Source organism: Salvia splendens, chromosome 7 (assembly GCF_004379255.2).
Source record: "Salvia splendens isolate huo1 chromosome 7, SspV2, whole genome shotgun sequence".
NCBI classification, from domain to species: domain Eukaryota; kingdom Viridiplantae; phylum Streptophyta; class Magnoliopsida; order Lamiales; family Lamiaceae; genus Salvia; species Salvia splendens.
The window spans coordinates 7,125,421-7,183,526 of NC_056038.1; the positions used below are offsets into that span (position 1 = coordinate 7,125,421).

General features: G+C 33.9%; 5 protein-coding genes across 5 annotated transcripts; 4 read left to right on the forward strand and 1 right to left on the reverse strand.

Moving 5' to 3' along the window:
* The first annotated feature begins 4,706 nt into the window (after window positions 1-4,706).
* LOC121811299 (glutaredoxin-C13-like) lies at window positions 4,707-5,524 on the forward strand. Its single transcript, XM_042212129.1, has one exon. It carries the CDS (start codon window positions 4,897-4,899, stop codon window positions 5,212-5,214), a length of 318 nt encoding a protein of 105 aa, XP_042068063.1. The 5' UTR covers window positions 4,707-4,896; the 3' UTR covers window positions 5,215-5,524.
* An 11,873-nt stretch (window positions 5,525-17,397) lies between these two features.
* LOC121742275 (zinc finger protein CONSTANS-LIKE 13-like) lies at window positions 17,398-20,271 on the forward strand. Its single transcript, XM_042135370.1, has 4 exons — window positions 17,398-18,558; window positions 19,050-19,253; window positions 19,419-19,699; window positions 19,831-20,271. The coding sequence occupies exons 1-4, from the start codon at window positions 18,034-18,036 to the stop codon at window positions 19,919-19,921; spliced, it is 1,101 nt and encodes a 366-aa protein (XP_041991304.1). The 5' UTR covers window positions 17,398-18,033; the 3' UTR covers window positions 19,922-20,271.
* Window positions 20,272-34,348: 14,077 nt separating this feature from the next.
* Window positions 34,349-35,754, forward strand: LOC121740875 (bidirectional sugar transporter NEC1-like). The gene is made up of 6 exons (XM_042133524.1): window positions 34,349-34,440; window positions 34,521-34,557; window positions 34,664-34,874; window positions 34,970-35,131; window positions 35,219-35,338; window positions 35,420-35,754. Exons 1-6 carry the CDS (start codon window positions 34,404-34,406, stop codon window positions 35,612-35,614), a joined length of 762 nt encoding a protein of 253 aa, XP_041989458.1. The 5' UTR covers window positions 34,349-34,403; the 3' UTR covers window positions 35,615-35,754.
* Window positions 35,755-39,185: 3,431 nt separating this feature from the next.
* LOC121740933 lies at window positions 39,186-40,909 on the forward strand. Its single transcript, XM_042133591.1, has 3 exons — window positions 39,186-39,454; window positions 40,218-40,327; window positions 40,511-40,909. The coding sequence occupies exons 1-3, from the start codon at window positions 39,352-39,354 to the stop codon at window positions 40,796-40,798; spliced, it is 501 nt and encodes a 166-aa protein (XP_041989525.1). The 5' UTR covers window positions 39,186-39,351; the 3' UTR covers window positions 40,799-40,909.
* Window positions 40,910-44,522: 3,613 nt separating this feature from the next.
* LOC121742193 (protein TRANSPORT INHIBITOR RESPONSE 1-like) lies at window positions 44,523-47,592 on the reverse strand. The gene is made up of 3 exons (XM_042135262.1): window positions 47,062-47,592; window positions 45,842-46,334; window positions 44,523-45,690 (listed from the first exon to the last, which is right to left on the reverse strand). The coding sequence occupies exons 1-3, from the start codon at window positions 47,514-47,516 to the stop codon at window positions 44,890-44,892; spliced, it is 1,749 nt and encodes a 582-aa protein (XP_041991196.1). The 5' UTR covers window positions 47,517-47,592; the 3' UTR covers window positions 44,523-44,889.
* Between the last annotated feature and the right edge of the window lie 10,514 nt (window positions 47,593-58,106).

A 58,106-nucleotide genomic window follows, 5' to 3' on the forward strand; every position in this document is an offset into this window, starting at 1 on the left:
TATATATATATATATATTATTAATTAGTTTTTTTATATAACCCGATGGGCTGACCCGGTAGCCCGTCGGGCCAGCCCGATAGATCCCGATAGCCCTATAGGGCTAGCCCGTTAAGCCCGATTCATTATCGGGTTGAGATTTTTCAGCCCTAACCCTGTAATTTTAGCGGGTTTTTCGGGCCAGCCCATCGGGTTCGGGCTACACTGACATCCCTAGTGTCATATAGCATCAAAAAAATACAGGCCTAGAGCCTATAATTTGCAATAAATTATTAAGATAAACTTGACAAATGTCTGTATAAGTAAAATAATACTCGCTACCAATAAAAGTAAATGGAAGGTCACACTATCATTTTTTTATTATCTCGGAAAACAAATTATGATGAGATAAATTTTGAAGTTTCATAGCACATGATCTTGGCTTTTAGATTTTTGTGTTGTCTTATTCGGAATATAAGTTCTTATTTAAAAATTTTAAAATATGCACCTTCATATTTCTAATTGGCATAATATCAATATGACAATATATGGTGTCAGATCAATTCTTTTCGTATCAACCTCTTTTGATTTGTACCACACATATAGTTTAAAAGCAAAAAACATAAACATAAACAATATAAGAACACGAAAAGTTGGGTTTCGTAACATGTGCTGTTAGTTCTTATAATGAGACTAATCAAATTCCTTATATTTGGTGCTGATCACCTATGTAATTGATGATCGATTTAAAAGAGATCACTACACCACACGCAGACGAGACTATAACATCCAAGGACGGATCCAGGTGGGTCTGAGGGTCGACCGGTCCCACTGCCCCACGGACATAATTTCGTCATAACGAGCTAGATAGGTGAAAAATATGTCGACATAAAATATAACTAGTAGGTTTGATTCTCATTATATAAGTGGGTATATAGATTCTTCCAATAGGATGATACAATATTCCATGTAAAAATGACTGCATAACTTACACATGTCTCCTTTTATCACTGCAAAGATGAAGCAAAATTCACCAATTTCAACATCACATTAAGACAAAGATATTCGTGTATATGATTATCAAGGTTAATAAGCACAATCAATCTATTCGGTTTATACTTTTGCTAACATCTCATTTCAATCAGACAGCAATCGCCAACTTGTTTATGAATCATTTGGAAACTCACACTTCATTATCAATTAATCATATGGTCATGGAAGTTTTATCTTTTTGAAAATTTATTTTTTTGTGGAATAAAAAAAGGAATAATATATATACATGAAGGGCCTTAGTCACAGAAAATTATATTCTGCAACAATGATACCCTAGCTAGCCATGTGCAAAGCAAGAGTGTTGCATATATAAAACAAATGAATAAATGTCCCCACAAAATTCCTCCACGTCCAAGAATTGAGGAACTTGCATGTTGAAATGGAACTTAAAAAATGTATATTTTGAGAAAATATCGCAACTTGGAAAACAACGGATATATATATGTCAAGCTACAGAACTATTTATCCATTTCACGAATTATATACTACTACAATTTTTATGCATGCACGAAGAAATTTATTACCTTGATTCCAAAAATTACTCCTATTTAATTTAGTTTTACATCAATTTTTACTACATCTTTTCTTCTTATATTAACACCCATTTTTATCCATTCATGTCTCATCCCTTATTTCTTTTATTCCTCTCTTATTTTTATTTATCATATATTTTATTTAAATTAAATATGCAATTTAATTCAAAATTTAAAATTCATAAAAAATTACATAATTAAAATCCTAATCATATTGAATTAAAAATCATTTTTTAATTAAAAAATAATTTACAATTCGCCAAAAAATGAAGTGCACACCCAGAGAGTGTGATGAACACACTCTTCCTATGAGAGTTTATTGAGGGTGGATTCGCCTTCTCTAGTTCCCTATAAGGAGCGACGTTCACCCAACACTATCCGCAATGCGTACATCAGCCGACGCATCCCACATGGACGAGTCTCCACCCGTTGCTATTGTTGATGCTCTTTATTAATTACTTTAGGTTCTCAAATTTGTTTACTTTGTTTTGTAATTAAAAAATCTCTCCTCCGGTTTTTTTTGTATTTGTTTGGTAGTTTAATTTTATTTCTAATTAAATGCACATTTGCTCTCTATTTATTTTTAAAACTATTTGCAGTAAAAGACTAAGGATCTGTTTCCTAGGGCAGATAAATTTGACCTAACATGTGTGTTTTTATAGTGTTTTGTCTTGTCTATCTTTCCTAAATTGTTGTACAACCCTAATTTCTCCTAATATTTCCATCTTGATATAATACCCAAGAATCGAAAAATAAAAATAATTAGCACTCGAGAATTGAATGTAAAAACTAGCACCCACAAATGAAAATATTAATTAGTACATGAAATTTATTACCCACACAATGTGGCAGTTGCTGTTGGAATAAGGAAATCAATTAATTGGAAAACAAGAAGGCAAGAGATGAAGTTATGGCAAGATTAAGAAGGAAATTAATTAAAGATTATGGAAAATCAAATAAAAAGGATAGTAGTATAATTAGAATATATTTTCCAAGTATAGCTAGAATTAGAGCCTATAAAAGGTTGTGTAACGGTGTAACCATTGAGAGAATTAATTCAAGTCATTCACAATGTAGTCTTTGAAGTTCTCCCCGTCTTTTACATTCTGCAATAGTCTTTTATTTTCCGCATTGTGTTTCCTAACAATTGCCACCTTCCCCAGCTCAACATATACTCACTTTGTAGGCTTTCACTATTACATTGATGTGTAGTCGATTGAAAACACCATTACTAGATTCGTGATACCATACCAAATGTAACATCAATTTCAATTCAAGAATCGCATTTGCATAGTCTGACCTAAACTCATATTATGACATCGATGACAAGATATTACTAAACCAAAAGAGACAGACAACACACAAAATCTTAGAAAATGTTATTCAAGAACATATAGTGTATATAGATAGATATATTACTACTTAAGAAAAGTAGAATACAAATAGTGGGTACGAACTACACAAGTTGGTGGTCGCAACTCCAAGATTCACCACCGAAAGCCCTTCATATATTCCCAATAGATCTTTCTTTCAATACAGAATATAAATTTAAGGTTTAGTTTTACCCCACAAAGGATATGATTGCAACAAACAATCTTGGTGAAAATCGACCACCCCTTGTTCAAGAAACATACGATTTCCTTACATGATTCTCATTCTTCGATATCGATCTCCAATTTTATTACAGTATTTTTTTGTAACAAGAGAAGATCACGTGCACCTTCAGCGGTCAGTAGAGGCTCAACGTGTTTACAAGGGTACCCATCCTACAAGATTCTTGAAATTATATTCTTGATCAGCCAGCAATTTTTCTTTAATTGTCTTTGTTTTTAATGATAATTTAATGAGAAAATTCTGCATACCATCAGACCGCAAACAAAAATATGTCCCCATTTCCACAGAATTTATTCAAAAGTGTGAGAGAAAAAGATATAAAGATCTAAATATCGTGATGTTCAACTTGAGTGAACAGAAATATTTCTTATCTTGAAAAAGTGATCTTTTGATCTACGGATTACAATTTGGCATCCAAAGAGCGAATCTCATATTCCGGAACAATATTCCATCTCTTATTCCAACTATATCAATTCATGTAATGTGTAGCATTAAAGTGTACACATTGTTAGGGCATCCACAACTGTCACCGTTGGTGGCGGAGCGCGTTGAGGGTGCCCTGACGGAACGGATGTCACGAGGTGAAGGGGTGAGGGGAGGGACGTTCCGCCCCCGACCAATTAATTAGGGCTTATCGTGAAGGCCACTTGTGGGCTTGGCGAGTGAGCTTTCTTTTTAGGAATTCTTAATTTAAAAAACCGAGAAAATTAACTTTAAATTTAAAAATTACTACACTATTTAAATATATTCATCACCCAATTAATATCTATCCTTTTTTTTTTCATTTTTAAATCTATCAATACTTTTTTTCCCATCTATAAATACCCGATTCACTAAACATTTCTTAAAAAAAAAAAACTGGAAGCACTCTAGCGAAGGAATGAGCGATTTAAGGAACGTCATGTCATTGTAGATAACCTTATAAACAAGAAAAAAAAGAAAAAAAATAACATTGGTGGCTCGGTCAAAATTAAGCTAGCTAGAGTTCCTCGATTGGGCTCTGTCATAAAATAGATTTGGGCACGGCAACCCTCTCTCGAATTACATACATTAATGCGTACGCCCACAAATTTTGGCATCTTTTGATCTGATACGGGGTTTTAAGAAATGTAATGGAAAGTGAGTTGAAAAATTAGCGCAATTGTGTCATACTTTTATACTCCATATTATTTTTATAAAAAAAATGTAAGTAAGAATGAGTTAATAGAATATAAGGTATACCGCCAAAAATAGTAAAAGTGAAAATGTGACAATCGTTGTGAGATGAACGTAAATGGAAATAAGTAACACACTTTCTGTAATATCAATAGAATATATAGAAGACGAAACTAGGTTCAAGTCACGCAACCTATTCATTGACTCTAGAGAGGTGGACTCGTGGCACCTGTACCCCCTGCCCATGAACATCGCGCCTCAAGATGGTCCTGTTCCAGGGGGACGAGCCAGGTCATCCACGTTGCAGATGCCCTTAGATTCCATAAATAATCGAAGTGTCAAAGTAATGCAAAAATCAACAAACTTTGGAATTTTCTTGGTGGAAAAGGTACGTAGCTAGATAGAGGTATAACCGTATAAGCCCCCCCCTCTCTCACTCTTAGGCGCTGGTCTTCATTTATAAATTGAGCCGCAAAACAGATCCACTTCATGCCCACAATTTCCATCCCACATAGGAAATTGTGAAAGTAACCTTAAAAAAGAAACCCTAGCTTAAAAAAACAATGGAAAAGATAGGGAAAGTGGCGTCGGAGAATGGGGTGGTGATCTTCAGCAAGAGCACGTGCTGCTTGTGCTACGCGGTGCAGATCCTGTTCCGGGACCTCGGGGTGCAGGCGGTGGTGCACGAGATTGACCATGACCCTGATGGGAAGGAGATCGAGAAGGCGCTGACGCGGCTGGGATGCAACGGGCCCGTACCGGCGGTCTACATCGGCGGCAAGCTCATGGGGTCCACCAACGAGGTGATGTCTCTCCACCTCAGCGGCTCCCTCCTCCAGCTCATCAGGCCTTATCAGCACAACTTGTCATCCCATGATTAATCATTCATCATCACTTCAATTCCGAGAAAATTAGGTTTTCTCTTTTTCTATGGTGTATGTTTCGATTTGGTATGTATTTGTATCATTGTATGTGTGTGTTATGTTGTAGTGGTGAGTGAGAATTGAATAAGACTTGCTGGATGGGGAGCCAGGAAGAAAGAATGAAAGGGTAATGGTGTGATTAGGGCAAGCAAAATAGCTTTGGATTTAGCTGATTAGCTTTCATCGCTATTAATTGCTTTCTTTCAAGGAATATTGTTGTTGTTCTATTTGCTTTTTGCATATTAAATGAAGATTAATTACTTTGATCGATCTTGGCTTTCAAGGGTTATCTTGCTTAAACTGCCCTTTCAAACACCCAGAGTGTGAATTAACAATAGTAGCTACACCATACAGTGCCCAATGTCTTCTTACATGTGAAATTGATTTCTCCACTAGATTTAGATTATAGTACTATGTGGAGTATTATGCTTATGCTATGTATATACGTTGATCTATATACATGAAGATCATCCCAACCACTATATTGCATAAGTAATGTTACACCAAATTAAGGTTGTCATTATTATTAAGAAACTCAAGGACCAAACATTTTATATATGAGACCAAGTTAAAACGGCACTTAAATTTTGCCAACAGACGATGTATGAAAATTGTATTTTCCACCTAGTGCAAGCTTCCCAAATAACTTCCATAGCAATTGGCAAAGCATTGTTGTTTACTATTATGACCATCAGACGTAACGAAGAACCTTGACACAGAAACATGAAGTCAAATTCATGTTGGCAAATGAAACAAAAAAATAAATACAACAATATCTCACATCGCTGTAAAGAGAAAATTATAACCACTATATATGTCTAATGGGCCACACAAACCTTCGCCAAGTGGCATATCCTCTTGTGTATTCCACACAAATCGCACTATTACACAGACTTTGCGCCTATCCCTTACAACAATATGGCGGTTATAGTCGATTTGTACATTATTGTGTGCAAGGAGTGTTCCACTTTTAAAATGGAGACTTTAAGAACTGAAAATCATACCAGTTCTCGGATACTGGTATCACAAAACATAGTTATCAGTTACTGATATTGAGTCAAAAACTAATATAGAGTCAGAAATTGATATTCATGAATCATCGATCTGATATGTTTTTTGTTTTAAGTTAAGAAAAGTTCTGTCATGATCCATATCCATAGTGTGCAATATATATGTTTGTTAAGTTATAATATGAACATCAGAATAATTTCACTCTTTAGTCTATAGTGCTTGTTTGGTAGCCTAGATATGACTAAGATATATGAGTTATAAGAATTATTTGGCTGTTTGGTAGATAAAATAAGGCCATGTTAGGCCATCTAGCCCATCTCGGCTCACTGAGGCCCGAAGCGAATTAGTGCCAAATGGTGGATTATTTAGCAGCCCAAAAGAGTGAGATAGCATATCCTTATCTAAAAGTACATCTTAATTAATTATCTTGTGCTAATTTAACATGCGCCATATATGTTTTATCATGCTATCCGTTATACGTCTGCATGCCTAGAAACAAAATACTCCTATATGCTAGTACATATTGAGGCTATAAAATAAGCATTATAGAAAATTAGTTGTGTGAGTGTGCGATTGAGAGAGAGTGAACACGAAACATGAATATATTTGCCAGGAAAGAAAGGGACAATGCTATGCTTTCCACTTTATCAAATTCCTTGTCCATTTCTATTTACTCCATTTGCATAAAGTTGTAACAAAAGAAAAAAATGCTCCACTTTAGTATAAGAACCCATGGATTCAACCACTATATTTTAGATAAGGAAAGGCATGGAATTCCCTTAACTTTTCCCATATATATTGTTTCTTTTTTGGAATCATCATATTTTATTTACGTATATCAAATTAGTCACTGAAATAATATACTAGTACGTACATAGCACATACCTCAACGTCAAAACTTTATAATCTTGGACCATTTTGATTTTCGAATTCGCATAAATGTCATGGACCAATATTTCACTGTTGGTATTTTGAATTAAATTTGTATTAATTGTTTATACTGTATAGTTTTAGGAGAAATATATTTAATCTTTAAGTAGAAAAAGAAGTAAAAGGGATCGTTTCACAATTTTTCTCCACCAACCCTCGTATAGTCATCATATGTTACAAAAGGAGTAGCTTAGTGGAGTATTAGTGTTTTTTTTTCGAGAAGGAAAATGTATGTTATTTCAAATCTGACAAGACAATATCTTAAAGCCACATATGAAACTTCAACTTCTAAATCATTACATCTTAAAAAAATATATCAATAAGCTCAATCACATGTTAGGAAAGCATCAAAGATCTTGTCATAGAGGGGGAATCACTTCGATCATATAAGATCTAGTAATAATGGCGAAGGCCAAAAGGTTAAATACGAATCTCAATTTTATTCTCATACCTAAAAAATTATGCATTGGATCACGTTTGAGTTTTGAGTTTGATACTAATTTCAAATTGTTGCTCGGTTTACCGTTACAACCAATGTTTTAAAAACCGGACCGGCAAGCAAACCGGCGTCATTACTGGTTCACTGGTCGAACCATTGGTTGAACCGGAATACAATTTATATATATATATATATATATATATATATATATATATATATATATATATATATATATATATTTATTTAGTAGTAAATAATAAAATTTAATCAAATATTTTATCAATAAATATTATAGTATTATATATTTAATAGTATTATTATAGAAAACAAGTCTTGTACTAGTATATTAGAATATTTAATGACGTTAAGTTTAAATACAATAATAAATTATAATACACAATATTAAAAACTAGTATTAAACTCTATGTATAATTATAAACTCCTATATTATAAAACATTAGTGATTGTAAAAGTATAATTAAAATATAAGAAATATATTAAAATTAACAATTTCTTAAAAGAATATATAACATTAAAATGAATTATCTTAAAAGAATATAAAATTAAAAAGAATATATTTTTAGTGAATGATAGAATTTTATTAATTTTTTATCAACAAATATAGTTAAATATATAAATTATACTAGTAGTAAGTTATTGTAAATAAAAAATTTAATATTTATGTATAAAAATAAATAAGTTCATAGTATTATTTTCAAAAAGTAATGCGGCAAAATAATATTATACACAAAGATATATGAATAAACATAAATTAAAAACATATATTTAGTAAAATAGTTAAAATGTGACGGAATGTGAGGGTCAACGTAAATTTAATCAATTTTAACCTGATTAAGATTTATAAAAATTCAATTTTTTATTCTTTTTGAAATAAAATAGTTCAAAATTATATTTAATAAAATAAATTGCTTTTCATTTATAAAACTAATTTTAATTCTCTCTCTATTTCAATCATCTTCTTCGTCTGAGGCAGGGAGATAAACGCGAGAAACCTTAGTTCTCAGAAGAACATCAAGTAACCCCAACTCCCCAACCATGGACCGTTCGAACCACAACAGAGAGACCGGTGAGAGTGGCGGTGGACGTGACCTCCGATTCCGATACGAATTTTGCCATTGCAAGAATCGGGCTTCGCTGAGAATCGTCAAGTAATGAAATTCTATTTCCAATGGTGAATCAAATCTGGAATCATCATCAAATTTCGTTTCTTGGTGTTTGTTGTACTCCATAATGGTATGAATTGCACTCCAAAATTGCGTTTCTTGGTGTTTAAAGGGCAAGAATATCTGCAACTCTATGCATATATTCTTGTTGGCTGCTACTGGACTTTCAATGCATGGACTGATCTACACCTTCATATCGCCGGCGAGAACCTGGCTTGAATCGCCGGCGAAATCTAGGGTTCCAAGTGTCGATTGGAATTTATGTGAAGAAAGAACCCTAATCTATTAGAATTTTGTGAAGAGAAGGAACCCTAATCTGTTCGAAGTGTGGAGGTGAAGTGTGGAGGACGCTGCGTCGATTGTGAAGAGAAAGAGCCCTAATCTATTTTCATGTTTTATTTTTTAAATTATTTTATATTTTAAATTTTTAAGTTTTAGGTTAGGTTAATTAGATATTAGCCCTTAATAAAATATAATTATAAATTTTAATCTGGTCAAAATTGATTAAAATTACGTTGACCCTCACATTCCGTCACATTTTAACTATTCCGTCAATTTTGGACTAAATGTGGTCCGATTTCAAATGTGAGGGACCGAATAATTCAAAAGATAATGTTTTGGACCAAAATAAAAAAAAACGTCATATGTTAAGGACCATTTTGGGACTTTAGTCCTTCAATAATAAACTATAGTTGCTAGTTATATCTCCAATATTAATTTGCACTATTTAGTCTTTATTTTTGAAATAATTATAAAATTCAAATACAAATGAAAAATATAAAATGAAATATTAGAAACATTCAAAGCTACACATCCTAAAAATAGAAAAATAGTGTGATCATGTAGTTGTGTATTTCATGTTCCATCTCAGTATCGACAATGTATTCTCCTTCATCAGTTCCTTCAATTGGTTGATCTATATGTGTAGTGGTGGAGGTGGTTCGTGTTCAGATCTGCCGGAGCCTTCACTCTCGCTTTGGTTCTCTTCGATCGGCGCATCACTTGCAACCTCAACTCCACTGCTTAATTTGTCCAGATGTCATGGAACTTGATGTCGTGAATAAATGTATACAATAGTTTGATATTGTCTGCTTTGGGTCAAGCCCACACAGATCAAACAAATATTTGCGTTGACGTCTCATTACAACCTCAAGAATTAACAAAGTTGTCCATCTCATCTTGCTCATTCTGGTTAGATAGGAAAGTATAGTTAGAATCCATCAGAGTAAATTTTAGTATGTCTTGAATCTGTATAGTTTGCCGCTAGCCGAACGGGGATCTCACTGTTGTGTTCTGTGATAGTCAGAGCACTATCAGTTTAGCCAAGGATCAGGTCCATCATGAGAGGACCAAACATAGGTCTCATTTCTGAAGAATGAGAAGAGAATTGAGGTGAAGAAAGTAGGTACTACTAATAATCATGTTGATATGTTCACTAAGGCGGTCCCGCATAACAAGTTTCAACATTGTTTGGACTTGCTAAACGTCATGAGTTGTTAATTGCCCGAGGAGGGCAAATATGAGGCAAACTATTCGTCAGACATTGTAATGATGAATCTGCAAGGGAGAATTCAAGTCAAGGTGGAAATTTGTTAGTATGTCTTGAATCTGTATAGTTTGCCGCTAGTCGACGCTATGATATGTTTCTGTTTTAGGCCTTAATTTTATATTGGGTCTAGCCCGTCGTCTGTGTGCCTATTTATATAGAAGTAGGGCGCATAATTCTGTAATCTGAAAAATAATCTGAATAACATATGTTCTCCGTTTACGCCCGTGGAGGTTGTCAACGCAATGTTGGTAAACCACATAAATTTTGTGTCTCTTTACGCTTCTATTTGTCTCGATTACAAAATTGCTCTATTTTGTCTTAACAATAAATGATAGTAAAATGGATTGTATGCCTTGAAATGAGAGAGTCCTAGAGGGGGAGTTAGGAGATGGTGGGGCCGGCTGTTGCAAGCTAAGAGAGAGAGAGAGAGAGGAGAACGCTAGGGTTCTGATTTAGAGCAATTAATCGACCCCAACACAGTCACACACCTTTGACCTTCCGATATTTATTGTGGTGTGGCCACGATTTAATAATTTGCTCAATGGGCTAAGTTAATACTAGTACCCGGTATTTATTGTGGAGTGGGCTCAATTTAATGATTTGGTTAATGGGCTTATTTAATACCCATTTGTGCTGGGCTCTTAATCAAATGTTTTTATTACGGATTTTAATAATCTTAAGTAACTAACCTCCGGGTTTAATTAAGTCGCAAGTAAGTAAATCCTTTTGATTGTTATGGCATTAATAATTCTGAAACATATGCAAATTCTGTGATGATACATGTGATGGAATTTGTATACCACACATAGACATAATTGAATTCATGAATCAAGACTGTTCGAGTCTCAAAATGTAAGTGGGTAAACACCATAATATACAAAAGAAATTTGCACTACTCCTAATAGATAGTGATGAATCAATCTATTTTCACTATTCTTTTATTCTTTTCACATGAAGTTGTCTACTGCAATGAAGATCTTGCAGTAGAAATTTGCTGGGTGCACAATATTTTACAAAAACTATAAAACAATAATACTCAAATGTAAGTGGGTAAACACCATAATATACAAAAGAAATTTTGTTGGCTGTACGCAAAAGATAAATTTATATGAAGAAGATTTGTTGGTTATACACAAAAGTTAAAAAAAGTAAATTTATATGGAGATTGAATTCAAGACTCACCACGCACACAAAGATACTGTAATAGCATAGGTGCTTCAACTACGAATCTTTATTTTGTAGATTGTTTGACACGAAAAATGTACTCAAATCGTCTCATTCAAGATGTCCACGTTGAAATTGAAAAATAAGTTGTAATTAGATAGGTATTTTCTTACTTTTATCAGTCTATATAAATGTCTTTTATTGTATTTTTGTAAACACCACCTATTAAAAATGTAGTCCATAATGAAAATTCCCCTTTTTTCCTTTCCTCCCTTCTCTCACGGTAGTCTGGTTTATGAGCAGTTTCTCCCTCCTCCTTCAATGGAGGTTTCTCCATTCCTTTTCAATTCTTCATTTTCAATAGTCCATATTTTATTTTTTAGTTTGTATTTGTCCATTTTCTATATTTAAAAATAAATCTCTCTCTTCTTGTTAAAATATTCAACTATCTTTTTATCACTATTTACTCCACCTAACAACTCCTACTAAAATCTCGTGCCTCTCAAGAATGTGGGACGGAGGGAGTATCATATTCAAAGCAAAGAAAGTAAAATTACACCTAGAAGAGATGGTTTGGAAGAACGATTTATATATCATGCATTTTCATATTGTTTCCTATTTCTAACTAAGCAAAAACACACCCTAAATATCATCCAATACATGTTACAACTAACATTTAGTAAAATTAAATGAATTGTAAGTAAACCAGATTTTATTGATAATTAAATTTACTTGAATATTCATTTCTTGGAGAACAAGAAAGGTTTGTCTATCTCTCTAGCATTTGGAAAACGATTGTGGCAATTGACATCACCAATTACGTAATGATATTCTAACAATTACTGTTGCGACGAAATAAAAAATAAATAGTATAGTATGATTAATTAAGTAAGCCTTAATTTAACTACTTTCTCATAGTCCATGTAAACCGTGAACAATAGGCTAGTTTGTCTCAGTTCACTCAACTCTCTAGAAGTCTCTGTATCTCATCATTTTCTAAACAACTACTATTTTAAATATTTTGGTTAAAAAATGGCTAGAAACTAATTTCACTTCAAAACAACTATTTTGACGATTCCGCGTCTATAAATATGACGCCGTTAGTATTTATTTTCAATACAATAATGAGTCTTTTTTTTACAATAATGAGATAATCAATTGGAGGAACGATATGCTGAGCGCTTAAAATGAGCGTCAGCATGGGCGACTCCACTCCCCTTTCTCAATTCTCTCTGTTTCTTCTGTTTTTTTATTCTTCAATTTAGTCAATTTTTTCCTTTTTCTCTCTACAATTCACCACTCCCCTCCAATTCTCTACACATGTTCTTCAATTCTCTCCTGTTTCTATTTTTGTCATTCTACTACAATTTAGTCGATACTCTTTTTTTTCTACAATCCTCTTTATATTCTGAGTCTATTTTTCTGCTCAATTCTTATTTTCTATCAGTGATGCTTCTTTCAATTCTCTCAGCTTCTTTCAATTCTCTCAGTGATGCTTATATTGTGTCTGTTTTCAATTCTCTCAGTGATGCTTATATTGTGTCTGTTAGACTTGTTCGCAAATTTTGACTCTCCAATTTTTGAAAATTATCATCCCAAATCTGAATTGATATTATGCTTTGATTTGTGTTTGGAGAAAAAAACGTCGGGGAATCGCAATTCGTGAGTTTTTCATATCTTTGCAAATCTGAGATTATTGAAATATTAGGAGAAGTTAGAAATTACTACAAGATGAGAGGTGTGCAATTTAGTTTTGGAGAAAAAGAGTAGAAAGAGAGAATTGAGCGGATGATATTTGTGAGAGAAAAAAAACTATACAGATGGATTTTTGATTCAATGCAGATCTGCGAAGAAAGGAGAAATAATTTAAAAGTACTAGTCTATACATATATAAAAGTTGAGTTTTGGGGGCATTTTTGGAATTAAAAATTTTGGTTTGAGATTATAATGTGCCATTATAAATATTTAAATGAAATTATAATGTGTACGGTTTTTATTGTTGTTATAATAAATTAATAATTTAGGGGAGTGGAAGTGGAAAAGTTATAGATAACGTTAAGAATTTCAAGAGACATGACGGTTATGATCAATTATTTTATAATTAAGCAAATAATTTGTTGATCCAAAACTAATTAACAGTAATAAAACGTATGCCAACAAAAATGCCATTGTGGAGTATTAGGAGATTGTGGGGTATTTAGGAAATGCCATTTTAAATTTAAATATTATAATTTAGATCAAACTGGTCTATACATATATAAAAGGGGAGTTTTGGGGGTAATAATTTAAATACTATAATCTAGATATTTAAGAATAAAAACTATTATATAGATGTTGTTATGAATTCAAATATTTATTCGTAGTAATAGCCGTTAATTTGTTTAGATTTTGTATTTTAATATTTATAAGTTTTGGGTTCCATAACATTTTTTCCTTGATTTTATTATCTTTAAATGGTGTAACCGCTCTACAGGACAAAATAATGGAAGAGGTCGTGCACTCAATAGTCTCTTTTCTTAATGATTATGGAAACGGTTCTCCATTAAATTACCTTAATATTTGGTCTTGAAAAATAATTAAATTACAACCGTTTTGCACCTAATTCAAATCCATGATTGAAAAAATCATGTAACTGCCGGTTGTTGGCCGATTGTAGAGCTTAATATATGGTGTGAGGAAATTATTTAATCATCTTCATTTTGCATTTAATATAAATCCATTACTAAAAGATGTTTGAATACTAAAAGATGTTTGAAGGTTATAAAAGGGGAAGTATCCATGATATATTTCAAATCAATATTTTTTCTGCTATCAAATCTGTGACTTTTTAATCCATGATACATTAGTCTTGCCATTTCTATGTAAATGTTGTATATACATATATGCAGGATTTATAGATGAGGAATACCGTCGATTCTGCAAAACTATGACATCGGAGGCTGTAGGGTAGTAGGTAATAGAGGATCCTTTTAATGTTTTTGGTTGAATTTGTGTACAATGATGGTATGTAGAAATCAAAAGCGAAGAAAAGTGATGTTGGTGGTGTGAAGTTTTGTATTTCTGTTTCTCATTCGTCGTCGGTGAATTTTCTGGCAATGAAGTGATGTTGGTGGTGTGAAGTATGATGGAGGCGGTGGAATCTTATTTAGGGTTTATTTTGGGGCGGAATGGATGGTTGATTATTTAGTGTATTTGTATTAACACTAAATAAATGTATTGATTTAATCTTTAGTAGGTTTATAATTTATGGTACAAATTATATATGTGTACAATGTCGGTTCATTTGCTATAAATTTGTTAATTTGTAGTGACTCATTTTGTGTTTCTAAAATTAATTTTTTTTGTTGATGTGTTGATGATAGGTCTATAGTTAGTCTCTACCTAATCATGTGTTCTTTGTATCATAGTAAATTGAGTTGTTTTTCCATATGGTTTAAGTCGCAATATGATATGAAATTTTCGTAAAATAGTATTTTAGTTTTATTCAATAGATTTACTATATTTGTAGAGTATTTAGAATTTAAGTAAAATTAACGTGTATTTGCAAATATTTTTATTATATTTACTGTTATGACTATATAATTTTTATATGAAGTTTTATTTAGTGTATTATCACATTATCGTTACATGGAGTAGTTAATTAGTTTTATAAATCAAGTTAAATATTTGTGCATGGGTTATTTATGGAATTATCATTTAAGCTTAAATATATAATTTAAATACTACAATCTAGGCATTTAAGAATAAAAACTTTCCCACAAAGGTGCGTAGTGTGCCGCTACGGTCAAATTTAATTTAAAAAAAATGTGTTTTGACTCTTCACTTCCACTTGAATAATTTGAAAGGTTACAAGATATAAAGGATATTTATTATTAATTTAATTTACAATAAATAATACTATACCATTGAGTTACTATCAAATCTTCTATAAATACCAATTCTATTAATAAAAAAAAATACTATTTCAGTAAACTTTTTATTACTGTATTTTATTCTATTCATTATATTATTTCAAACAATTAAAAAATATATGTGGGCAACTATTTTGTAAAATCTTCACTTATTTTTGCAGGTACACTTTTGCCTTGAGAAAGCTTCAAAAGTAATAATTCTGTACCAAGATATGAATCCACAACCTGTTGGTTTGAAAAAATAGATATTATCATATGGGAAGGCATAGTTTAGTTGGAGATTTGCGGCTATTCAGTTTTACCTTACTTAACTCGTAGAATTATCGCACCACTGATTACTCAATATGCATGAAATTATAAATAATTCAAGATATTGACAGACTGGTTTACCTCTCTTGCTTTCATTCTTGCTTTCAAGAACTACATTACTGCTTTCATACTTGCTTTCAAGAGCAACATTATGAAGTTACAATTTTTCTTATATGTAATTTTTCTTAGGCATATTAGAATTTCATTGTCTATTGAAAAAAACTTGAATTTCATAAAACAATTAAATTAAAGCATGGAATTTGAAAACCTGCTAATAATGATGCATTGCTTTCCACGTCTATTGCTTGCGCAACATGAAGTATGGAGTTTGTGAGAAAATTAATAATATAATACAAATTTATTTAATTCAATCATTTAATTTTCTTTCTCATTTTTAGCGTCTTTTCATATTTCATTACTTTGATTAATAATAAAATACAAAATACAATCCAATAAAATTTAACGTAGTTAATAACGTATTGATATAAAATTTAAATTGCCAATTTGTGGGGTTTTAATATTGAGGAAATTTAAAAGTTTTATTTAATTCTAATCATTAGTGGACAAAATGAAAAGTTATGGTTTTTACTGAATTTTGACTAAGGTTTCAATATCCCCATGATATTAAAGTCTCTACATTGGTGTTGAAGTATTTTATACAATTATATAAAATCCATAATGATATTTACGGAAATTTAATATTGCCATTGATTGGTATTTATAAGTATGAGGAATAACGACCTTTTGTTGTATGAGTATGCAGATTAACCAAAAGATTGTAAAGTAAATTCTGAGATTATTGCTTCAATGGCCTTCCATTTCATTTTCCAAAATTTATTATACATTTATTCGTTACTCATTTCATACAAATACAATGGCGGAAATTATTGTCATTCGTTTTCCAAAATTTGATAACAATTAAGTAACGCTTAGTTTTTAATTTTTGGGAAATTAAAAGGTTTTAAAATTTTTAATAATAGGTGAAGAAAGTGAAAAAGTTTTGAGGAGTTATCTTCTATTTTTTGGACTATAAATATATGACATTTGGTAATTTATCCACTCACATATTTTTTTATCACGTTTTTCACTCTCTCCATATTTTCCAATACTCTTCATATTGTTTAACATGAAGTTATGATATTCTTTTTATTTTTTTTCTATTATTAAAGTTTGTTTTAAAGTGATTAACAAAGTAAAACTGAACTGGGACGGAGGGAGGATTTTATTTATATTTGGCTCATTTGTTGGTCATGATGATTATATTTTAACGTTAAGGGTTTAGGATTTAGGTTTCAAGGTTTGGGTTTTAGCGTATTAGGGTCACTATATTGCAATGTAATGAAGCTCGACTATGATAAAGTATAGTACTAATTTAAATGGATACAAAATACAAAAAAGATTACACATAATTTTGTGACAATATTATTCTGCGTCGGCGCTTTTATACTTTAAAATACAATTTTAAAACCATTTTGAGGTTTGAAAAGCTATCGTCCAATTTTAAAACTTGCAATAATACCAATTTATATTCGGAATCAAAACTTGATCTTGTGTTTGACAATTAACAATTTAAAATCGCATGATAAAAAATATTTCGCCGTGCATCGCACGTGGGTTAAAACTAGTATTATAAAATACGGAAATTAAAAATAATTTAAAACTAAAAAATAAAAGAAAAATTGAAAAAAGTGGCAAAAGATTGCAAACGTTGGCGCTCATTTTGAGCACTCAGCGGAGCAATCCTCGTCAATTGAAAACCTAATGTTAATAATTGGTTTCATTAATGATTATCACTTATTTCGTGACGGCGGCATCTGTTGATAGTTGGATATCTTATTATTGCACGAGTAAATTAAAAGGAGTTTCTGAAAAGGCGAACTACGAAATATTGATATATTACCTTCATTTTATCTAGATATTTTATTCCAAAACCGATACTATTATAAAGTTAACTTACTCAGAACGTGAAGTAGGGCATTAATCAAATCTTAAAATATATATTTCCAAATACTATAACCAACCAACCAAACCAACATTTTAATTAAAAAACAAATTTACCAATTACAGTAACTTAATAAAATAATCTTCATGAATTTAAAAGATACTCCTTATGACACGTGAAAAGCGATAAGGTTGGTTTTGGAGTTTTCGTTAACTCTCACACAAATTCAAAATCCCACTGCTACAATCATCAAAATTTCTGCATAATCCCAGAATATGCAGCACCTTAATCATTCCTAGAAAGCAAAAAAAAGTCGAGATATTTTAATTTTTAGCGCCATGAGTGAAGCAGAGCAAGATACTCAAAGTGAAACCGACCGTCTCTGCGATTTCTGCAACGACTCGAAGGCGCTCCTCTACTGCCGCGCCGACTCCGCCAAGCTCTGTTTCAGCTGCGATCGCGAGGTGCACTCCACGAATCCGCTCTTCGAGAAGCACAACCGATCGCTCCTCTGCGATTCCTGCAGTTCCTCGCCCTCCTCCATCTTCTGCTGCACCGAATCCGCGGTTCTCTGCCAGAACTGCGATTGGGAGTCTCACAACAACTTCGGCTCTATCCACGACCGGCGCCCGCTGGAGGGCTTCACCGGCTGTCCTTCCGTCAGCGAGCTGCTAGGATTTCTAGGGTTGCATGATTTGGGGAAGAAAAAATTGGATCTCGGCGGCGGTAACGATGACGAATTTTCGGATGTGTTGGTGTGGGAGACGCCGTCGGTCGTCAGCCTCAATGATTTGATCGTCGCGAATGATTATGATGATTCTGCGCCTGCTTTTCAGGCTACCGGCGTGCCCTCTTTGCCTAAGGTTTTGTTCTTTTTTGGCAAAATTTGGTTTCTGAATTTTGTATACGCACAATTATGCACACATTGTGACGTCTATATGCATAAATCTGCTCATTTCATTTCACAATTTAGGGTTTAAGGGTTTTAGTTCGGTTTAGCTGTTTCATTCTGGTAAAAAGCTTCTATGGTTTTATGGTTGATGATGGTCTCTGCTTTGCTGTATTAATGGTGGAGATTTACTTGCAGTGATCTTTGTTTTGGTGTGCATAGCAGATTGAATACTAATTTGTTTCCCTCTTGTTGCAAGATATCTATCTCTGAGTTGATTTTTCTTTGTGTTATCTGATTTTTTATATGGCTTTAAATTGTAGCAGGCACAGCTGTTTTTTGTGTTAGACACTAATCTTCGGTTATGAATTTGTGTATCCATTGCTTAATATTCTTTATATGATTTACTATTGACTTGTGTTGCTTGCTGTTGGATTTACCTTTTGAATGATGTGATTCTTTCAGAATCGAAATGCATTGTGTGGTAAACACAAAGGAGAGATATTTATCCAATTACAAGAGATGGCAAAGAAGGATCCGAACTACAGTGGTTCCCTTGACTTTGAAGCCTATACTGAAAGTACTCAGCCAGAAATAACTGCAAAATGTCTGAAGGCGAGTCCTGGCCTTGAAACTAAAGTGGAACCGCTAAAAGTCCCTTCTTATGAGGTAATAAGTTTGACTAGGTTGAATTTATGCTTTGAGGAAAAATTCTTGATAATGATAATATGTTTCATTTCATTTGTTGCAACATTCTTTATTCATGATCGGCTTTCTTCCAAAACATGCAATTTGTTCAGTATGAATAAAACTGTGTTTCCTCTATTTTTGCAGCGTAGTAATGTTGATTGGTGTTTTGTTGGAGGGGTTCAAGATGAAGGCTTCCCTTCCACGTATTTTGGTGATTTCGCTGAAATGAGCCATTTAGTGCCAGACAAGGATTCAGATGCCTGTGACAGTACTGGTTTTGCAAATGGTCTCCAAGAGAAGCAGTCATGTGTTCCTGGGGATTCCAAGGCCTTTCAACTGCTTCCTACTTCGGCAACACGTGAGCTCAACAGCCAAGAACGAGACTCTGCACTATCGCGCTACAAAGAGAAGAAGAAAACTAGAAGGTAAACTTCCAATCCCATGTCATACTATGTATGCATGAAAGCTGCATAAGTTCTCTTAAACTTCCCATGGTTGAATCTATTATAAATTGAGCTTCCTACGTATTCAAGATTTGGGAATTCTTGTGTGGCAGGTATGACAAGCATGTGAGATACGAATCAAGGAAGGTTCGAGCAGAAAGTAGGATGAGAATAAAGGGTCGTTTTGCAAAGACGAATCAGTAATTTATGCTCTGCAATGGTGTTCGAGTGGTTTCAACTTTCAGAAGTGAGATTAGTCAGGCATCAAGTTTGTGCAGATTCGAACGTCTGGTGATATATGGGTCTGTATATATTCTTTCGATTAGCTGATATATATACTAACAGCAGCTTGTTAGGGATATTTAGCTTAGCTTGGCCTAGTTTGTGCTGTCAGTTATACACCTTTGTATGTTATCATCTTCTGGTTTGATCCAGGAATGTGTATGTATGTGTGTAGGTTTGTAGCATCCGAAATTAGTGATATGTAAGGTGAGGAGGAGTATTTTTAACGGCGTGTGCCATGTTTTGTTATAAGAATCTATAGTTTCACTGTATTCTTTTCTTGTCTCTTATACTGATGGTATGGTATGCACATGGACAAATAGATTACGGATACAATGGGAGCTTGCCATGATTATTTGTGCTAAAGACCATGGTTAATCTTATCTCTTGTTCGGTTGCATTTTTTTCAAAAGTTCGTCCCGTTAAATGTTTTTTATTTTATCTCCATAATGCAAAGATTAGATTGTATCTCATAATTAACTATCTCACCATCATGTCAAAGACTAATTTAATCCTAAGACAAATTCTATTATGGCTCTTCTCATATCATCTCATATTGTATCTGTCTATGTTATCTTATCTAATAGAATGAACGCCACCATAATGTAGCACTACTCCCTCTGCCCAAAGAAAATTGAGTCACTTTTTTTTACTCATTTAAAAAAATTGTACTAATAAATAGTTAAAGTGGATAATAGTAAAATAAAAGTGAGAATAATTTAGATAAAAAAGTATAGTAATTGAAATAAACAAGTTTAATTAAATTTCAGCCAAGTCATATAAGATTTTGTTTTATTAAAATGAGTATTTTATTTATAAACCAATATTGTTTGAACATTAACAAAAAGTAAACATTATTTTGTACACTGATAACATTAGGGCTGGACAAAAATTGTGAAATATCGGAATACCGCACTTATCGTACTGAAAATTTCGGTAACGATATCAATTTTCCTATACCGCGGTATACCGTGATATACCAAATATTTGGTTTATAATGTAGAATCGGTATACCAAATCCTCGGTGCATACCGAAAAATCGGTACATGTTGAAATATTATATATATTACATTATATTTAATATATTTATATAATATAAAATAGAATTAAGAAGAAAAAATCTCCAAAAATCCTACTTTTAAATATGCTGTATAAAAGAGATTTTATTTTGCATAACGGTACTACGGTATACCGTACCATACCGTACTATACCGTACTTCAGCATACCGTAAAAGTACGGTATACCACGATAACGGTAAGGTAACTGTATAAAAAATTAACGATATCGAATTTTCGGTATCTGAAACTTTGGTGTGATATTTCACGGTATACCGTACTGATCCACCCCTATATAACAGAATTTTAAAAATTGAAACAGTAAAGTTTTATGGGAATGACAAGAATTTAACTGAATAACTACTACATTTAATCATATTCCTAAATAAAATATACTACAAATTATAAAATAATGAAGTCAGTAAACTGGAAAATGCTAAGAATTAAGACAAAATTAACTATATCTCTCTGAGTCTGGGAATCAATTATTTGCAGGGCCAAACGGCCGCCTTGGTCAGGAGACAGAGCACCTTCCTCCCTAACACTATAGTCGAAGTTGGCGTTGTCGTCGTCATCGTCTTCGTCATGGCAGCCATAAAACGGAACACATACACCGTGTTCTTGATGAAAAAAGCAATTGGCATCATATCGATCGCACATAGCTCATAACATAATAATGATGATTGCAAGCAATACCACTCTACCAATTCAATGATAATAGAGAACTTCAAGACCTAATGGACATTAATGAAACCACGTCGCTTATCTTGAGCTTAGGTTGGGCTTTATTTAGTGATTTATGGGCTTTTAGATGATTGCTTTCAATTGTTCTTTTTTTTTTTGAGTTTCCTTAATAGAAAATTACCGCTCATCTTATTTCGGTCAAATATTATTTAACCAAATTTATTTGTTGAATTTTTTTTACATTAAAGAAAAGAGAGTTGGGGTATAAAGGAAGATATCATTCTGGTTTGATTGATTTTAATTGCAATTTATAAAGGCTCATGCATGTGTTCTTAATGAATCATGAACGTGGTCTGGTCTCCCATATTCAACGGAGATTTGGACAACCAAAGTTCCACCTAAAAATTCGTATTAGCCCCAAAATAATTAACAAATTTAATTAATTACATACGCGCACAATGCCAAACTTATATGACCATAAACTATCAAATACTAGTATAATGCATTTATTTCAATTTTAGAGGTTTCTTACAAGTCAATTAACACGTGCACTTTAATAATATAGTAATAATAATAATAATTATTATTATTATTATTATTATTATTATTATTATTTTAAAATTTACTTTAAGAGATACTTAATTATTAGTAATTGCTAACATATTAATCATCAGTTAATATTATAATAAAAATATATATTAATTATTTTTAATTAATAAAATAATACTTCGTATTAAAATTTTACTAATATGTAAGAATCTTGAAATTATGAAAATAATACCTACGAAATGTTAGGGAATAAAAATTATGTAAAGTTACACTACTTTTCTTATAGTAATAATTATTACTCTTATTTTCCTAAGAAAAATAACGAAATAAACAAAGAAATAAAAATCAGGACAGCTTATTTTATGAGGAAAATAAATAAGCTTAATAAATTAAACAGCAATACCGCTGGAAATTTTGGTGAAATTATCCTTTAATTAATATATATATAGTCTCCCATGATTATTATTCCAATTCTTTTTTTATTAGCATTTTTTATCGATTTTATTTGTTTTATTAGGTCGTCAAGTCAATCGTTAATGTTACTATCTCGACTAAATAATGCAAAAAAATAGTTAATCATTAAATACAAAATAGTTGGTATGCATTTGATAAAGTTAGGAAATATTCCCCAAAAAAGCTATTTTAAATTTTTAGGTGCTTAACATATCGAAAGTTTTTTTTCTTCTATTTCTCTCTTTATTTTTATTATTCTTTATAACAATATCAATTGTGAAAGTAGTTTCTGGCCATTAATTATAACTATAAGTATATATCTTCTGGTCATAAATAAACAATATTTCATATGAGCATAAATTTCGTTATAATTAAATCGTTGATTTATAAGTCATGATTTTCATGATAATACAAAAATTGCAACATTTTATGTTGATCAAATACGTTAGTTAAAATTTACATAAATAAACGGTTCTCTATTTTTTCCCCTCAAATATGGTTAAAACTGATTTCCGATTTTTTTTCCGCAAACATAATTTTGAATCCTTGATTAAAAAATTAATCATAACACCTTCTTCAGACATCATTCCAACAAACTAAACAACAAATTTGGTGCAATTTTGCTCACACACTGATAGGCCTTGAGAGCCTATCGAGCAGCGAGCACCTGTTTGAAACGAGCAAGAATAATGAAACAACACCCAAGCCGCGCTAGGGTTTGTGAGAAAATAGGGTTTTCGAGAAGAAGGCCTTTTTTATTGCTTAATTCTCGAGATAATGACTCTCTAATGGATCCTATTATTTATAGGATCGCAACCCTGCTTGATTCGACTCTACGATTCGGGAAAGAATCAAGAAGAAAACCCGAAAAGATTTATCAAAATCTACCATAATTAAACAACGTTCAAAAGGAAATAATATCAAAAGAGTATATGCTTAAAATTACATCTCTATCTTTAATATGGCGTGTAATCTTTGAAACGGGCCGGTCTTGACGTCACACGCTTGGGTCGGTCGTTCCTTCCGCGGGTTGTACTCGCTGCACGTCCCCTTGGCTTGCTCGGAGCTATCTCCTTCTCACGTTCCCCGTTGTCCACGTCATAGTTCGGTTGGTCGTTGACGGCTCGTGGCGGTGACCTCTCAAGGTCCCTATCAACTCCCCCCGGTTATGATCGGCCTTGTCCTCAAGGGTGAGAGACGGAAAATGCTTTAACAACTCCAACGCAGGCTCCCAAGATGGATTGCATGGAACACTCGCCCAATGGATCAGCCACTGGCGTTGCGGTAAGCCGTCCTGTAGGGCGACCCGTTCACCCGTGGCGCGCACCGGCGTATCAAAAGGGTGACCATTCCGGAAGGCGGTAGGCAGCTGATCGGATGCAACCTCGGAAAGTGGGGGGATGAAAGGCTTCAACAAAGATACATGAAAGACGTCATGTATGCGGCTACCCAGCGGCAGTTGTAACCGATAAGCGACGGCACCTATCCGTTCCAAGACGACGTAAGGACCATAATATCGGCGACTGAGGTTGGCGGACAAGGGACGTCCCACGGAAACTTGCCGATGCGGCTGTAAACGGAGTAAAACATGATCACCGACTTTGAATTCCATGTCTTTCCTATGCTTGTTTGCTTGACTCACCATTCGGACTTGTGCAGATGCTAAGTTCTTCTTTAATATCTGTAACACATCAGTTCGCTCCCCCAAGGAATCAGCGACGGTGGTATTCCGAGGTGGGGCCGTCGGTGTACAAAAAATGTTCGGGGGGTCCCGGCCATACAAAGCCTTGAATGGTGACATCCCGATACTGGCGTTGTAGCTGCAATTCATCGCTAATTCCGCCCAAGGGAGAAACTCAAACCATCGCTTCGGTTGATGGAAAGTGAAAGCTCGCAGATACTGTTCGAGGGATCGATTAGTGACCTCCGACTGCCCATCGGTTTGGGGGTGATAAGCCGTAGTAAATTGAAGCCTTGTACCACTCATAGTAAGCAGCTCCATCCAAAACTCACTCAAGAAGATGGAGTCACGATCAGATAAAAGCTTTTCTGGAAACCCATGCAATTTGACAACTGTATTGACAAATAATTTTGCCACTTTAGGAGCATCGAAAGCCGTAGGCAAAGCACCAAAATGTGCATACTTCGACAAACGATCTACCACTACCATAACGGCGGTGTATCCATGCGATGGCGGAAGACCAACAATGAAGTCCATAGATGCAGCGGACCAAACCGAATCCGGTATAGGTAAAGGTTGAATCAGGCCCGATGGTTTGTCTGTGATGTACTTTGTCGCTTGGCAGACCGAACATGCAGCCACATAACGGCGTACGTCAGCGCACATTCCCAACCAATAGAATGAAGAAGCGACGCGGGCGAAAGTCCTCTTCTCACCGGGGTGGCCGGCGGCCTTCGAATCATGAGATTCCCACAAGATGTCGAGTCGGACGGAGGAGTCTCTGCTCAGATATAGGCGATGCTTGAAGTAGAGCAAGCCATCGCGGGCAGAGATGTGAGCCGGCGCCGTTCCTGCCGTGACCGCCGCGTGGAGTTCTAGCAAGGCGGGCAGAACTTGGTTGTCTTGCCTTATGCGAACCATCAATTCCGGAATAGGGTGGGAGAGCAAGACAAATAAAGTCCGCTCATCCAATTCATCATGTTCGCGTCGTGAAAGGGCGTCGGCGACGCGGTTCGAAGCTCCGGACTTATACTCAATCTTGAAATTAAAACCCATTAACTTCTGCAGATAGAATTGTTGATCGGGGGTTTGCACCACTTGTGATAGAAGGTCATTTAGGCTACGTTGATCGCTACGGATAATGAACTCACGTCCAAGTAGATATTGGCACCACTTATGCACCGCTTCAACAATCGCATACAATTCTTTGTGGTAAGTGGAAGCCATACGCCGCCGTGGGCCTATCTTCTTGCTAAAATATGCCAAAGAATGGCCATTTTGTAACAACACCGCACCGATGCCGAAGTCAGATGCGTCCGTCTCAATGGTAAAGGGAACCTCAAAGTTAGGCAGGCTTAGAACCGGCGCAGCGACCATGGCGGCCTTAAGGGCGTCGAAGCTCGCCGTCGCGTCTGGTGTCCATGCAAAAGCCTCTTTTTTCAATAGATCCGTCAGCGGGGCGGCAATAATAGAGTAGTCCTTTACAAACCGACGGTAGTAGCCCGTCAATCCCAAAAATCCGCGTAGCTGCTTCACTGTAGTAGGGATCGGCCAAGAAGACATCGCCTCAATCTTCGTCGGGTCTTCCCGAAGTTCCCCCGCCGATATAATATGTCCCAGGTAGTCTATTGTGTCAACTCCAAAGGAACATTTGGACGGCTTTATATAGAAGCAATTCGAGGCTAAGATGGATAAGACCTGTTCCAAGTGAGTCGCATGATCTGCCATAGAAGCACTATATACCAACATGTCATCGAAAAACACAATAACAAATTTGCGCAGATGAGGTCTAAAAATACTGTTCATAGCAGCCTGAAATGTAGAGGGTGCGTTCGTCAAACCGAAGGGCATCACCAAGAACTCATAATGACCGTCATGCGTCCGGAATGATGTCTTGTGGATGTCCGCAGTGTGCATCCGAATCTGATGGTACCCTGAACGGAGGTCGAGCTTTGAGAATATCCGGGCTTGACTTAGTTCGTCAAATAATTCATCCGCTGTTGGAATAGGGAAGTGATCCGGCGTAGTTGCTGCATTCAAAGCACGGTAATCAACACAAAAACGGAATGTACCATCCTTTTTCCTTACCAATAAGATGGGCGAAGAAAAAGGACTAGTGTTGTGCTGATCGACCCCCTGCGCTAGCATCTCCTTGACCTGGCGCTCGATTTCCGTTTTCTGAAAATACGGGTATCGATACGGCTTCACATTAATTGGCCGTGTTCCCTCTGGGAGGTGTATCTTATGATCCCATTGACGCGGAGGTGGTAGTGAAGTAGGGACGGAGAAAATGGAATCAAAAGATTCCAAGACCCTGGTGATGACGGGGTCCGTGGCTGGTGCGCTGGCTAGTGGTTCTAGCAGTGTGGTTGTTGGCCCTGTTGCAACTAGCTCGAAGATTTCACAATCCGGTTCCTGACCCACCAATGCAAATAGATTGTTATAGGAGATCTGTCGAAGAGTGGCGCCGTCGCCCCGCAGAAAGACTGAGTGATCCGCCCAGTTAAACCTCATCGTCAAATCGCTATAATTTTTGGTGACGTCGCCCAGATCTTGCAGCCATTGCACACCCAAAATAACGTCCGGACCCTTCACCTGCAGTATAAAGAGATCTATATCGAAGTGATTGCCCTGAAGAGATATAGGAGTTTGTAAACAAGCATACGAGCAACGCAACGACTCGCCGTTGCCAAAAAAACACGGAATGGGCTTATAGGATGAACAGGAAGACTCAGCTTTTCTGCGACGGTGGGCTGGATGAAATTGTGGGTACTGCCACCGTCTATGAGTACGGACACCTCGTATCCATTAATGCGACCCATCAAGCGGATAGCACGTGGCTTAATCTGAGGCCCGATGACGTGAATACTCGAGACATCCCCGGTAATGACCATATTTTCACCCTCGTCTCCTGTATCAGGCTCTTCCGGAAACGGTGCATCCTCCTCGTCGTCTTCACCCATCAATGCATAAAACTTTTTGCTGCAGACGTGCTCCCGAGTGTATTTCTCCAGGCACCAATAACACAGCCCCCGACGGGCTCGGTCCGCCCTCTCGGCTGCAGAGACCTTGATGATGGGGACGCCCGACTTGAGTTGTGGAGTCGGCGGGCGTTGCTGCTGGACGACCAGGGCTGGAGCGGCGGGTTTGGAGCGGTTCTCCTGACCGGACCAGTTCGACCGAGGTTGGGAGACGCGGGAAGTAGTAATATTCTGGCATGCGGCCAATTGTTGGGCAAGAGCAAAAGTCTCGTTGAGCGACGGAGGTCGGCGCGTCAACAACTCCTGTTGGACGGAATCCTGGAGGCCAGCGATGAAGAGAGACGTGAGGGTCTCTTCGCCGACGTTCGAAACCTTCTGCATAATGTTCTCGAACTCGGTTTGGTATGCGTCCACAGTCGTGGTTTGACGGAGTGTGGCCAAGCGACCCACATAATCAACATAAAGGTCTGGGTCGAATCGGTGCTTGATGGCCAACAAAAAATCATCCCAACTTTTGCCTTGACAATTATCCTCCCAATAAGTTAACCAACTAGATGCCGGGTGGTCGAACAAATACGAAGATAGATATATACGATCAGCCAATGGAGTAAAGTGGTGATTAAAGTAACGTTGGATCTTGCGAATCCAATCCGTTGCGTTGTCGCTGTTAAATCGAGGTGGCTCTGGTCTGATTTTGGGCGGGGGTTCCGCCTCGACGCCTGACGGAGGAACGACGACGGATTTGGGGAGCGCCCAACGCCTTGTAGTCGCTGATCTTGGATCGAGCAGCTCCTTCGGTGTGCGTTGCGACGCATTGATGAGAAACGCCAAACTCTCCTCGATTTTCCGAGTTTGGGCGTCTTGCTTGTGCATGTATACCTCAAGATCGAATTGGATTTGTGATAGCTTCTTGTCTTGGCCAGCATATCGTGAGCGCATGTCGAAGAGTTCCGCGTTGTTGAGCGGCCCCGGCGGCGGTGGTGGAGGGAGGCCTGTTTTGGGGTCGATAGTCGCCATGGAGTCGAGTAAGGGGGAAAGGATGAGAGCTCAATGAAGGCACCAGATGATAGGCCTTGAGAGCCTATCGAGCAGCGAGCACCTGTTTGAAACGAGCAAGAATAATGAAACAACACCCAAGCCGCGCTAGGGTTTGTGAGAAAATAGGGTTTTCGAGAAGAAGGCCTTTTTTATTGCTTAATTCTCGAGATAATGACTCTCTAATGGATCCTATTATTTATAGGATCGCAACCCTGCTTGATTCGACTCTACGATTCGGGAAAGAATCAAGAAGAAAACCCGAAAAGATTTATCAAAATCTACCATAATTAAACAACGTTCAAAAGGAAATAATATCAAAAGAGTATATGCTTAAAATTACATCTCTATCTTTAATATGGCGTGTAATCTTTGAAACGGGCCGGTCTTGACGTCACACGCTTGGGTCGGTCGTTCCTTCCGCGGGTTGTACTCGCTGCACGTCCCTTTGGCTTGCTCGGAGCTATCTCCTTCTCACGTTCCCCGTTGTCCACGTCATAGTTCGGTTGGTCGTTCCCCGTTGTCCATGGACTATGGGTTTATCTCGCCCATAGTCCCTAGACTTTAAAAATATCATCAGACATCCCTGGACTAAGGGTTTGTTTCGAAATTGGTCATTTTGGCTATTTTTCACTCTAAAATGCCCTTTTGGGCTGTTGGGCAATTTTTGTCTTTTCACATTTTTTACATTTTCAATTTGATATTATTTCAATAATGTTCTAAATCTGATATATTTCAAAATTATCTTTTTCTTCCATTTTTTCATCCTTCACTTTGTTTATTTATTTCAATATTAGATTTAATTAAAATTAATTTTAAAATTAAAATTTTTAAATACTAATAAATTATTTTTAATTAAAATTATTAATTTATGTATTGTATTATAAAAGAGTTTTGTGTTAGCTGGCTGCATAGTTTTATTTCTATAGTCTTATAAGATTTTTTAAAATAAAACATGAAATTATGGAGTTTTAATTTGTCATAAGTGTCTCATCTGTATAAAAAACGCCTTTCGGTAATGTTCAAATCGACGTTGTATAATTATATAATAAGTATAATTTTCCTTTCTTTTATTTTAAAAAAAATATCACTAATTAAAGACGTTAGTTTTTAATAGATAATTGAAAATATTTGATATTTTAAAATTTATTATTTTGTCTTAAATTTTATGAAACGAACTAAAATTTGATTAAATATTGTGATTTAAGTAGCTGATATATAATATTTTTTGCACTAAAGGTAAAAATTGACATCAATACCATAAAATATTTGTTAATTTCTGATTTGGTCTTTTTTCTAAACATAAATAAATATGGTCAGTAGTTAAGAAATACGAATAAGTTAAACAACAATTAACTCTCTTTAATAAGATGTGTAAAATATTCTAAGGGCTAGAAAAAATACAAAAAAAATCAAATGGTACTTTTCGAAAGTACTACTATCAAATAATTGAAAGGTTGAAAATCAAAGTTATACTACATTGTAAGAAAGGTTAAAAATCAAAGTTATTAAAATAATTTATTAATATTTTAAATTTAATTTTATAAAATTAAATATGATATTTAAAAATGAAACAAAATGAAGGATGAAAAGGGAAGAAGAAGATAATTTTAAAATAATTTCAGATTTAGAACATCATTGAAATAATATCAGATTGAAAAAGTTAAAAATGTGAAAAGACAAAATTGGCCCAAAAGGGCATTTTCGGGTGGAAAATAGTCAAAATGACCAATTTCGAAATAAACCCTTAGTGCAGGGATGTCTGACGATATTTTTAAAGTCTAAGGACTATGAGCGAGATAAACCCATATTCTATGAACCATTGTTGTAGTTCACTCTATTTTAAAATGAATATTCATCACTGGCTATCACGGTGATAATGATGGTGAGAAAAAAGCTAAAATCATAAGAGAGAGATTTTAGCTACCAGATGGATCTTTTTATGTATAATAAATTGACGTAATTAGTGATTACGATAAGTATAAGTCATAACAATACATAGTAACTAGGAGTATTTTTTTTTTAGAAAAACTACTTTGGAGTAGTACCCTGTACCTTATCGTTTCCCTGTCCTTTTTCATATTGATGCTTAGCGAGTAAATATAGTAATTGGTCATGGACACTTTTGATCTTCATAGTGTTTTACAATAATTTTTAATTAGTGCATACACAATAAGAATAGCTCAGCCATAGCACATTCACAAATTCCTCCTGCCACACCATCAGCACTAAAAATCCTTCTGTCACATTATCAGGACAAGCAAATAGCTCAGCAATAGCCTAGCCACATCACTCAAAATTATATAAAACAAATAATTGACAATCACACAAAATACGGAATTAAATTTACGACACAGATACGGGAAAATTCAATAATAATATTAAATTTTAAAAAAGTACATTAATTAAAAAAACACACTTCATTAAAATTAAAATAACATTACAACATCCTCATTAATGAGTTTGTCTCACATCGAAAGTGGAACATATAACATTCAAGGATGTCTTTATAAAAGAGAAACAACCAAGAATGATTTTGTCCCACATCAAAAGTGGAACATAAAACATTCAAGGATGTCTCTATAAAAGAGAAACAACCAAGAATGAGTTTGTCCCACATCGAAAGTGGAACATAAAACATTCACGGATGTCTCTATAAAAGAGAAACAACCAAGAATGGTTTTGTCCCACATCGAAAGTGGAACATAAAACATTCAAGGATGTCTCAATAAAAGAGAAACAACCAAGAATGGGTTTCATAAAAAAACATTAAATAAAAAAATTGAAATTTCCGCTCGTCGATCGGGAGCCTGCAATAGCGGTCAGCCGATCGGCGAGCGCTTGGGAATCGGCGTGCGCTCGCCGTTTTTCTCGCCGATTTGGCGCTCGCCGGCTGCAATAGTTCGGCGAGCGGACCGGCGAGCGCCAAAAAATCGGCGAGCCGGTGCGCTCGCCGCTATTGGAGTTGCTCTTAAGACATAGTATTATTATCTGAAATTCCAAACTTGTAGTAAAATAAATCTATTTCAATATAACATGATATTGTCATAAGTTCATAACTAGTAGATAAAACAAAAAAATTGCTCAAATTGATCAAATGATCCAAATACTATCTATGTATCCAATAAAGTTGGGGGAATGCTTATACGATTTTTGCATGCCTACCGAAAGAGATACTCGCTTTATTAGCGATTCTGTGGATTTCCAAGATATATTTATTTTGTATTTTTCAACATCAAAATGTGATGTGTTTTCAAAAGTTACTGCTTTACTAGATCTTGTTTGATTGCTAAACACATTTAATTTCCTCAAAACCAACGCAACATAACTCCAAAGTCTGTTTTACTTTTACAACTAATAAAGTTTTATTTTTATTATATATATTAAAAATGTTATTTTATGTGTGATATATGTAAACATGTATAATTATATAAGAAAAAAACAAAAAGAGATTACAAAGTATTATTTGTCAATCATCATCCAATGCAGATAATTAATGGTTTCATTGCAGCTTCAAACAGGAAGAGATGTGAGAGGAGTATTAAATATTGGCATAGGCATAGCCTACCTAGGTATAAAAAAGCGAAATACATGGGCAACATACACCAACTCGATCACTAAATTATAATCCTACATAACCAAAACTAAGAAGGGAAAGGAGATTAAAATATTAAACTAAATTCCTAAATAGTAAAATTTAAATGTCTTACGTGTTTCTTATACCTTTAATTTAGACTAATGTTTTATTCTATTTGTATCAAATTCTTTTGGTCGATTTTTATGACAGAAAAAAGTTACAATTACTAGATAAGACGTACTTACTATTACATATTTGTATTATACATTACATTTTATATTTATTCCCTATTCAAATAAAATAAAAAATTACCGTTACAAGCTAAGAGAAATTAAATGTAATTTATAGCAAGCTAGACCGATAATATGATATGACCAAACATAGACATCACCTATAACTACTTTAATTAATGATAGCTAAATTAATATATTAACATAAACTCAAAATTTGTTCTTAGCCACAAAAAAATTGTCATAAATTGCATTAATATGCCTCAATTATCTCAATGATTGCTTGAAAAACCTAAAAGTACTTCTTATAATAGTTATGTGAATCATATTTTGATCTTTTTCGGTGAACTTAGTTTTCATGATGCATTCGACAATTTGTCAGTCTTCATTCACATAAACAAAATTATTCTACTCGAAAATTACACAGATCTAGTTTTTACTATTAGGGTAACTGCATGCATGTTGTCTGTCAATAATACTACTGTTAGGTTTGTTAATTTTATAAAAATTGACGGATATTCATATTACGCAAAATCATCGTTCACAATCACATAACAAAACCTCCCAGGATTTTCAAATTAATATAGATAATTTCTTTTTCGATATTGATATAATTATACTTCATATGTTAATTCCATTTTTATCTCTAGATCGCACCTAATTTTTGTAATGATTACTCATATATACTTAATACTTCCTATGTTCCATAAAAATAGTCTATTTCTATTTTTGGTAATTTTTTCTCTCTTTACTAAGGAGGATCACATTTTACACTACCAATACTCCAATAATTTTTTCTATCGCTCCTCTTTTCGACCAATTAGGCATTAAAACTGTCTCGTTCCAAAAATGTCTATTTTTTTAGGGCTGGAAGTGTATTAGCAATTAAAGATAGGCATAGAATTTTTTTTAGATCTGATTTACGTGTCTACTTAATTTTTTTTAATACCACGTACATAGTATTTCACATCCCAATACGATCTAGACTTCAAAACAAAATAATATATTGATAAGGTTTTATAAATCAACGTTTAAATGCAGTTTATTTCTAAGAAACGGATCAAATGGTAAGTCCTTTATTGTGACTATAACACATAAATTCCTGTGAGACGGCGGATAGATAGATCAATCAAGATACAAACCCTAATTCAAATATTTTCATATTTACAAATAACCTACTTCTCATGTTCCGCTGTAGTTGAGTCATATCATTTTCTGCACTAGTTTTGAAAGAATAATAATAAATAGTTAAAGTGGAAAAATAATAAAATAACAGAGATAATAATGTATATATTATTCTCTCTATTACGGATTGAGTACTTATCTTGTTTTATTATAAGATCTTTGCATCTCAAACAAGACTCTCTCTCCATTGTTATTAAACATGCATATTTTGTTACTAAACTACTGAAATTAGAATAATGGGGTAAAGTAGGTTGCACGAAGAAAACCCATCTTTCTAAGCCGAAATGGCAAGTCGTGTAGAAAGTTTGTTTGTTTCCAAAAAGGAAATAAAGAAATTAACGAAGTGCCCTTTAACCCTACGATATACCTTGAAATAATATTTTTTTTAAAACTCAAAGAGAATTATTAAGTGGCACCAAAACCTAAGATATACTATAGATTTAGACTTTAGGTGAGCAAAATAAAAGTGATAAGATCGTGTGTGCCTTCAAAAAGAAAATTTGGGTGCCGAATTCATAAAGGTTACGATAATTTCGAATATTCATTGCATGAATAGCCAATATAACAATTTTAATTACCACTACCACAAAAAAAATTCCTAACTTTTCAAACTTTGCATGAAAGTAATGGGTTTTGCACATAAGTGAAATGAGATTAAATTAATGCATTCCAAATGTGGTATTTCTCCAAGTTGTTAATCAATACCACTCCCTATCTAACTAGCTACCACTAGCTTCCTACATAGCTTGAAAAAAATAACAAAATGTGAAGTTTAATGATTCATTAACTTAGCCAGTTGTTAACCTCAGACAGCTCAATGCCAAACAAAACAAACCAAAAATTCTATGCAAATTCATCCCATACTTGTCTTTTTAGGGCTGTATAAATACCAACAAAACCACAAGAATTTCACTCATCGTCAAATCTAACTTGAGCTCTCAAAACCAAGAACTCACACCACTTTTTATCAAGAATGGCACCCAATATGGCCAATGCTTTCGGCATTCTTGGTAAATAATTTAATCATGAATTAGTGTTTTATGATTATCATGCTTCATCCTAACAATCTATCTCTATCTTTATTTTCAAGGTAACGTGGTGTCGTTCTTGGTTTACTTGGCTCCGGTGTATGCTCCATATAACCATCTCTTTCTTTAATTCTCTTTTCAAAATTTTATGGCATGATCGTTAATTAACGAAATTAGGGTTTATGGGTGTTTTTGTTCGTTTCAGACCAACGTTTCATAGTATTTTTAAGAAGAAATCGACTGAAGGGTTCCAAGCAATCCCTTATGCAGTGGCATTGTTTAGTGCAATGCTCTATTTATACTATGCTTTTCTCAAGAAAAATGGTATGATGCTCATCACTATAAACACCTTCGGATGCACTATTGAGGTTGTATATCTAGCAATATACATGATCTATGCAACCAAGGAATCCAGAGTAATTACAGTATTTGCTTTCAATCTTTTTTTTTGTTTCTACTAGTAAAATACTTGGGTCATATATTTAATTTTAATTTTTTTTTTGTTTTTTAGGTTTTCACCACAAAGTTGATCCTCTTACTTAATGTTAGCTCACTAGGACTTATTACATTATGCACGTTCTATTTCGCACATGGGCTTCTACGAGTGAACATCGTCGGCTGGATTTGCGCAGTCTTCTCCGTCGCGGTCTTTGTTGCTCCTCTTAGTATCATGGTAACTTTTCAGATTTTCTTTATTCTAAAGATTATAATTATTTTCTAGTAAGGAGTAATTTCATTAAGAAGGTCATGCTTAATGCAGAGACAAGTTGTACGGACCAAAAGTGTAGAGTATATGCCCTTCACACTCTCTTGCTTCCTCACTTTGTGCGCTGTCGTTTGGTTCTTCTATGGCTTTCTCATCAAAGATTACTACATAGCTGTGAGTAATTTTGTTCCTTCAATTCTTTTCCAATTAATTGAAACTACAATAATTATTTAATTTGTGCTCGTGATTTTTCAGACGCCCAATATTCTCGGGTTCGTGTTTGGGTTGGCGCAGATGATGCTATACTTGGTGTACAAGAACGATAGTATGTGCCGGAACCAACAAATTCAACCAGCTGAGGGAGATTCTTCTAAGGATGGTGATGATAATCATCATCAACAGAAAAGTTCGTCTAATAATCAGGAAGTCGAGGTTGTCGTTGTCAATTAGTGTATTCTAATAACATTCATTTATTATGTGACTATTAGTAAATCGTTTAAGTTGTTAGTATATTATGTTTTTTATGGATAGTGAATGTGCGGATTAAATTTACAGAATTATAAATGTATTTGTTATTTTCTATATTCTCATTAATTGTTCTTGCGTTTTCAAAGGTTTGTGCAAAATGTATGGAGTACTAAATATTGAGTCATATATTAAAATTTGCAGTAATGGAATTATAATTAAAAACATGAAAATGACATGATTTTGATTGCTTTTATTTTTATCATTTTCATTTTCTTAAAATGACATTCTTTTAGAGATATATGTGACCTAGTGCATGTTCCGTGAGATTAATTATTTGAGATAACTAGTTTATTTATTAGCTAAAATCATTTCCAAATGGAAAAACCCATCCAAATGATTTTCTCCGATTTTTGTCTTCTAAGACTATTGGATTTGTAGATGACTTCTTCTTTCTTATTTTGTACACAAAGCACATTAATGTCACGGACCAAATATTTAAGATGCACCTTAAATTAAAATTCATGAAGAGATATCTTTCAACAGATATATGATATGTGAAATATAGATTTATAATATTCAATTTGTTGAAACTTGAAACTAAGTGCGTATTAAAACTTTGTCAGATTTACATTTCTTCTATTCTATATATCTTGAGTCTAACAATTTGTTTTATATATATATATATATATATATAGGGTCTTGTTAGGTTGAGATTTTTTAGCTTAATTGAGAATTGAGATGCATTTTCAGCCACTCATTTTGAAATGTCAACTGCAAGTAGATTATGTCAACTAATGGGTATTATCGTCATTTCATTTCAATAGCCAAAATATCAAATGTCAACAACTCATATTAAAATGTCAACAACTAAAAAAATTTTAATTTTTTTAATTTTTTTAATTTTTTTAATTTTTTTAAATTTTTTTAAATTTTTTTTAAATTTTCGCGCGATGTCAACTACTGAGACATTATGTCAACTACGATGTGTAGTCTGCACATCAAATGTCAATAGCTCTGCACATCAAATGTCAACAGCTTATAATTGACATTATATATGTGTAGTTGACATGAATTGTATATGTAGTTGACATTATATGTGTGTAGTTGACATGAATTGTATATGTAGTTGACATTACATGTGTGTAGTTGACATGAATTGTATATGTAGTTGACAAAATAAAAAATAAAAAAAAATAAAATAAATAAATAAATCAAAAAATCAAAAAAAAATAATTTTTTTTAAATGAGTGGCTTATAATGCATCTCAATTCTCAATTAGGCTAAAAAATCTCAATTGATCACAACCCTATATATATATATATATATATATATATATATATATATATATATATATATATATATATATATATATATATATATATATTAAAATTTGGTGTTATTAATAAAAATGAAAGTTAGAATTTTTTGTTTTTGTATAAGATGGATAATTTTAATTTATCATATTATAAAATAATATATTCTAATATTTTTCAAGATAATAATATATCTATCTTTGTTGAATTATTTGTTTACTTATTTATATTAGAAAAAAATAAAATAATTACAAGTTAATATGGCAACGAATGAATCATGGGAAAGCTAACTAAAATAACGACGATCATCAGTTTTCTGATGAAATAGAACAAAAGCCTAATGCTCGTTAATGAAACTTGCAGCCATAGCTAGGAGTATAAAAACATAGGAAGCTTATCAAGAAATGGAAAAAATTTAGTAATCATATACTCGAATTTAATTTGTTTACAATTTTTGTTAATTGGTTTTTAAATAGGGCAACCTTATAATTTAACGTATGTGCTTTAATTAGAACAATGATCTTGATGGATATGAAGAGAAATTTTAAGAGGAAGATGCCAAAAATGCGTCTTAAATTTGAATTCCAAGGTAAAGTAATTTTGCAACCAATTCACCCAAAACGTCTTATTTTCCCACTTTTGCACTACATTTGTATTGAACAAGAATTATACTTTAATTATGATCAATAATTTTCAGTGAGTTGCAAAAGAGGCGTTTGAACTGAAATCGTGTGCCGACATAAACATTTTTCCTAACTGATATGTTCTTCTGAAGCAATGGACGTTAGCTCAATTTGATTTAAATTATTATAATTTGGATATGACTTTTAGATTTTGATGACATATGCATGAGAACTTTAGCAATATATATATCGTTTCATATTTTGATGTTTATACTTTTATTTAAGCTTCTGGATTTGAGTCATTATATTGCAGAAATTATACTGGATAGAGTTTTTAAATCGTCATCATGATTGTTACAATTGGTAATCCATGTCTACCAATTACCAAATATCATTGGTGGAAAATTTCGGAAAAAGACGTGAGTAGTGGAGGTAGATTATGAAGAGCCTTTTATTTTTTATATTAATATTGACTTAATAATTTTCTAATGATGGATTTGAGTCATTATATTGCAGAAATTACAGAATTATTATACCCATTTGAAGTTGAACACTTAGCAAAGTAATTATTGATCGACAGATTAATAATCCTAAGGAAGTATAGTGGAGTAATTGTTAATCACAAAAGAGTATCCACAATAGGGAGCCGCGGCTCTCGAGCATGGGGATTGGCTGGCCGCGGCTCCTATAGTGGAGGACAAGCAGAGCCGTGGGGGGGGGGTGACCATGGGCGCGCAGTGGAGTTGGCGCGGTCTCGGCTCTTGGGTGCGGGCAGCGACGCCCTATTACAGCGACCGAGAGCCGCGACTCCCAGACAGGTTTCAATTTTTTTTTTTAATATTTTCAGAAATTTTCTATAAATACTTCATTTTACACCCTAATTTTCACTCACTATATTTTTGTAGTCTCAAAATGCAAGGTGGAGATAATGATTCCACCGGCTATGGAGACTCTCTATATCCACCTTCCCAACCCTAGAGATCGAGTTCCACCCCCCTCCATCCCAGATGTGGAGTTCACTATCGCCACCGGCGTGGCAACAGACACCCCAATATCGAGGTCAGTCCTCCTCTCATCAGCAGAGGAATGTGGGTCGTCCCCAATCGAGGTTCGGTGACTACCGGCCCAACATGGACGCGATCAACTTTCCGTGTCCTGACACCCCTTCTCAGCAATTCCAATCCACCCAATCTCCTCTGTCTGAATCTGATAGATTCACATGGGAGTAGTTGATGGGCACACCGGAGACCCCGACGTCCGGGCGAGAGGAGATAGGGAGAGGAGGCGGTAGGAGAGGCGGCGGTGTCCACAATAGTTAGCCCATGCCCAAACCCAAGCCGAAGCCACAAAAACTTATCCAAAACACTAACAACACGTACTTATAAGCTCTAATAAGTAGACCAAGCATCATATGAAAGCATAGTAATCCATGACTGAAAATTGAAACCATAGGAATTCTTCACCTAAGTTTTTCACACGTCTTCTAAACTAAAAAGGCAGTAGTAATCTATTTTTTCAATATTTTAAAAATTCGAATTGTTAAAATAACACCGAAAATTATAACGTATATTAAACAAAATAATTAATTAAAAGATTGTTCCTTGATCCGCCGCCATTTTACTTCGCATCTTCTCCCAAATTGCTGTCTCCGATTCTGCAATTAGAGTTTGCTTCTTCAATGGCATTGCTGAAATTGGATCGAATTTTTCACGATGAAGAAAGGTGGAGTATCCGAGCGTTTTGAAGACAGACGAAAATCGGCGGCGTTGCAAACAAGAAGAAGATGAAGAAGAATATGCAGAGACTTGGAGGGCGAGGTTGCCTGTCGCTCGCAGCATTCGGCAGTGCCAAGGCTAGGAACGACAACTACAATCCTTCGGTTATCAGTATGTTTCTCGATTTCTCCAATTTCTTTCAAGTCAGCATTTTTTGATAATTAGTTTGCCATGTTTTCCATTAATGTGGTCAAATGTGAAATCAGAGATGAACTTAATCTACTTATGCCCTGTCGTTTGCTAGTTTTGGTTGATCTTATCCGGTTAATTATTTTTGAAGTTGTGAAATCTTTTTATCTCTTTAGTCTTGTGGGTTGCAATATTGAAGTTGTGTTTTGTAGCAATATTTGTACAAAAAATGGTGGCTTTGTTGAAGTATTTAAGGTAAGTTGTGATTCATCCACATTTTCTATATATTATGTCCATGTTTAGATTATACTACTATTGTATTACATTGTTGAGTTTTCACAAAAACAAAAGTCCTCAGCTTATAATGGCTTTACTTTTATTAGGCCGAAGTGATATATGAAATTATGAATGTAAAAGGCTTTCAATTATTGTGTTGGCTTGGGGAAAAGGATTCTCCTTGGTGTGAATTATCTGCGACATGAGATGGTTGTCGCGACAGGCTAGGCATGAGAAATGTGATCGTAGTTGTGGCTATTTGGGGATCTGTTTTGTTTATCTTGAAATTCAGTTTAAACTTTGCTGCATTGAGTATGATAAGCTTTGTTTATCTCCATCTCTAAATGGAACTTTTATTCACCAATTTATCACTTGGTTATGCTTCTAGTGGTGATAAGTTTTCAGATTTTGGGATATGCTGCAATCATGTGTAAAACTGTGACATATAAACAATTGGCTTCTTCTGCAGAAAAGCAAAGAGAATTCTATAGGAATGCTAAGCATGTTAAGAAATATAAGAAATCGATAAACCAGCAAGGGCACCGAAGCAATTCTTTCAATGCCAGAGAACTGTTAGAGGTTTGAACTTATTCCTGGCCGTATCGTTTTCCATTCCTTTCTTGCCATTCTTGGCTCTTATGGGATTTGTAGTCTTCAAGTATGAACATAGCGGTGTGGCCATGCATTGATTTTGCGTGCTGCTTGTAATAAAGGTATTAGTGGATTTTGTTGGCACAAATTTACAAATATGGTTTGTAACAGAGTGAAGATGTAGCAGATGGGGGTGATCGGGCTAGCCAAAAGAAGATGAAGTACAAGAAGAATGCGCGAAACCTTAAGGAGTTGTACGAGAAGAAGCACGACGAGCAGGAGAGAGGTAGGATGGAGAAAGAAGCCATGATGCAGGCAAAGAAGACAGAGAGAGAGGCAGCAGAAGCTCGAAGGAGAGCACTGAAGGAGAAAATTTATAAGAAAACGAGGTCTGGTCAACCTGTCATGAAATACAAAATTGAGCGTATGTTGGAATCAATCCATGGTTCAACAACCTAATAGTATACTTTTTTGTATATAATGAAATATTGCCAGTGTGTGAAATTGTGTGAAAATATCAATATGAACGAATGTCCAATTGCATTGTGTGTAGATGGATTTAAGGGCGTATTTTTAGAGTCGATATTCCTCCAAATTAAAGAATTTGTGCAAGGATTTTCCAATAATACGTTCATTCTCGTGGAAAATTCTAATGAGAAAGAAAATGGAGAAGAGAACGGACAAATGAAAGGAAAGATCAGAGTAAAATATAAAGTATGATCTGTTTTATTAAGAAGTTTAATATTAAAATCATAATTTAGTAGGATAAAGTATTAAGAGCATCCACAATAGCGCCTAGCGCACCGCCTAGTCGAGCGCCGGTGCTAGGCGGTGCGCTAGGCGGTCTATTGCAACCGCCTAGCCATTTCCGGATTTAAAAACTGCCTAGCGCTCGGCGGTTCCGTGGCGCTAGGCGGTGCGCTGGGCGATCCGCTCGGCGCTATTGCAGCGTCCGGATCGCCTAGCGTGATTTTTTTTTAAACACTATATATACGCGCTTTGCACGTCATTTTCATTCGCACCACTTGTTTTAACGAGTACTCTCTCTATCTTAATTTCTGTACAAGATCAACACCTAGAAATGAGTAACGCCGGTGGTAGTGGTGGTGGGGATGCTGAGGAGTACGAGCGTTTAATGAACGAAGCGCTAGAGGCCTATACGAACCGTGAGATTGATCAATGGATGCAGAGGGCCTTGCAGCCGGCGGTACCTCGACCTCGCCCAGTGGTACACCGCCGAGCGGTGATTGATCGTGATCACGTAGCTGCACATCAGCGCCTATACGAAGACTACTTCGCACAGGAGCCGCGGTTCAACGCCAACCTTTTCAGGCGCCGTTTTAGGATGAGCAGGTCCTTGTTTATGCTTATTGTTAACGATTTGGAGCAACGATATCTGTATTTCCGCTTCAGGCACGATGCGTCTGGCAAACCCGGCCACACACCTATTCAAAAGTGCAATGCGGCAATCCGGCAGTTGGCCTACGGAGGCGCGGCAGACATGTGGGACGAGTACCTCCACATCGGTGAGACCACTGCCCTGGAATGTATGAAGTATTTCTGTCAGAGCGCCAAACGGAGGCTCATATTCGACTCCAAAATGATTTAATTGAAGAGTTATGGGCGCGGAGGACTGCACGGCAGTAGTTTTTTTTGTTAATTATGTAATTTTTTTTAATTAATGTCCTTTTAAAATTTTAATAATATTATTGCATTTTCTCGTATATGTCTCGTAAATTAAATTCCATATTTTGTGTGATTGTTAATTATTTGTTTTATATAATTTTGAGTGAGGTGGCTATTGATGTGGCTGGGCTATTTATGATGTGGCTAGGCTATGACTGGGCTATTTATGATGTGGCAGGAGGATTTTTAGTGTTGATGATGTGGCAGGAGGAGTTTGTGGCTAGGCTATGGCTGGGCTATTGCTGGGCTATTCCTATTGTGGATGGTCTAAGGAGTCAAGTCCTTCCTCATCTCTTAAAAATAGGAACTCTTTACTTTGTGGTTCATCTCATAGAAATAGAAACTTTCTATTTTAAGAAATTTCTTATCCTCTAATGAGGTAAGACCTATTTCCACAGACACACTTTTCATTTATATCTCTCTTACTTTATCAATTTTGCATTAAAATTCGTGTCATTTCAAAATTTCCTATTTTTAGAAGACAGACGATATATAATTTATTGTTCTATAGAATATATTAAAAATTAAATTTGTTTAAGATTCCTATTAAATATACCAACATTGAAATATATGTGTTTGATATGATACATTAAAAATAATTTTACTTAATTTATACTATACCATCTAAGATGTGGTACGCAAAATCACATTACATAAGGGATGAGAGAGAAAGGGAAATATTTGTGAAAAAAATTCGACAACCAGATTGATGACTAATTTTTAAAAGGAAAAAATAAGACAGAAAGAAATACGGAGTACATATTTTCGGCAAGGACAAAAAAATAGTTTTATAGCTTAATCTACACAACAACAATCTAATCTACTAAACACCTCACCTTTTTTTATTTTATTTTAATCATATCCACTGTAAAACATCATAAAAACCAATACTCATTCAAAGCAGTATTATAATTTATCTATCCGACCAATATTATTAATTTAATTTAACCAATAACCATAATTTTAATGTAGGTTTTAATCTAGCACGGCTGCCAAATGCCCGCACATAATAAATGTTGGTTGTTTGGGCATCATTTTTAAACATTATAGTACTATTAATATCAAAATTAGATTTTGTAAAAGGGAGTAGAGTACTGTGAGACACAATTAATTATATTTGGACAAATAGTAGTTTTGAACTCGTGCAAGTACAGATTTGAAAAGAAAATATATTTGATAAAATAAATTTCGATGAAAACTGGCATCCACTTGAAGAGAAGCAATTTGACAAGCATTTCTATCTTTCTCTCATGATAATGCCACTCTAAATTTGTGGTTAACATGTCTAGCAAAATACATTGAGGTGGCAAGTTTTGTTGCAATAATTATATCATATTGAAATTCAGAATAAAGGGTTTAATTTTTATATCTAATATTCATGTTTAAAAATGCAATCGACGGCAAAGAATTGAGTCCAAGTATCCATTGAGTTCAAGAATCTAAAAAAGGTTGTAGAAGAAAATAGAAAAGCATAAGTTAGGTTTTTATTGATGATTAGATGGGCTATGCTGTCCTAACTAAAACCATGAAAAGTCTAAAGGGCCCATCACATTTTTGTTGTCATGAAAAATAAAGTGGGATTCAGACACTAAAATAATAAACTCAACCCCTAGTTTTGACGACTACTACAGTTATCTATTTGACTTGTTTTGACAACATAATTACAGATCAAAAGTATCACGTTTTGTCAGAAATGACTGCCTTTTTTTATGTGACACTTCCTTAAGCAATAATCTATTTGGTGATCATCTTTTTTGTTTGAGAGGAGTAGCATTCAAAGCAGGGGCAAAGTACTGTGATTATGCAAGGTTTTTCTACTATCTCTTCACCATCAAAATGAGAGACCCTATCTATCTGCACAAAGACAAAGTAGATTCCTTGAAAGAATATATTCCACAAATATCGAGGCCCTATTAATGAACTTGTCACAACTTTTGCAAGGACTTGTCGAATTCTGGGACTTTTCCCCCCAAAAACTCTTGGTTGGATCTTAGAAACTAGTACTAACTCCCAATACCAAATAAGGATTTCATTTCATATCAAACTTAAGGGTGTGGTGCCTCTTATTTCGTGTGTTTTCAATTTCATTGACATATATAAATTCGATCATTAATTGGTCTTTAAAATATATACTCCTAGATCGATAGAAGGCTAAGCAATTGAATTATTGGTTCACAAAAAATAGAGATTATCATCATCAGATATAGTAAGTAGTAGTAAAGTAATGCACCACCACATGTTTTATGTCAGCCTTCCCATTACACTTTCTCTCTCCTCGTCTCTGTGTTGTAATTATCTGCCCACTTAAGATTCCACTGCTTTTACTCTCATCTCCAAAAATGAAATTATTAATCAACTCAATTATCTGTTGCCCCTTCTCTTTCATGCTTCGAAAGGACATACATACGAAACAATATTTTAATTTTATGTCCAATTAACAGAACAAATAAGCATTGATTAAAAAAAACCCCAGCAACCAACAGAGTTCAAGAGCAGATTGTAATGACAACACAATCTATTGCCGTCTGATTAGCAAATTAAGCAGTTTGAAGCGTGAAAATAGACATAGATCCGTGCTAGTATACATAATTACTCCCATAATCGAATAAATATAACATTGAAGATTGCATCTTTATTTGTAAACGATAGCTCAGCCAAAGTGAAAATTGTTGACATTTTTAGGAGCTCGAGCCAATTTTCTTCTTGTTTCAGTGGCAATGTACCCAACTTCCACCGGAACTGCAGCAAACACGCAAACCATCGCTGAAACAAAACAAGAGCTTCGAGCACATACAACGCATACCTGCTTCGCCTAAGCAAGATTCACCGGGTAAATTCCAACTGTGATACTACAATTTTTTCGGTTAGGAATACCTCATGGATGAATCCTCCTCCAGAGTCCAGACAAAGTCAGGCATGTCGAGCCTTTGCCTGCTGGCAACAGTGCGGTAGACATACACTCTCTCAACAGAGCAGCTTTCAGGCCTTGAATCGGGTGGGCCTCTCTCGTCTATGACTTCAACGTTCAGCCTAGGCATCTTCTGTGCGAGCAGCTTACAAGCTCCAAAACTCACGGAGCAAGAAGACATCCAAAGGGATCGCATTGTCTCTAGCTTTTCAGCATTGGCTAATAGAGCCTTGTCACCAAATGGACAGTCCCTGATCTCCAGTTTCCGGAGGCTGTCGCAGCCAGATAACACGTGATGGAGGCCAAAGTCACTCTCCCCAGCGAAGGCTATTGAAAGCATCTCCAATTTCTTCGCATGGGTTCCAATATATTTGAACACGCGGTCAGTGAGGAGGCCGGACATGGAAAGCCGGCGCAATTCTTTACAGTTCTCAACAATGGCTCCAAAACCAGTATCAAGTGGTTCGAGGGTTAAGTAGTCAGCAGCTTGAGGCTCAATAATACAGAGCCGGAAACGAATAAAGTTAGGCCGGTTCTTGGCAATAGCAATCAATGCAGCATTTGACATCTGGCGGCAAAAGTACAGAACAGATTCAAGTTTGGGGCAACCTTCAGAGACAGATACAAGCCCTTGTTCCGTCAAAGACACATTAGGTTCTGCCCCAAAAGGATCGGAAGGGAAAACCCTAAGTTCTTGCAGGTCCTTGCAAGATGCAGCAAGAGCTTCTAGTCCACTGTCTTCAATGTAGTCCAAGACCTGTAAGCATTCGTAAGTGGATCAGCACATGGACACCATATGACAAAATTGCAGTGAGAATCAAACAGAAACGAATGAAATAGCATTAAAGATATGAGGGTTAGATCACTGCATAATGAAGTAGCAAAGATAAAAAGTTGCTAGAACGCACCCATAGCCGCTGCAAATTCTGGCATTGGCTAATAAGCTTAACAAGATCAGAACTTGGAATGGCAGCATAACTCAAATTCAGTGAAGTGATTCCAGAACAGACAGAATACACAGCTGGAAGATACGAAGGAACCACATCCCAAAAACCAGACAAAGCTTTAAGTTGCTTACAGGCTGAAAATGCATCAGCCAGGCTTGAAAAAGTATCAGATCGAATTTCAGCTGAATAGGCACCAGTTCCCAATTCAACCAATTGGGGGGCATGCCGGACAAGGTTAGCAAGCTTCTCAAGGGGTACAGCACGGTTCAGCCGGAGAGTCCTCAGGTCAGGTGACCGTGCAACCAGTCTCTCCAACGCCGAGAAACTTACCTCCGAACCCAAACAAGACATGTTAAGTGACACCAGAGAAGTGCAGCTATCAGGAAAATCGCTAAGCCAATTCCCACTCAGATCCTCCACTTCACTCTCCCTCAAATCTAGTTCCCTTAAATGCCTGCAGTGAAAAATAACAATCAATAACCACTGTATTTAAAAGGAAACCAAGTACATCCAGAAAGCAAGAGCCAATAATAAGGTGATAGATAAACACAAGATAATCTAATGCACTAGAGCGAAAAAAAATAGCATCATAAATGTTGATGCAATTGTTTAGACCATTTCAAAATTTTAAAGATTTTAACTTCACCCTGATGGAAATAACAGAAAATAAAAGCAAAATAGTGCAAGCTGATGAAAGAAAAAGGTATTGAAAGTGCCACAAAACCCAAAAAGAGTGTACACCATAATTAAAAGGAGCAAAAAGAAAAGAAAAGTAACACTTCATCAAATATTCCACAAGAACAACATGCCTCTCTACAAACCAAGGCAACCAAATATTCTTCAAGGTAGTGCATCCCCACTTAAACTAAACTCTAACATGCATCTAATTTCAGACGCCAGCTAAAAAAGCACTAGATCTTTCTCATAGTCATACAAACCTAAGTCAAATTGGTAAATGCATCATAAAAGAGATCCAGTAGTCCCTGGAAAAGAATACACAAACAATATCCTACAAATGAAACGAAACCTGAATCCAAAACCTAAAGGGGGGGAAAAGAAGATTTTTTTAACAATCAAGTCATTGCCACTCGCAAACAAGTTAGCCTCTCATAAAGGTCGAAATTTTATCCGGCATTTTTACTGAAAAAGAAAAATGATACACTCAATTTAATTCAATCAACCTGCAATTAGCCGCAATAGACGCGAGACCGTCGGTGGTGAAACCCTCGCATGACGTCAGCACCAGAACTTTAAAATTTTTATACGACTTGGAGATCAGCTCCAAGGTCTCGTCCGTCACCACCATGCGCTTCAGCTTGATCTCCTCCAGGAACGGATACGCCTCCGCCATGGCTGCGATCCACGGGTAAGCGTAGGCGCCCCATCCCTCCGGGACGAGGTTGAAGTCGGCGAAATGCGGCTTCCCCTTCATCTCCACCGCCCTCAGCTCAGGAAACCGGCGGATCACGATCTCCGGCGAGACGGCGTAGCAGTTCCCCACGAAGATGCGGTGGCGGCACCACCGCTCGATCTCGTACCACGACTTGCACACTAAGGAGACGGTGTTCCGGTCCCTGGCCGAGCTCAGGAACGAGAAGACGTGCTCAAGAACTTCCTCCGGGAACGAGTACGCCATGGGAGGGGTAGAATGGTAAAAATCTGAGGTCTGGATCTGAGAGACACTGAGAGGTGGAATGAGAAAGGGAAGTCTATTGTAGAGAAGAAGATAAGATTATAATTTTTCTGGAGCTTATATATTTATTCTCACCTTAGAATTCAACCAAACGACTGTGAAGGTGACACGTGGCGTGAATGCGTTCCAGCCGTTGGATCCAACGGTGGGAGGAGATTGAAGTGACTGTGACATGGGGAATGATGAAGTGGTAATTACTTTTTCCATTATGTATGAGAAAAATGAAAAACGAGTTTGTGTACATCGTTTATTAACATGGCCTACACAATTTTTTCCTATCATACTTTACTCACAGTCAGTTATGTATCCAAAAATAAATAATCTAAGTATGCGTAACTAATGATAACAAAATAATCTATTCCATATAATCGTGTTGTGGTTTTTATTAATAATAAATTAAACTTTGATTTTTATAAATTTTATAAAATTAAAAAATTTCAATAACATTTTTAATGTATTAAAATTAAACTAAATACGATATAAATCGAAACGAATAACGCTAAATATTCGTCAAACAAAAGTTGTACTTACATAAAGTATGTAGCGTATAATCCTCAAACAAAACTTATGCTTACATAAGACATGTAGCATATCAATCTTATATGTAACACATCTTTCAATATTATTTAGGATTGGCCAATCAAATATTTATGGGGATCTGATCCAAAAAAATTCTGGTATTAAAACCCACAAACATTCCCTCTCCCTCCCTCCAACCTCAAGCATAAAATATGTTTGAGTAACCCGTCTCGATAATCTGAAAACTGAAATATCGTAAAAAAAATTCAATTATGCGACATCCCAAACTCATTCCACATTACTAAGATAACATGTTCGACCAAATGTTTGCTTATGCATATCGAGTATCAAACCTGCTTACTAGCAATAGTACAAATTTTCATATAATCCAAAAAAAACAAAATGAGCATGATTTTCTGAGGCATCAGTCGGCGGGCTCGAGCTCGAAATCGACGTGAAGGATAGCGGATATGGGGTTCAACGTGAGGTGGTTTGGCATGGGTCGGCGGTGGCATCGCATGACTAGTGAGAGAGGATGGGAGAGAGCACAAAGATGTGAGTGAGAGACATATATGCAAATGAGGTCATACATACGGATTTTTCATGTGTTTAGATGTTAAACTTGACTTGATTTGATTATAGAATTTTTTTTAACATGCTATTGTTTTATATTTATATAGTATTATATTAAATCTTTCAACAACTAAAGCGTTTCCAGTCGTTATTCGTACTCAGTGTCTTGTTTTTTTAATTTGTATATTAATAGTTAATTATTTTTGAGTTTATGTTTGTTACATTTTAATAATTTTTAATTTTGTAAATGTTTATAAATAAAATATAAAATTCTTAGCCTAATTAGCATGTTGGTCTATCTCGACATTTGGATATTTAGGGTTAAGATTGTAAATTTCTAATCCAATAAAAATGCAATTCGACTAACTTGTAATCTCAAAATGGTTTACCTAAAACCGGATTGATTACTATTGATATTCCTAGTTAATTTATCATCAAAAGATGCTTGCGGACACAATTTTATTGGATGCTAAACTAAATCACCTTATAGTATAAATTTTAGCGTTAGCTCACAAAATTGCTTGATTGTCGAATTTATACTACAATCAATGTGCATATTTGGACTTAACTTCGACTTTTAGTATACAGTATATTTTTTCATACTCGTGTATTGCTCTTAAGATTATGAGTAAAATTGTTTCACAAGAATAAATTTATATGGTACATAATATAGTAATATTAAGATATTACTCTATCGGTCTCACTGAATATAATTCACTTTCTTTTTTATTTTATTCCAACCAAGATGACTCATCACTAAAAATAGAAATATTTTTATCTCTATTTTATTCCCCCTTTCTTAACTTATTCTCTCCACTCAACAAATAAGATTAATTTACATAAAATCTTGTGCCGCTAAGAAATTAGTCATCTTCCTTAAAACGGAAGTACTCCCTCCGTTCCACCGAAAATGACCAATTTTCCTTTTTAATTTGTTCCAATCAGGATGACCAATTATTTAAAATGCAAACACCTTTTATCTCTATTTTATTCATTCTCTCTTAATGTATAACACATAAAATAAAGCTACATAAAATCTCGTGCCACCTAAGGAAGGGTTTATCTTCCTTGGAACGGAGGAAGTAGTACTCCCTCCATCCCAACTAAGTTAGTAAGTACTAAACTTTTGGGCACATATATTAAGAAATTGTTTTGAAAAGTATGAGAAAAAGAATAAAATAGGAGAAATAAAAAGAGAGTAAAGTAGGTAATGGAATAAAGTAAAATTGATTGGATGTTTTGCTTTTTGTCATAAAAGAAAATGACTCAACTTAGTTGGAACATCCCAAAAAGGAATACAACTCAATTTAGTTGGGACAAAATGAGTAATTTTTTATTGATAAATCATAATACCTCTCTAAATTTTCAAAATGACGCGAGTTTAGGATTCAAGAATTTTCACTTGATCTTGTTACACTTTTGAGATATTTTCACTCGTTAGATTGAAACATTTGACTTCCCAAAATATTGTCAATAATAATTATTAATTACTATTTAATACTCTATTTATCTCATAAAAATATATACATTTTTCATTTTTATTTATACCACAAAAATATATGTATTTCCATTTATGGAAATTTACTCTTATATATTAAGGGATTGTTCGGTTTGCAAGATTGTATCTCGAGAATTGTGTTTTGTTCATGAGATTGAATCCCACAGTTCAATCCATAATGGATAATCATGTGATAATTAGTAATGGTCAACCCCCTCCAACTAAAATAATCTCACAACTATCATATATTATATCTTGGTATTATTTTATCTAGTAAACCAAACACTATTGAAGTTATTTACAACTTCTTGTATATCATTGTCAAATCCTAAAAATAATATGGGGTTCACTCTCCATTAATACTACTCTTTAACTAACCTTCTCCTCTCTTTTACTACTTACTAGTTTTATTTAAATTTTCATGGAAAATTATATGTTCATATTTTTATAGAACATAGGCCATGTTTGATTGAAAAGAAAGTAAAGTTGGCAAGGAAAATGATTTATGGGAAAATGAATCCCGAGAATATGATTCATAATAACTTTACTTTCCTGTGTTTTGAAATTATCAAGATTTTAAATTTTATATTTGATTTATAACGCCAAGATAAAAATATACTTATTATTATTTTATTTATAAAAAAGAATAATATTAAAAAAATTTAATAAATTATTAATTATAAATAATACTAGTAATAATTATATTATTATATTTATTATTACGATGGATAGTTTAAATATAGATCATCCATCATAATATATAATAATATAATTATAATTATAGTTACATGGAGTATTATAATCATAAATGATACTTATAATAAATATAATAATAATTATTATTATATTTACATATAATATAATTAAATAAATTTTATAATTATAATTTTCAGTAGGATTTTATTGATTAATTATTAATTTATAAAATAATAACAATTATTTATTATTATATGATTTATATTATATAATTATATTTTAATTATTTAATAAATTATTAATTATTATTATGATAATAAAAATTATAGATAAAATATATAATGATATAGTTATAATTATAATTATGATAATTTTAATTATAGTTATTTATTATTCTAAATTATTTTTAAAATATTATAATTAATAATAATAATAATAATAATAATACTAGTAGTAATAATGATAATAATATATTGCATTAAATATATAAGAATCCTAAAACTTGGAAAAATAATACCTAATAAAAGTTAGGATTTAGAATCCTGAAAATTTGTACTAACTTTCCTTGTTCTCGGGAATCTGATTAGTTTCCTAATTTTATTAAAAATCGAAACAAACACAAAATTTTAAAATTTAAGGAATGAGATTAATTTCCGAGAAAGAATATGTCCATAGAGTATTATTAGGAGTAATTACTTGGGGAATCTCATTATACTAATATGCACGGCTGGATCTGACGGATGAGATTGTATATTATGGTGGGGACCACCTCGGGATTGAGAAATGCTCTGATGTGAAATGTGTTTAGCATGATGCCGTGGCCGCCCAATCATGTTCCTCTAGGTTAAAAAAGATATCACAGTTACACAATTAAATTACTTAATGGATTTATTTATAGTAATAATATATAGTCATAATATGTTTGTTAGTACTCCGATATTGTAATTATGGTCATGTCTTTTTGTTTTTATGTTGTACTAACACGAAAGAGAAAATGGTATGAATATGTGAAGAAAACTAATAGTGTGTGGAAGAGTTTACATGATAATGTTTCATTAATCCACTATGATGAAAACTACTTTAGGTAAGAATAATAATGGGAGGTGGATTAGTTATTGATAGAACATATGGGTTTAATTAGCTTTGGATTTGTATATGACAATAATTTCCATCCAAAACACCATAATCATCGTGACAATTGCATACAATCATCTCCCACTCTTATTGACTTTTTGTTTTACTCTTATTGACTTTTTGTTTTTGTTGTGATGTTTCTGTCTCATCAATCCTGAGGTTTTATATATAAAATAAAGATAAAATAACAAAAATTGTTTCTACAAATTGCCCTTCAAATTTAAATAAGATAGGATCAAATTAGTTTGAATTGGTAGCTTCATTAATTACATATATCTATGACTAATTTAACCCTATTTGCATTTATAGGAGAAAATTTGTGTTATTACAGTATTTCCATAATCATTTTGTTTTAGAAAATATGTAACTGATTTTATTCTTGAATATATCCAGTGTTGTTCAAAAATTCAAAATAAAATTTTAGATAGAATAATCATTCATGGTATTTTAATAAGAATAAAAAAATATTCATTTTTATTTAAACTATCACAATGATATGAAGATAAATAAATTATTCCTTTTAATAATAAAGTAAAAATTGTGTAAAATAATCTTTTATTTGGAATTTCTCTCGTATTATGTGTAACGACCCGCTAAAACGATATTATTAGAAACAATAATGTTGGCGTAATTATACACACATAAGAGACTTTTTGCGTAATTAATTTCAAACTACGATAGAGGGTTGTTTGCGATAGAGTGTCGTTGTTGTTTCTAACGTCAGCCAAGTATATATATATATATGTGTGTGTGTGTGTGTGTGTGTGTGTACAATAAGAATAAAGACCCATAATCAAAGTTTTAATGTCTGATACATCCAACAAAAGTCCAAAAGCGTTTTTACAACGAGTTCGATGCTAGATTAGAATAAGAACATGATTTCGGACATCACAAGAGTCGTGCCGGGATGGACTCGCGCCTGACAGCCATGCCGAGTGCCGGGCAGCCCCGAGACAGCCGTCTTCTGTCCTCCAGGTCTTGCTCGATTACCACTTTTTGCACTCCCGATACCTACACGAAAGAATAGACCACATATCAAATACACTCGACATCAAATCAAGACGAAAAGTGGATAAGAACCGCATCACATCAAGCACGTTTTCCTATCAACGGCCGCATTAATTAGTCGTCGTATCGAAACGAAAAGACGTGAATTTTTGTCTTTTGTGGAAAAAAATGAAATTTCATTCCATTTTTTTTCCTTCCCTTGTCTATAAATATAACCTTCCCCTCTCCCTCACTCTCCATCCTCTTCAAAAAAAAAACTTCTTCCACCTTTGTTCTTGCTTCAATTGGAGTGGATTTTTCAAGAATTTCCGACGAATCGTGCCAACGTTTGTTTCTACCGTTCGTTTTCTTGATTCAAGAAGGTATAACTAAGTTTTTCTTCTCATCTCCTTCATTGAAACTTTATTCTTGAATCCTACATGCATATAGAGGGTGTAGGAATCATAGATCGCAAATTAATCAGTGGGAATGTGTGTTTGCATGAGAACTTTGATGAATATGCGATTTTGAATGAATTTATGTGGAGTTTGATTTGAATCCTTGGTGAATAATGTGAGTTTATGTGAGAGCATGATTGTGACAAACTTTTAAGCATGATTTTGTGTTATAAGCATGAAGAAAATTGTGTTTAGATGATTGAGGAAGAAACCCTAAATTCGATTTTTGTGAGCCTGAAATCTGTGACGTTCGAACAGTAGTTTCTGATGTATAATTGACCTACCAAATGATCGAATTTTGGTGTGAAAATTTTACTGAGATAATTTCAAGGTGTTTTCTGTGTCTCGTGAAAATTTCAGCTCTTTTTGTCTAAAAATGAATTTTTGAAAAATGTTTGAAGTTGACTGCGCAATTCTTCCAGAAAATTTTGTTCTCGCCCAGAAAGTTTCGTATTCTGTTTGACCGACCAAATGACCTCCTTTTGATGTGATTCTTGAACTAGATTAAAATTTGAAGTGTCTTCTGAGTCTTGTAAAAATTTCAGCCTTATTAGACATCGGATGAATGTTTGACGAATTTTTCAAATGAACTGCGATGTGCTGCTAGAATTTTTTATGTTCCGATCAGAGAGTTGCATAAATGTTTTGACTGACCAAATGATATGATTTCGGTGTGAAATTTTAACTGGGTGAACTTGAATGTGTCTACTGTATTGTGACCAAATTTTAGCGTCATATGAGGACGGATGGATTTTTGGTGATTTTTACAAACCAACCGCGCAGTTCTGCCATATTCGTTGTTATGTGGAAATATCACTTGTTGCCAAGTTGGGTGAATTATACGATGCATGTATGTTTTATGAATGTATCCTATGACGTGATGCATGTGTGATTTGAGAAAAGTATTATAACATGTCCTTCTTGTGTTGGTGAAAGTTGGGATGGGTAAGAGAACGATAAAAAAAGGGGAACAATAGGACATGCATGATAATATAAGTTTACGAAAGGCTGATTTGTGTTGTCGTTGGCAAAGGTGATTGAGTATACGTGAGCTCGAGGAACGAGGGTTGCCTTAAATGGATATTGAATGGTTTAAGCAAATGAGGTGAGCTTTCTTTTACTAAACTCTTTTACGCTTTCAAAAGTATGATTATGGAGAAATAAGGGTGGTTTAAAGTGTTATGTCATGCCATGTTTGTTTTGATGATGAGATTGTGCCTGATGCCTAGTTTGTGAGTGCGCTCCATTAGGCTATAGGGTTATGTTAAACGAATTCGGGTCTGAGTAGGGCCGCAAACCCTATCAGGCTAGTGTACACATGTGGGATCGTGAGCCGTCCTTGCTAGTCGGCCGGTCTCGTGGGCGAATAGTGTGGCCACACTTTCGTCGCACTATGGAAAGAGAATGTGATTGAATGATTGATGAGAAAGTGGGGAGATTGATTGTCTGGCCAGACTTTGAAATATTTTTGTGTTCTCGTGATATTTTTTAACTACACATAAAAAATATAAAAACTCGAGATCACTGGTATGGATGACATAACTGTTTTTATAAAATTGTTTTCGGCATGAGCCCACTGAGTACAACAAGTACTCAGCCCTGCATGTGTTTTCCCTATGTGCAGGTTGAGCGGGATGTTGCGGTGGATGTTGAGTCGGCCTAGGGAATTTGGATGCGTTGTGTCTTCATACATATGCGTCATCATTGACTCTCTTTGAAACCTTATTTCCGTTGCTATGTTTTCTTTTAACTAAAATATTATTCTTTTAAGCTAATTGAGTCTTTCTTATGAACTGTTATCCTTAAATGCTATTCTTAATGTTTGTCCCTTGGTCACGATCGCCTCGTTTGTAACACCCCTAGTATGGGCGGTCGTGACATTATGCCATATATACTGATGTTTTATTTTTTTCTACTTTTAATTTTGCAAGTATTATAGCACATATTGGTAGATATTTCAAAGAGAGAAATTGTTCGTTTGCAAAAAAAAATATTTCATTCAAATTTCTTTAATATATTTCTTTGTAATAATATTTTTTTTATCTTTTATAAATACTATTTTGCTATTATATGATTATTATTTGTTTTATATAGTGTAATATATATTGATAAGATTTCAAAAAAAATAATTTTATATAATTAAGAAACTATTGTCATTGAATAATATTATATGGATGTATGACATTGCTAAAAAATATTAATAATAATATTATAGGGGTCAGAAGATGTGAGATTGTTTGACTCGGTACATATAATACAATCTTCTAATGTATAGCTCACAAATTGACAAGATTATGAAAAGTTGAAATTATATGATAAATCACTATAATTTCAATATTTCACTGAAATAGTTTAATATTAATTTCATAACTATTTTCATAGTGCCTAAATAAACTCCATAGTAGGGATGGTCCGATGATAGCAACTTGATGCACCCAACATGTGACATATTCTTTGAATGTATGACTAACAAATAAATCGATATGATGAATTATATAATAATTATCTATAATTTTTAAACTCATATTATATTATACAGAAAATATTTGCAATCACTAGCTTCAAATGTTATTCCAAATCACAGATGCTAAAATAATTGAAGAAATGAAATAAAAAAATAATGAACATACGAGATCCAAATTAAAAAATATACGAGTATAAATTAGTTTTTGGGATAAAATAATAATTTAAAAATAAGTTATTTTGAAAAAAATAGTTTTTAAGAATTATTTTATAAATAAAAAACGTTAAGTATAGAATGAAAGTGGAAAATATAATATAATAGCAAAACTAATATTTAAATGATTTTATAATATAATATATTATTATATTATTTTCAAAATTAAATTTTATTGAATTATTATCAATTTAATTATAATATTTTCACTATCTTTTATTATTTTGTTCTTTTTTCTTTTAACTCATTTTTTCATTTTTTTTTCAAACTATAAAAACAAGATGTAAAATATTTATTTTAATTTTTAAAATAAAATATTTTTATTGAGAAAAATTCTAAATATTTTCTTTTTAATATTTTGTTGAAAGTATCATATTCAATCCTTAATCAACACGAAGGGTTATAATGTAAAATTAATATACAACTACAATAGGTAACTTCCTTATTCATTGCAAATGATAGAAATTGACAAATATACCCCAACTTTGTATTTACAATGTTTGTTAATTTATCACTACCCTTATATATATAACCGTGCATTAAAAATAATATTAAATACATTTCTATCTCCACATGGCACAATAAACATTCAATGATCTACTCCTAGACTCCTAGTATGTAATGTATCAACAAGTAACTTTATTTCATGATACATGAGACACTCTGATATAGAAGTACTCTTTTTGTTCTAATATTATAATTGAAGTGTTTATTTTAGATACTAAAATTATGGAAAGAGTATTTAATTAGTCAGTGGAGTGTATGATAATACTATGTGCAACCACAGTAAATTGCATATGTGTTTTATGGTGATATGATGATTATGATGTTTAATCATGTGATGGAGAATTATTATTAAGGGATTATGAACTTGAAATCCAATAAATGACATAATGGAGTAGGCTCGATTTTTCGGTGCACGGGGCCGTATAAATGCATATCGAATTGCTTTCAAATCCTGCATTTATTTGCCAATAAAAGGCAAATTATAACAATCTTATGCTAATGGAGTATTATTAATCATGTAATATTTCCATTGAAAGGTCGAAAGTGAAAAGCATATGAGAAAACAGCCAAATTCAACGCTTTCATTCCTGGCTAAAATGTTCTTGATTAAATAACAAAGCATGGATAATATTTCAAAATCATGGCTTCAAAACAAAAAAAAAAAAAAAAAGATTTCAAAATCATGTAAACTGCCAAATTGTTTATTTGAAGTGGTGTGACTTGATTTAGAATTGCGATACTTTTCTAATAATGTCAGCCTACCAACAGTATTTTTACAAGTCACAACTCAATCCAAGCTGTAAATACGACCGACCAAAAATGGGATAAATTAATACTCCTATATTAAAATTAAATAATGCCATCATAAGCATTTTGTTTGTAGATAGTACTCCAGACATTAATTTATTCGATTTTCAGGTCGACGTAACGTACGTGCTTTCCTTTTTGTTTTCACCATAGATATTTACATACTATGATAGTATCAATTTATTAATTGCAAGAATATTATCTTATCAAATGTCTCGTGCTATGCGGTTTGTTTATAGTTTATACTACTCTCACAAGAATATTGATTGAGACGTGTTTCCATTAATTTAGTACTGATGAATTTTGATATAAATATTAAAAACTTATTCATTATGGGTAGTGATAAATGTACATAAATTATACTCCACATAATTAAACTTTAATGAAATTTTATATTAAAAATCAATTTATAGTATTAACTAATTCATTATAAATTACACATATTAATCATTTTGTAACAATTTAGAAAAATATTTAAATATTTAAATCAAATATTTATATTTTTTATTGATTATTATATAAGTATTTCGAATAATCAAGCTTGAAATCATTTGAAAATTTGTTGTCATAAATTTTCCATATCATTTCTTATTTATTGCTATATAATTATATAACCAGGGACGGAGCCAGAACTTGAAATGAGCCGGTGCTGAAATTTAATGACAAATACGGTAGAA

Excerpts from the sequence above, each read along its gene's own strand:
- LOC121742275 (XM_042135370.1), top strand. The coding sequence starts at position 18,034 with ATGAGTGAAGCAGAGCAAGATACTCAAAGTGAAACCGACCGTCTCTGC. Across the intron at positions 18,559-19,049 it reads GCGTGCCCTCTTTGCCTAAG|AATCGAAATGCATTGTGTGG; the intron begins GTTTTGTTCTTT and ends TGATTCTTTCAG. Across the intron at positions 19,700-19,830 it reads GAGAAGAAGAAAACTAGAAG|GTATGACAAGCATGTGAGAT; the intron begins GTAAACTTCCAA and ends CTTGTGTGGCAG.
- LOC121740875 (XM_042133524.1), top strand. The coding sequence starts at position 34,404 with ATGGCACCCAATATGGCCAATGCTTTCGGCATTCTTG. Across the intron at positions 34,875-34,969 it reads ATGCAACCAAGGAATCCAGA|GTTTTCACCACAAAGTTGAT; the intron begins GTAATTACAGTA and ends TTTGTTTTTTAG. Across the intron at positions 35,339-35,419 it reads TCAAAGATTACTACATAGCT|ACGCCCAATATTCTCGGGTT; the intron begins GTGAGTAATTTT and ends GTGATTTTTCAG.
- LOC121742193 (XM_042135262.1), bottom strand. The coding sequence starts at position 47,516 with ATGGCGTACTCGTTCCCGGAGGAAGTTCTTGAGCACGTCTTCTCGTTC. Across the intron at positions 46,335-47,061 it reads TCTATTGCGGCTAATTGCAG|GCATTTAAGGGAACTAGATT; the intron begins GTTGATTGAATT and ends TTTTCACTGCAG. Across the intron at positions 45,691-45,841 it reads AGAATTTGCAGCGGCTATGG|GTCTTGGACTACATTGAAGA; the intron begins GTGCGTTCTAGC and ends GAATGCTTACAG.
- LOC121811299 (XM_042212129.1), top strand. The coding sequence starts at position 4,897 with ATGGAAAAGATAGGGAAAGTGGCGTCGGAGAATGGGGTGGTGATCTTC.
- LOC121740933 (XM_042133591.1), top strand. The coding sequence starts at position 39,352 with ATGAAGAAGAATATGCAGAGACTTGGAGGGCGAGGTTGCCTGTCGCTC. Across the intron at positions 39,455-40,217 it reads CTACAATCCTTCGGTTATCA|AAAAGCAAAGAGAATTCTAT; the intron begins GTATGTTTCTCG and ends CTTCTTCTGCAG. Across the intron at positions 40,328-40,510 it reads ATGCCAGAGAACTGTTAGAG|AGTGAAGATGTAGCAGATGG; the intron begins GTTTGAACTTAT and ends GGTTTGTAACAG.